At 40.5% G+C, this 72,089-nt stretch overlaps 1 long non-coding RNA gene across 1 annotated transcript; it reads right to left on the bottom strand.

The window, feature by feature from the left end:
* Positions 1-40,931: 40,931 nt before the first annotated feature.
* Positions 40,932-62,409, bottom strand: LOC105855967 (uncharacterized). Its single transcript, XR_001146851.2, has 4 exons — positions 62,225-62,409; positions 48,048-48,111; positions 44,614-44,740; positions 40,932-41,045 (listed from the first exon to the last, which is right to left on the bottom strand). It is a non-coding gene; the product is annotated as an uncharacterized LOC105855967 (long non-coding RNA).
* Between the last annotated feature and the right edge of the window lie 9,680 nt (positions 62,410-72,089).

The raw sequence follows: 72,089 nt of genomic DNA, 5'->3' as shown, positions 1-72,089 counted from the left end.
AGCCCCATCATGAAATTTGATTTCTTCTCCCCACCCCCTAGTCTCACTGGAAGCAGCCCATGAAATGCTTGCCACATCCCTATATTCGCATGAGCTTCCAATTATAGCTTCAGTGTACTTATGCTCCTGGGCCCTCCAACAGGTGCATAATTATGTTATGCTGTACAATGTCATTCAAGGAATTTCCCAACAAATTTATGTAACCTCTATATGCCATAACTACTGTTTTAGACAAAATTTATGCTCCAAACAGTCCAAAGAATTGTGTCAAAGTAGGCTTCTTCTCTAGAAGCAATAACATTCAGTATGTTGTAGCTGGGGTTTCATTCTTAATTTCTATATCAAAATACCCAGAATATGTAGATAACCATACTCTGTTTCTTCCTATCTCCAAAAAAGAACCAAGTAAAGCCCTGTATAGTTTTAAGAAAAAAAGATTGGAATGTCTTTGGTTATGCTATATGTGTTGGACCCACTAAGTTCAATTATTTAACAGATCCATTAAGCATTCTTGTTGGCATTCTTCTGACTCTCTGGACACTGAATTTATGAGCTCTGTGAGGTCCCACACATATACTCTGCCTTAGTCTTAAATTCCAACCCACTTTATGACTCATCACCTCAAGTGGAAGAATGCCCGATGACATCTGCTACAACACTGAGTAATTTATCCTCATGAATGAGCCCCGAAGTGATCATAAATGTGTCTCTGGCATTAAGAACCACTCAAATGTGGTTGCACTAAGTTGTCTAGTTTGAATACAATATGTTTTTATTTGAAACAAACAACAATCATAATCTGGGAGATGGGACACTTTCCCATATTATCAAAGAGTTAATCACAGAAGTTTCCACCTCAATTTCTGTAAACAGTTTTCACCAAGGACCATGGTACTATCAAATCAACTGGAATGATTACATTGAGCTGAATCCCTCAGCTTCTCAACTGGAAAATACAGCAGAGTTTTTGTAAGAATTTATTCCTACTTCATCCTCTCATGGACATTTATTGAATATTCATTGAGTTAATATAGTTTACTAGGGAAAAAATTAAAATACTCATCTGCAGATCTGAGTTCTGGTCCTAATAGCTAATAACAAGCTATATGAGCTTGGTCCATCAATTTGTTTGAACCCCTTTTCTCATCTATAAAATGACTGCTTGTGCCTCATAAGGTAGTTGTGACTTTCAAATGAGATAAATATATCTGAAAATGCCACCAGTAAATTATTAAGCAATTTTTATATCCATTTTGCCATCATGACAGTCTCAAGTCATTGGAAGCTTACCCATTGCCAAGAACACAGGCAGAGATCCTGTATTTCATTTCTGTGAATTACCTCACACCCACCATAGTGACCTATATAACAAAGTTCCTCAAATGCGTATTTTGAGTTGAATTACTACACTAGAAATTTTATATTAAATATAATTATACTTATTATAGAGGATTATATAGTAAGTGCTATTTATTTTCATTTTAACTGATATTATTCACCAATATAAGATTTTTACATTAATTGATTGATGGTTTCGTTCTGATGTATGTTCTTCAGTTCCTAAGAATGAGCAATTGATGTGATACATGAAGGTTAACAGCACATAAAGAGACTTGGATAAAAATGATATCAGATATAATGTTTCCAGGCTCCTTTTAATGTTCATAGTTATCTCTGTGTCCCATGTAGGTGCCTCAGTCAGTCTTATTTTCATGCTCACATTATTGTTTCACTTCCCTATAAGCCAGAGAATGTTAGCACAAATGGAATTGGGTCTAGGAGTAGCTGTTGGAACAGACAATACTTTTATTTCAATATTTTATTATCAATGATCCATGATGATAATAAAGGAAGTCAGAAATAAAAATAATCAGAATTATAGGAACACTAAAACCATTATTAAGAAGTAGCTGAAGTGAGAAAAGTATAACCCACAAGAAAAGAAAATGAGTTTTCAGAAAATCTACCAAAAGGAATACACTAAATGCTTTTATTCAATCTTTCTCCTCTTGGCTTCCAGTCACTGAAATCTCTTGGTTTGCCTCCATCCTTGCTGGTCATTCCTTCTCAGCCTTTTTTTCTTTCTTTCTTTTTTTTTTTTTTTTTTGCTAGTTTCTTCTCCTAGATTTCCTTCCATTAGAGTATACTAGGACCCCATCATTGGTTCCTCCACTTCTCTGTATTTACAGTCTCTTGAAATCATGTCTCTTAGCTTTAAAACCACCTATTAACTGAAATCTACCAAATGTGTAGCTCAGTCCATTCTTTTAAATTGGCAGACTTGGCCAGGCAGGGCACAGTGGCTCATGCCTATAATCCTAGCATTTTGGGAGCCCAAAGGCAAAAGGATCACTTGAGGCCAGGAGTTTGAGACCAGCCTAAGCAACATAGTGAGACCGCCATCTCTAGAAAAAAAAAAAAAAAATTAGCCCAGCATGGTGGCATACACCTGTAGCCCCAGCTAGTCAGGAGGCTGAGGCAGGAGGATCACTGGGGCCCAGGAGTTTGAGGTTACTGTGAGCTGTGAGTCCACCACTGCACTCTAGCCTGGGCAATGGAGCAAGACATTGTCTCCAAAATAAACAAATAGCAGACTTATATATCTAACTGCCTCCTCAACCTCTCCACTTAGATGTCAAATAGTCACCTCAAGCTTATCATGCCCCAGAGGGACTTTTTATCTACCCCCCACCACCATGATGTTACTCCACATGCAACCCTTCCCACTTCAGCTGACGGCAATTTTATCTTTTCAGTTATTGCCACTATGACTTCAACTCAACATTTTCCCTCTCAGTTTTGCATGTTCACTGATCTTCTTGCTGTTCCTTGAATTTGTCAAACAAGCTCCAGTCTTTCCCAGGACCTCTGCCCTAGCCTGAAGATACCCTAGACACCAGGCAGCTAATGCCTCACTGCCCTGCAGTCTTTGCTCAAGCATCACCTTTTCAAATGAGGCCTCCCACAGCCAGCCAACTTATAATTGCCAGCTCCCAGCACACTCAATCTGGTTCCCTTACTTTATTTTTGAATAGCACTTACCATATTCTAACATACCATATAGCTTATTTATTATAATAAGTTTTCATTGTCTGTCTTCCTCAATGAGAATTTAAGTTCCATAAAGACAATGGTTTTGTCTGCTTCATTGACTAGGATACCCCAAGTTTTTAAAACACTTCTTGGCATATTGTAAGTAATCAAGTTGTATTTGTCAAATTCGTGAATAAATATTTACTAAACACCTACTTTATCCTGGGCATCCTGATAGACCCTGAAGAGAGAACGTGGCCAGCAGATGTGGCCCCTACTATCCTGGAGCTTACAAAGTAGGTGTGAGTTACAAAAAGGCCACTCTGATGAACTCAGATAGATACATGGTGTTTACAGTAACTGGAAAAAAGTATACAACTGACTCTAATGAGATGCAATGTAGGAACATACTACAGAGAATGGTTCTTAGAGGACCAACTTTTCAGAATAGCCAAAGAAAGACCTGAAATAATTCTTCAGGGAAATGTGGAAAAGGACACAAACAACTGCCCGCTTCTGTGCAAAAACAAAAAAAGAATTAAGTTCTTCATTCCATTCACTCCATGATTTGACAAGGGTCCTGCAATGCACAGGTTGTGCACAGAATCAGGAGCCTCTGGATTCTTGGCAAAAAGAGGAGAATGTAGCTTAACTGAAGTATAGAAAGTTTACTATTAATGATTCCAATTTGGGGTGTGTGTTTGGGGAGGGAGGGGTATTTGGCACAGGAATGCACTGCAGAGATCAGTGAGAATCCATGCAGTGTTGAACTAGGAGAGTCCAGGGGGCAGAGACTGCAAGAAGACCTAGGAAGTTGGAAGGCTCAACATCAAAGTCAACACAGTCTACAATCTCCCATCATTTTAGGAGCAAAAACAGGGTTGCTGATGGGCTGATGGTTTTTGCAGACTGAGATGGCCCACAAATCTCCAACACCTGAAAGACATCTCCCTATTTATTGTTGGATGTGTATATTATATACCAATGTTTGTAAGTTGTAAGTCTTAATATAAGTTTTTAGAAGGAATGCTGGTCTCCTCTTTCAGATACTCCCAGGAGACCTATGAACAGACTAGCTTGCATGAAACTATTACCTGGAGTAAGTTACTTAAACAAATATACTGACTAAAGTGTTACACAATCCCAAATGCAAGACAGTGTCACAGCCCTGCCACAAGGATAACACGAGTTTTGAAAGTCCCAAGAGAGGCAGGAAAATGGGCTGTTCTTTCTGGACACTATTTCCAAAAAAGGCCCTGCCACTGCAAGAGTCCATTATCAGTGCAGAAAGTGGAAAAGTGCGGAATTGGTGCATTACTTGTACTTGAGACAAGGGATACGTTGCTGTGTGGCTAAAAGAAAAAGGAACTCATCAATCCTATTTTCTTTCCGTCATTTCTTTCCATCAAAAAAAGCAATTTTCATCCTGTAAAGATTAGTGCTAACAATATAGTTTAAGTGGAAAAAAAAATCATACCACACTGCAGATTGTGCATTACTATCCCAATTTTTTAAAATATAAACATATGGACATGTATGTATTTGCATGTGCATGTATATGAATGTGTGTGTGTCAGCTCATATATATGTGTATGAGGGCAGTGATGAAAGCTAGAAAGATATATCCCAACATGCTAAAAGTAATCATCACTAGGAATATTTGAAACATGTGTGATTTTTTCCCCTGCTTTTATATCTTTCACAATTTGCTACAACATGTATTGCTTTCCTAATCAGAAAACCACATATAACAAATATATTAATGGCAGAGAGCTGTTGCCAAAGAAAGACGAGGAGAGACAGAGGAGATGGCTGCAGAGAATGGGCTGAGGTTGCCCGTGCCGCACATCAAGATCCCAGGGTATTAAAAGAACTTGCAGCTGTGGTCACAGAACCAGCACCAGCCATCCTCGAGGAAGCATAGAAAGCAGCTGTGATTCCAGAAGATTGCAAACTTACAAATGTTGTCCAGATTTTCAAAAGAGGGGGACTGGCGAATCTCAAATACTCCATCCCAAGGCATATGACATCAACCCCTGTGTGATTTCAAGAATAGATTATTAAACAGATGGCTCTGAGCTCTCAGCAAAGGAAACAGTGGGCTCACTGGAAAACATCATGCCAAACTGGCCTCATTTCTTTTTGGACTGGGCTAAGAAATTCACAGGAGAGAGGGGCTGCTGTTTCAACAAGGCACCCGATAGTCTTTACTGACATCTGCTAATGCTAGAGTTTCCTTCGCTGGTGGAATCAGGCAAACTATTAAAAGAGACAAGAGCAGGCACACCCTCCGAGATGGAAGAGGCATTTGGGAAATTGACCACGTGGCTGCGATGGGAGGGAGAGGAAGAGACAGATCACGGTGTGGTTCTCTCTGTGACAACTCTTCCTGGGAGGCTCACAAGGACAGCTCCTCATCACTCAAACGTCACTGCTTAAAGGAGGGCTATCCTGCCCTGACCACCTAGCTTGAAGTCACCCCTCTCCTGCTCTTCACTGGTCACTCTGTCAATTTGTTTTTCCTTCAGTGTACTTCCTCTCTGAATTACCCTGTTCATCTGTTCACTTGTTTGCTGTCTGTCCCTTTTCACGAGACTCGAATGCAAGCCCTGCATGAGCAGGGACAATGTCTGTTTTGCTCAATGCTGGATGTCCAAGGTGTGGGCACATGGTAGATTCAACAAATTTTTGCACAGGGAACGAAATCTGCTCTTACTCTGTATTCCATTCCCCTCGGTAAAATGCACAAAACTGTCTTATTGGGGGGCCTGTCCTCTGCATTCCCTTATCTGTGAGCACCAAAGCCTCAAAGTGACCGCCCGGCCTTCAGCATCGCTACGCTGAACCCCTTCTCCTCGCTGCCCCGGCCGTTCTCTCTGCTGCAAAGGAAATGTACTTGGCCAAATTCCCAAACACCTAAATCCTCTCCCACCATTATAAGGAAAGCCACCGGTTCTTGAGGCTGATAAGCAGTAGTGCCACTAGCAAGTGGCATGCTCACTATCTGTGTTACTTTAGACAAGATGATTTAAAAAAAAAACTCTCTGTACCTCAGTTTCCCCAATTTTAAAATGGTATAGGCATAGCATAGACCTCATAGGATTTTTGTAAGATGACATGAGTTAATACACATTAATCGCTTAGATAATGACTATATATATATTGAGCAGTATATAAAGTTTTTGCCATTGTTATAAATCTGCAAACACCTAATATTTCAATAAATCATCATAAGAGTTCTTAGTCTGTATTCAGCACCTGCATTTTTTTGATCACTGACTCAGTATTAAATTCTAGACCTCATAATAGAAGAACAAGGATGGACAGGTACCACACCAAAGGACACGAAAGAACACTAGTAAAAGATCCAGCTTTAAATTCCATTTCTGCCACAATCTACCTGTGAAACACCGATTGCTTCATTACTGCTATCCAAAATTACATTTAATCATATCCCAAATTTAAAAAAAAGGTCCATAGTAATTATTTGAATTTTCTGGTAGGATTATTGTGGATCTAGCAGAACATGCATGTGATGGATATCTTGTAGAGAGAATAGTATTGTTATTCAGATATGCGGTGTTCTTACTGCCACCAGCACTTATAAAATAATGTAACAACCAACAAAGGGGAAAGAAATGCAGCAGATTAAATATACAGAAGGGGAGAATGTAGCAACTTCACTTGTCCTCCTGACTCTGCAGCTAATTGGCTAAGTAACCTTGAGAAATCTCTATGGGCTTCAGTTTCCTCATCAGTAAAATAAAACGGAAAATCACTAATGTCCCTCTGATTTTCATCTTGTGGGAGAACTGCAAAGCAAGGCCTTTTAGGATACAGGTGTTGTATATGACAAAGCATCATATAGAAAATATTCTCCTTAATGATTTAGTTAATAATCAACACATTAGTACATGATTACTGGTGTCCACTAACAGGTACACCTAAAAATGCCTTTGCCAAACAGAGAAATATTGAGTTATTAGGAAGCAGAAACAATTTAATCCAAAGTATTCTCTCAGAGTAAGGAATTTATTATTTTTTTTTCAAGATGCTGTAGATGGATTTTGCAAGTTCACTTGTCACATAAAATACCCAGAAGTGTAATTCTTACAATGCCAAACTAGCACTGGTGTACAATTTATTCATTCCTCAAATATTTTTGAGTGCCTACAACTTGCTAGGTACTAGAAAAAAAATGAATAAAACTTTTAGAGTCCTGGTCTTAAGATATTTACATCTCCTCTACTGACATAGAGGAGACTGCCAATAAGCTCAAGTACTTATAAATAAGCAAGATTATCACAGATAAGTGCTAGGATTTTGATAAATGGAAAATTGTGCTAAAAGGCAGTTTCTAGACATAGACATGCCATCCTAAAGAGGGTGGTGAGAAACGGTGTCTTTAAGGGGGCAACATTAAGTTACAAGAATGGAAGAATAAGCACCACATGTACTCGCCATCAAATTGGCACTGACTGATTAACAATAAGGTGCTCACATGGTAGTAATATTCATTGGGGATTGGCGGCATGGGGTGAGTAAATTCACAACCAACGGACACGATGAGCATTGTATGCACACCTCTAATCCTGGCTTGGGTGAGGCAAAGTCATAACATGTAACCAAAATGTTTGTACCCCCATAATATCCTGAAATTAAAAAAAAATCCAAAAGATAAGAACTTCCCCCTTGTGAAGAGAAGGAAGCAAGTGTGTCAGGCAGGAAAAAAGAACAAGTGTCCAGTCTAAGATAGGAAAGAGTTTGAAAAGTCTGAGCAATTGGAAAAAGAGCCATGTGACCAAAGCAATGTGAGTGTAGAGGAGAGAGTAAGAGTTGAGATGGAGAGACCAGATTGGATCATAGAGAACATTGTGGCCCATGGAACAAAATGTGGGTACTATTCTGGGAGTTTAGGCTGAATGGGGACATGCCATCAGTCAACCTCTCATTATTTAAATACATATAACCTGTAGCAAATCCACCCACCACTATTGACCACCTCTAGGGCTTTTTTTTTTTTTTTTTTTTTGGTTCTGCAATTTGCCAACAAGCTCCACCCACTTTCTGGATAAATATATAGGGTCTCAGATTATTCCAAAATACACCACTTATCCAAGAAGCCAGTTCCAACTGGGGTGATGGGTTTGGGACCAGGAAGATATTCAACCCATCCCAGATGATCTTATAACTAAATAATCTCAGGAGAGTTTCAATGTCTTCTACAGAAGATCCAAAGGTGATCAGGAACAGAACACAAGAACTATTGAAAGTTATAGAAAGACAGACCTTAATTCAAAATAAGGAAGGTATTTCTCACAGTAAAAGAGTATTTGCAGATAAGAGATCAACCAACTTTTTCAGTAAAGTTCCAGATGGTACATATCTCAGTTTTTGTAGGCCAATCTCTGTGGCAACTATTGAACTCTGTCACAATAGTGTGAAAGCAGCCCTAGGAAATGCATAAACCAAGAGCACTGTGGTGTTTCAGTAAAACTTTATTTACATAAATAGGCATACAGTGGGCTGGATTTGGCCTTTAGGCTACAGATTGCCAATCCCTGGTATAGGGATGTCATCTAGCCTCTAGACATTCTTTCTTTTCTTTCTTTTCTTTCTTTTCTTTCTTTTCTTTCTTTCTTTCTTTCTTTCTTTCTTTCTTTCTTTCTTTCTTTCTTTCTTTCTTTCTTTCTTTCTTTCTTTCTTTTCCCATACTGTGTTTTAAAATAGAAAACATTTAAAAGTTAGATGATGCTATTAAAAATCCAGAATCCTAGCTTTTCTTGAGAAAAGGGAAGATTGGTAACCAGGGCCACATTCCTATGTGTCAGCGCATGTCAACAATTGTCTGGAGTGAGTAGTAGCTGCCCACTTTGCGGGGAGAATGGGCCCTCCAGGTCACCACAGACCCCACCACCGTCTTGTTGCCTCCCTGGCTTTGAGGTTTAATATCAGTTGCCATTTAGCATCAAGTTCGCCAACTTTTTTTTCTTATAGTAGAGAATTATTTCCCTGAACCTGCATCTATATCAAGTGTAGGAGAATAAAAAACAGATTGAAAAAGCCACATTTCAAGAAAAATGAGAGAAGGCATATGGGTTTGATATGCATACAAAGGATGCTGTGTTGAAAGAATCAATGTTTCTATTTTCCAATTTGTATTTTTTTATATTTTGGATTTAAAATATTTACATATTTATATATTTATATCATGTTACATCCTTATGCTATCGTTCAGTAATAATAAAAATGGTTTGAATCTATTTCTACATTTGATTTTCTTATTCCAGGCCTATTTTATTCATCTATGTTACCTGATCAACTCCCATAGCTATTTGAGTTTGTACCTCTAATAGAATAGACCAATATATAGGTAGTGAACCCCTTACCCCTAGAAGACTGAAAGCTGGTGAATGACACAACTGGAAATATTTGTATTGTGGGTCCTACTTTGGGCTGGAAGGCTATGTTTGATAATCTCTAATGCCTGTGATTCTAGAACCTTGGAAGTCTCTGTATTCCAACAATGGTAGGGCAGCCCAATAAGTAGGGCAGTCATTCTCAGCATTTGACCAACTAATCCATTGGTCAAACAGGAGACCATCCTTTTCATAAATACAGACACAGGTACCAGTTTCATGAACAGAGCTCAAAGTGAAAGAAAAAGATGCATATAATTTTTATTTAATTGAAGAAGAAAGCCAAAAGCAAAAATTTAGGCGCAAGGCAGATATGGCTACAGAGCAATCTGAGAAAATTTCTTGTTTCCACATAAAATAAGTCCTTCTTTCTTCCCCTTTTAAGAATGCTCAGAGCCAGGTGCGGTGGCTGATGCCTGTAATCCTAGCACTTTGGAAGGTCAAGGCAGGAGAATTGCTTGAGGCTGGGAGTTCAAGACCAGCCTGAGCAAGAGTGAGACCCTATCTCCACAAAAAATAGAAAAATTAACTAGGCACGATGGTGCGCGCCTATAGTCCCAGCTACTCAGGAGGCTGAGGCAGGAAGATCACTTGAGCCAAGGAGTTCAAGGTTTCAGTGAGCTGTGAGGATGCCACTGTACTCTAGCCCATGTGACAGAACAAGACCTTGTTTCAAAGAAAAAAAAAAAAAAGGAATGATCAGATAATACATGCTTCCTTCTGCATTTGACTTCCAGCCTCTGCAGAAAGGTTGTATCTCAATTCATTTGCTAGGCAACTGCCTTTTTCAATTTTCCTCTTTAGCCTTTCTTTTTATTTTGTCCTGAATTAATTCCTTCAAAATGGGATATCAAAAAAAAAAAAAAAATGAAGAGGGAAGCTAAAAACTCAAGCACACACAAAAACCTATACAAACACTCTTCGGCCTAAAGAATATCCCAGTAAGTACATAATTACTGACACCAATCATAACCAAAGAGATACAACCCCAAACAGAATGATTATAACTGTGTAAATACAAATTTTTCACTGAGATGATGGGAAATAAATATGCAAATATAAGAGTTGTTGGATATTAAAATATTATGGGAGTTTAATATTGCTTTTTAAATTTGCTGTAATGTTATATTATTTTTGTAGTAATAAGCAAATAAAAGTATAAGATGGCATATAAATACATTAAGGAAAAATCATCTGTAAACAAGTAGTGTGTGAACTCTATTGCAAATCTCAAATAACTGTGATGCTTTCTGATAATTTTTAAAAGACAAACTGAATATGCCTTTTTTGGCAGTTAGAAAATAGGAAGGCAATAGATAAACCTGCTGCAGCAGCTAAGAACATCTGATAAGGAACCTTCAGAAGAAGACTGTCCCACAATTCAGCAAGATTCTGTGCTCCAGTGTGTGCTAGTATACGCTGAAGGAATTTCAGTTCACCTTTCCCTTGTCTAAGGATGTCACTTAAAATAACTAAATTGCATGTAATTAAAGTGAACATTCTCCCAATGACTTCTATAGGTCTAATCCTTTGACAAGCAAGAAAAGGCTAAAGAGGTGGCAATTAAAGTTTGTCTTCCCCTGTCATAGCTTAAGTCGTAAGATTGCTCCCCTACCACACATCAGTGCACGGATGGCCTAGTCGGATACAATATAAATAATTTACCTTGCACATTTGCTTCGGATCAGTGCTCATTAAATCTTTGTGACTTAGGATCACAGAATTTTTACAAATGACAAGGAAATAAAAAAGTATCCAGACCAACTTACTCATCTAACAGATGAGATATGAGGCCTTGATTGATAGATCTGTAAAAGGTCACACATCCACTCAGCATCGAAGTCAAGAACTTGGCCCTGTCTCTCTTCACACAATCTCTGATGGGGCTCCAATATGTCATAGCTGCTTTGTAATGACAGTGATAATTGAAAGCCACAGCAACAAAAATGCTGTGTGTATTGTTATCAAACATGAAAGAACTTTGTTATTTTGTTTTCTCATAACTCTTAGATAAAATGGTAACAGTCATATTGACATTTTTAGTTAATCATTATTATTTATATACTACATTAACTCCAATAGAACATTATCAGATTCTTTGTTATTTTCCAAACAGTTTAGGCATCTCTTGTAATAAAAATAAAATCCTTGAAGATTTTAAGGCTTTCTTTGCCTATAGCAAGTGACCATTTTATGCCCCACCCCACAGAATCCAGAGTGCCCAACATGAATGACACAAATGGTACATTCATTCATTGCATTACAAAAATTGTGCCTTTGGCAACATTAGCCAGGAAAAGAACTCTAAGCTAAGTGGTCATGCACACCTGGAAATTAATTTCTCATGCATGACTTTTGATTTGGAAATCTATCAGTCAACTATCCTCAGTGACTTTCTGGAGGTGCCCATGTCACGATTTCCCAAATAAACCACAGCAGAGACCACAGAAACCTCAATTTTTACACAACGAGCTTCCTCGTCTCTGCGCTTCTCACTCCCACCCTTTCCTTGTTACTTACCACATCTTACATATGTATTTTATTTCATGCCTTTATTAATCCAAGTCTTCCCTCCCCCCATTTCAGCAGTAACAAAAGAAGCTGTCAAATCAGTGAACTCAGAGCTGAGAAACAGGGCAGCCCCGAGTACCCTTTTGCCCCACCGGGCACAGGCTCGCTGAGTATAAACCGAAGTCTCATAACACTCGCTAGACCAGCCCGAGAATACAGATGAAAACTGATTGTCTCCCAAGTCAATGCTTAAAATGAAAAGCCTGGTACTGTTTACACTGCAGAAGAAAGGGTGACAGGCAGTAATCCTTCACCAAGGATTACAGGGGGTAAGAAAGCAGAGTAGAAGTTCTGTTTTCACTTTTAAATTACAGAATTAAGACAGGGAACAGGGGATGGGGAAGGGTGGTTGCTGGGTGTCCCAGAGGCAGCAGGCATGCATAGTTTTGTGGGTTTGTCCTCTGGGCTCAGTTACGCACACTCACCATGGCTAAACTGAAAGGCCTGTGTTCAGCTGATAGAATGGCAGCAGCAATCTGTGTGGAACAGCAGCAACTGGGGACCGTGAGGCCAGCTCTGCTCTGGAAGGTGGCTGTCAATATGCATGGCCCAGTAAACCTTTCTCCCAGCAACAGTCTGAGCAACTGGCAGGGTAGACCCCAGCAGCCTGTGCCAATAGGATTTTCTTACTGTCTCTCAGTGGATGGAGGTTGAAATATTATTAAACCAAGCAACCAAAAAGACCTGAATCCTCAAGTCCACTTCAGAGTGGTAACTGGGGTTTCTCCAATGGGACGCGCATGTGCTAGACTTGTAGCACTGGTGCTTCTGCATTTCTGTTCCATCAAGACTGTGACCCGTGACAAGTCAGGCCACGAAGCCTTGAGCCTTGGCCTCTCACCCATCCCTACAAGAGCTGAGGTTTCCACTTCTGAAGAACAAGAGTGTTAGGGTTTTATAGTCCTTACTGTTGGGTGGTCTTGGTCATGTGAGTTGAAAGCAGTTGAGCTTGTGATGATATCTTTATTCCAGACAAAGCACAGAAGCCACAGATATATCCTAAACCCAAAGGGACACTGGCTGGTACACATGGAGACCTAAGTGGAGAGGTCAATGTTAAGATCTCCAGGCATCTCAATGGGATTCAGTGTGGGAGAAATGCCAAATAATAAGCAAAGTATTATTGTATGGAGTAGCCCATAGTGCAGAAGTGAAGGGACACACAGTAAACATTAAACCGATTTCTAGAACATATAGATAGCCAATACTGTTTGCACTAAAGTTTTGGGGAGTTTGTGGACTGATATTCATGTTTATATTTTCTCATATTCTCTCTCTCTCTTTCCCTCTACCCCAACCCCCACCATCCCAGTCTCACACACACACATACACATATGCACAAGATTTAAAAACAAACAAGATTTATTTTGCTTTCAATTCTGTAATTTGGGTGGAGTTCAGTGAGTTCAGTTATCTCTGCTTCACATAGTGTCAGTGGGACAGCTCAAAATGTAGGCACTGGAATCATCTCTGGGCTCAGTCATTCACACATCTGGGGATCGATGCTAGCTGCTGGCTAGGCCCTCTGCAGGAACGCTCAGCCCCAAGGCTTACCTGTGCCCCGCCCGCCCGCCATGTCCAGGGCTTCCTCACAACGTGGCGACTGGATGCTACAGGTGAGCATACCAAGAAAGAGAGACGAGTGGAAGACGTACATTTTACCACTTAGCCTCAAAAGTCATGCAGCAGCTCCATTACCATTTTCTACCCACCACGGCAGCCGCTAAGGGCCACACAATTTTAGGAGGAAGGAAGATAGATTCCACCTGCTGGTAGGGGAATAGTAAGGTTCTGAAAGAGGCTTTGAGACTGAAAACACTGCTGTGGCCATTTCTGGAAAATACATTCTGCCACGTTTTATACATGATTGACACTTAGGTTAGCAAAATTAAGAGGAGCAGGGGCCAGGCATTTTAACATAATCTGGGAACAGAAAAACGAAACACAGCTGGGTCCTCAGTGAAGTGGAACATCTTCACTGACAGAGCTCACCTCCACCATCTTCCAGGGACCACATGCCCTTTATTCTTTATTTGTCTCTGCACACCTACTACATTCTTCATCTTCTGTCCGCAGACCAGCTTTCTACTCTTATTCATTAGCTCATGTAAGGCCTAAAACTTGGCTTTCATCCCCTCTGTTTAAAAAGCTCATCTATTGTCAGCAAAGTAACTCCATCGTCAGGTTCTGTCAGTGCCCTCCTCACACCCCCTCCATCCTGATACTGCCGCCCCACTTGGCCATGCTGGCACCTGCAACTCTTTATACCTCTGTGCTTTGATCTTTTCTGCTCCTAGGAAATGCATGTGAATTAATATCTGCTGGAGTAGCACTTAACCAATAACCAATATCAATTGATGGGTCAATATTAATACCTTAGCTCCCTTGCCCCATAAGATGGAATAATTCAGACTATTCCACACTGGCTACCAGCGTCTTCTAACTGGAGTAAGCTCTTGCTCCCAAGTGGTCATTTGCTTGATAAGTTACCTTTTATTGGCATCATTCCTTTCCCTATTTCACTTCACTCCCCTACAGATGTTTCCTGAGATCTCTCAAATAAACTGCTGCACTCAAATCCTTGCCTTGGAGTTTGGGAGAAAACCAAACTAAGACATTCTATCTCCCTCTATGGTCCAAATTTAAAACCCCAGGGCACAGCCAAGGAAACTATCACGAGAGCAAACAGACAACATACAGAATGGGAGAAAATGTTCACATGCTACACATCCTATAAAGGGCTGATAACTAGTATCTATATAGAACTCAGGAAAATCAGCAACCAAAAGTCAAACAATGCTATCAAAAAGTGGACAAAGGTCATGAACAGAAACTTTTCAAAAGAAGACTAATGGCCAACAAATATGTGAAAAAATGCTCAACATCTCTAATCATGAAGAAAATGCAAATCAAAACCACAATGAGATATCACTTAATTCCAGTGAGAATGGCTTTTATCAAAAAGTCTCAAAACAATAAATGTTGGCGTGGATGCGGAAAGATAGGAACACTCATACACTGCTGGTGGGACTGCAAACTAGTACAACCTCTGTGGAAAGCAATATGGAGATACCTCAGAAAGCTAAAAGTAGAACTATCATTTGATCCAGCAATCCCATTACTGGGCATCTATCCAAAGGAGAAAAAGATATTCTATAAAAAACACATCTGCACTCGAATGTTTATAGCAGCACAATTCACAATTGCAAAGAAGTGGAAACAACCCAGTGCCCATCAATACATGAGTAGATTAATAAAATGTGGTATATGTATACCATGTGGTTCTACTCAGCCACAAAAAACAATGGTGATCTAGCACCTCTTGTACTATCCTGGATAGTGCTAGAGCCCATTCTACTAAGTGTAGTACCACAAGAACGGAAAAACAAGCACCATATGTACTCACCATCAAATTGGTATTAACTGATGAACACTTAAATGGACATATAGTAATAACATTCATCAGGTGTCAGGCAGGTGGAGGGGAGGGGATGGGTACATACACACGTAATGGGTGCGGAGTGCACCATCTGGGGGATGGACACACTTGAAGCTCTGACTCGGGTGGGGCAAAGGCAATATATGTAACCTAAACATTTGTACCCCCCCATAATATGCTGAAATAAAAATAAATAAATAAATAAATAAATAATAAAATGGAAAATAAATAAAACATAAAAATGAATAAAACCCTAGGGGAGTAGTATGATAGGGGAACTTGAGTCACGTGACCAATCTTCATCCTGTCTTCTGTAATTGAAGAAATGGGTCATAGAACACCATGGAGGCTTCCGAGGCCATCATCAGGGGTTATGGGTGTGAGCAGTTCCTAAAGAGAGAGTCCGTGGGCAGAAAGGCACTCCAAAACACAACCACCAAATCAACCATGGTGCATTTCTAATGTGCATTCAGAGTTTACTTTATACTTAGACACTGTTACCCAAGTCTTTTCAAAGTAAGTCTCCAAATTAAAAACAGAATGCCCACACCTGAAATCTTGAAATCCTAAATCCTGAAATCCTGCCTCCACAGGCTATATGAAGTAAGGCTCTTTATAATTTATAGAAACAGTGGACTAGCAATTATTTAGAACCTACTGTGCTAGACACTGTACATGCAATCTTTATTTTTACCCTTACAACAACTATACATTTTTAGAAGTGAAAACAGATCAGGAAATGACTGTAAGTTGGACAGCTCTTTTAAAAGCCAACGCATGTAAGCATGGGTCGATATTATTTCAGATCACTATCTCGTTACAGATTCACCATTATTTGAAAGGTCCTTTAAAATAAAATCAAACACATAAATAATATTAGGTGAAAAGCTGTACATGTTTGGCTTCAACTGCTTTGTTCTAAAAACTTATGAATGGCACAGTAAAGAAATTCCTTGTGAGCTACTAACTGCAGGCTTACCCTAGAATCCTCTTCCAGTTCAGTCTAAAGAAACCTCCAAAAGTGGTTATATCAATACATTTCCCCCTCAAAAAATATGTTTTATTATACAAATTAAGGTCACAAAATTGAATTTAAGAATCCAAATTATAGTCATTTTAGCAGCCCCTGTTCATCGCCAGTTAGATCTACCAGGTAAGAACCGAGAAACTTCCTCAAAGTTTCTTCCAATATTTTCTGTTGTCCCTAAAGTAAACCACTCGGTTAGCCACAGTTACTGTTGGCCTCCAGTTTTTCTTTTCCTGTTCCAACTAAACTTGTCAATGTCAAACGAAGCTTCTGGAAGGAGCCTTCCCTCAAGTGCCATCATGAGCAATGATGCTCGGAGCAGTCAAGGAGCTGCCAACTCCCACGGGCCAGGACAGTACTAGATTCTGAGCAGAGCTGGCAAGACTGTGCTCCACCTTCTGACCTGAGGCTAAAATAGCCCAACCTGGACCCAGAGTGTCCCATGAATTTAATCAATTTCCATCTCTCATGCTCTATCGAAAGAGGCTCAACCCCAGTCCAAGAGGTCAGATGAGGAAAAGACACCCTATGAGGCTCTTCATTGAACATTTCTCCCTCTTATTCAAATAATGTTCTTTCTATGCATATCTATTGAGGGAGACAGACAAGGGTGAGTGTGTGGACTAGGGTCGTGATGCCACTTCTTCCTATCAGTTTCTGACCCCACTTTGCCAGGTTTGTCACATCAGAAGCATTCCAATGTTATGCTCAATTTTTTGAACAATTTTATTATTGTTACCACTCCGCTAAATTAATTTTAATTGATGCAAAAAGACCATATCAATAGTATGCATCTAAACAATGCTCATTACCCTACTGGGCTGGACTCCTCAATCGCAAAGCAGACCATGAGACAGCCCAAGAGGGACTAAAGTGATATAACTGGAGGCAAGGAAAGCTGGAAAACTGCTCCAAATACACACTGAAGCACAGCTGAAAATAACAGGGCAAGCCTGAAGATGCCCGAGATCGAAATAGCAGACAGCTTTGCCTCGTGGCTGACACTCATGCCTAAGAAACGGAATTGCAAGTGACACCAGGCTCTGCATATAGTAACTGCCATTTCGTATTTAAAAATGACTGTTCCATGCACACACCTTGGAAAGCACATTCGCACCTTCCAAGTGTACACAGAGTTACCTCCTGACACAGAATGGAGCAATCCACTACATATCACCCTTTAAAATATAGGCACTAATACATATTTTTTAAAACTTTCGGTTTTGTCAAGGACAAACTGTGTTCAGTGGACACTCAATATCCTTGTTGCATTTCCACACAAGTCCCTGGAGTGTAGTCCATTAAGCATCCATGGCTATGGATATGGGATGGGAACCTAACGTTTGCTGTCAGCTACTTGTTTCAAAAACAGTTGTTAAGCTAATATGAATTGAGTACATCATGTTAACACTGTTTTTAATGTGCTGAATTTTTTACCTGGGCTCTCGTTTAATCCCTGTCACAAGCATGTGAGGCAGTTCCTATTGCTATTAGAAACACAGGTTCTGAAAAGTTAAGTGATTTGCCCAATGCCACCGTGCTAGGCACTGTATAGTCCGGAGTGAAACCCCAGCAATCTATGTACTGTCTCCAGATTTTTGGGTCATTGACTCTGTTCTAGCCTGTTCTTCTGACCTGGACAGTTGGGGTGTCAGTAGGTGTTTATTTTTATGAACTCCCTGTAAAGGCACTCAATAACACATCCTTGTTGATGAACAATAGTTCTTCCAGCATCTCCTCCTTGAATTAGTCTTGGGCAGGGTTGAAAAGTGGTTGCTGGTAATTGGATGGCTCCAGTGGGTTTCAAAGTGAGCAGAATAACATTTGCAGAAAGACCAGTTGGTTGTACAGCCCACTCTTCTATGTAGTTAATCAACCCGGCAGGTACAATCAATTCAGTCTGCCCCTCCTCACGACTTGCTAGTATTACGGCAGAAACCTTCACAAAATCGGATGGCCTTTCCAAAATGTTCAGAGGTCAACCTCTTGCCACTGTGCACGTGGCAAAACCATGAAATGTGGAGCATGGCCACTGTGCCTTGGTATGGTGAGGGTCACTATTCATCCTCCACTACTCATTTCTAACTCCAACATCTGAGCAGCTAGTGTCACTTACAGGAGCAGGGGGAGGGGAGCCCACGTTCCTTATTTAGGGCTGTGTTGAGTATTCTATCTACATACCTTACTTACACTTCACGAGAAGCTTTTGTGACTTACATTTCCCCCTGTTTTGCAAATGGAAAAATAGAGATTTCAAGAAGTTTAGTATTGGGTCCAAGTTTATCTGACTGATGAGGACCAAGTTAGTATAAGAACTCAAGTCCAACGTCAGAGACCAAATGTTCTCCCCACTGATGAGGCCAGTTGTCACATTTTCCAGGTTTTGGTCTGAATGAGTCCAAGAGCATTTCTGCATGCATAAGGGTATGTTATAAATATGGCATATGTAAGCACTAGGTCTGATTTAAGAAGCCCACTAAAGATGAGAGAGGGAGAGAGAGAACTGCAGAGATGGGATGATTCACACTTATGCCACCTCGAAATCCCAAAAGTTGTTTTCTTAGCTTAAAAAAAAAAAAGGAAAATTTATTCCTACTATTTTCCAAAACACATTCAAACATAAATCATATGGAAAAAATCATAAGTTTTGTAGCCCAAGCCCCAGTTGTCTGGGGAAATAGCACCCCTCTACTTCATCCCCACCCCCGGCCCCAAATTAAGTTTACAAACCTCTTACAGAGACACTGCTGTTGCCTAGGAGATCTGGCAAAGTAAGAAAACAGTGGTATCACACTGGTCTGTAAAGTTTGAATAAGATATCGTATTTTAAAAATTGATTCTGTACACTCCTTAGGCTAACTTCCTGGGATTCGAATTTTCTTTAACATTTCACATTCTCTTCAGGTTTCTCAGTAAAAATAAAGAAAATGGAGACCATGGCAGAACAAAGCCATAATTCAGGAGTTGGGTAATAGGTGAAAGATGCTAATCCCAGCTGAGAGGAGTTCATAAAAATGAATTCCAGCCCCCCTTTGGGCAGCAGAAGTACTGCATCATGAATATTTATGGTGGAATATGGGAAGTGCTGGGAAACAGACTCAGCAGTGGTCAATCTCCCCGAACAGCTGGGGATCGTTTGGGTGTTAAAATGAAGTTTTAAGGGACACCATTTAGATAAAAATCATATTTGAAAAGAATTATGCCTGTGTTCCAAATAACATCGAGTATAGAGCAATTTTGTTTTATATGCTTAGCAAACATCTGCTTGCTTTTAAACTTTACTCATCTTGTACCATAAAATTGGATTCAGTTTCAAAAATCTCCCATATTTTTTATGTTGGGGTGACCCAGTGAAAGGGGTTTATGAAAGTGTTCAAAAGAAAAATATTGTGTATATACGTATATATATATATATATATCTGTATATGTATATATATATATATATATATATATATAATCATGAGCTGACTTTTCAAAAAGCATTGGTTTTAAAGAGTTGATGTGTATAGTGGTGAAGGGCACAAACTCTAGAGCCAGACTCCCTGAGCCCAAATGCTAGTTCCATCACTCCCTATTGTCTGTGTGGTTTGGGGCAAGTCACTTAACTTCTCTGTGCCTCAGTTTCCCAATTTGTAAAATTTAGGTCATAATAGAGCCTTCTCCAATGATTGCTATTAAATGAGTCCCTGGTCCATAATTAGCCCTGCATTAGCATTAGCTTTCATCGTTATTATTAAAATTAGTCTCATTGAATTGAAATTTTCAGAGAAAGGTTGCAAAATGGAAATTATATGCTTACCCCAAAAAGTTTTTGAAAGAATTAACCACTTGGGTATGGCGCGAAACCTTGCCCCCAGCCGGCACTCATAGTCGGCACGTTAGTTTGTGCCGCGCGTTTACGATGAATCCGTTTTGCTCTTGTGTGATGAGGAAAGCTTTAAAGCACTGAAAGCTTGTTTTACTTCACAGGCAGCTTTACTTGTAATGTAAATCAGAACAGGTAACATCTACATATATGTTTTCATTACATTATTTTTAAATGTTCACAATTTTATTTTGATAAATGAAAAATTAGAAAAGTCATAACACGGCTGTCGGCTAAAGTCACTGTGCGCGTTCATCTGTGGCTATCGACTATAGTCGACGCTCGTACAGAAGTGGTTAAAGAAGAGAACGAGCATAGAACCTAGCTCAAATGCTATGTGCAGAGGTATTTAAGTGGGATTACTGATTAGCCAAAACCCACTTTTGTAATCAGCTGTTGTCATTGAGTGTTTCTGCAATGAATTTGACCATTTTCCAACAAAAGTTAGGTATCTACTCCCACTGAAATCAAAACTGTCATTAACAGTTTAGTGCCTCAGTGTCATTACCTTTTGTGTATGTTGAGACTCAACTTGCTATGTGTGTTACCCAAGAGGGTTATTCATATGGTGTAGACTGGGCTGAATCTCTTCTTTTCTTTCTTTCTTTATTTTAATTTCAGAAGACTACAAGGGTATAAACATTTTGGTTACATAAATTGCTTTTGTACCATTTGAGTAAAAGTTATTAACTGTGCCCATACCCCAGATCAGGGGTTCTCAAACTTTTTAGGCAGAGGGCCGTTCATTGTCCCTCAGACCAATGGAGAGTGCACACTGTGGGCCCGGGACAAGTCGACTGCTAAGCAGGACAGGCAGCAGTGGCAAAAACACCCGAAGGGCCAGATAAATGTGCTAGGCGGTCTGCATGTGGCCCGAGGGCTGTAGTTTGAGGATGCCTGATCCAGATAGTGTACATTGTACCCATTAGGCATGAATTTACCCATCCCCCCAACTGTTGATTTCTGATGAATATTATTTCTATATGTGTTGATCAATTAGTTTCAATTAAATGGTGAGTACATGTGGTGTTTGTTTTTCCATTCTTGTGATGCTTCACTTAGAAGAATGGTCTCCAGCTTCATCCAGGATAATACAAGAGGTGCTAGTTCACCATTTTTTATGGCTGAGTAGTACTCCATGGTATACATATACCACATTTTATTAATCCACTCATGTATTGATGGGCACTTGGGTTGTTTCCATATCTTTGCAATTGTGAATCGTGCTGCTATGAACATTCTAATGCAGGTGTCCTTTTTATAGAATATCTTTTTTTCCTTTGGGTAAATACCCAGTAGTGGGATTGCTGAATCAAATCTTGCCCTAGAAGGCACAGAGGAAATTAGCTTTCAGACCTGAATCTTGATTCTGTTCATGTATTATTTCATTTATTTATCCAAAGCAAAAATAATAAAAAGAAATAAAATCATTGAAGGCTCCAATTAATTGGGATCTGATGGTTTGTAGATTTATGAGTGTTTATTTTAGCTCTGTAAAATTTCCAAATGTTGCTGTGATTAGTAATTTCCACATGCCCTCTTTCAGGAAATGCCTGAAAGAGGTTGCACCAATGTTTGAAATTCAGATTACTTCATGAAAGAATTCCACCTTGCCTGGAGAGAAAATCACTTGCTCCCAACAGACCATTTGCTTAAAAGCAGCTAGAGTGAAAGTGCAAATATGATCATGTTATTTCACTGCTTAAAATCCTTTGATAACTCCCAAATTCCCTAGGGATAAAGACCAGCATCTTTAAGAGAGAGTTTATGTGGTGTGACGCAGGAGGAGGCTCCAGCCTTCTTCCCCTACTCTCCTCCTCATCCTACTCCTTGTCCCAGCTGCCCTTCCTTTGGTTCCTTGAACTTGCCAACCACTCAGCAGGCCAGCACCAGCTGGAGACTTGGCCATGCCCAGGAACCCAATAGTCTGTAGCTCCTTCAAACAGACAGTCTTTAAATATGTGTTCAATATGTATCTAGTGAGAGTGGGGTGAACCTGATTTTCTATTAATAACAATTGGTCACAGAAACAGATTTGTATACGATTTACTTCACCTGGGTAAATGTGGACTATCTTCATTCGTTCTCCAGTTTTTTGTCTCTCTTTGGCTTTGTTTCGTCAATCTCTGAACAAGACAACTTCTTAGGGTGTGGGAGGGCATATGTGAAGTGTTGTACGTTTAGATCACAAGGGCTGTCCCTTGTCCTACGCTACGCAGTACACCACACTATCACGTTATCACTGTACTGTGCATGGTGTAGTTTTGGGGTTTCAAATGACTGTGACTGCCAGTTTCAGATACAGCTGTACCAAGCAACTTGTGTAACTACACATTAAAAGCACTCAAGAGAAACAGACAAGGCATGGTTGATTTTATTTTATTTTGCACTCAAAAATTCTCTCAGCCTCAGTAAGGGTGAGACCTATTTACATTTCTTCAGGAAGATACGCCCTCACATGCAGAAACCTGAGGCAGCAGGTACCACATTGCATGTTTAGTCTGGAAATGCGGCACCCCTGTAGTTTGGTGCCCGGATGAGGTGTCCAGGGGGTCTGCCCTGTAATCTGGCCCTGTCCATACCAAGGACCACACTTTCCCTCCTCATCTTGTCAATAACTTCTTGATTTTCAAATCTGAGACTAAATGTCACCTCCTCCATTGACCCTGAAGATTAAGTCAGATTATAGAGTGACTGTATTTCATTGATTTTTATTTTCATATTTTCACATTGATTCTCTGAAATTAAGATGTGACCTTCTAACAATGGGGGTCTTTCAACCCCGTCAACATCAATGTCAGGTGGGCATCCTGACACGGTTGCCAATGCTGGTACGTGAATGAGGGTATTAGCCCTGGCAACATGATGCCACAACCGAAGCCCCTTCCCTTTTCAGACAATAAACCATTTAAGAACCATTTGAGAAAAGGACAGAAGTCACAGCTCACATCTAAAAAGCTTCTGTTGGCCCCTGTTGGTAAGATCAAGAGAGCATCAGCATCTAGACTTGGAGAATCAGTGTCCGCCACTGGGAAGATGACCCCACAGACAATAGTAGAGCACTCTTAAGAAATGCTGCTCCCTGCCTCTCCTGTTGGCCAGAGAATGACAGTGTACAGAAAAGTACACTGTCAAGTGTGGGCATGACGACTCTGACTCAAAAAGTGACTCAAAAGAGTTCAACTCTCCATGTGAAAAGTTGTTCGAAAACCTTATTCAATTTATATTTTCCTATTTATGCATGTACAAGAATGATATATGATTTACAAAGTCTATGTTGCAATAACTATAAAATGAACTCTTTCCACAAGTATGAAACAAAATGCGTAAGTGATGAGAAAGCACAGAGATATAATTGCATTGGCAGGGTTTTATCTTTCTCAGGGACATAAAAAATAGTGATGTGCCTTACAAGAAAACAAGTATCACGAAATATGATATACATTTTTATGGTTGCCAAGGATTTCCATTCATTGCATTTATCACAAATGTAATTCTACTTGTGTAATTGTTTAATATATATTGTCACAACTTGTCTATCAATATGGAGTTGATGCCTAGAATAAAACAAGCCTCTAATAAACATTTTTTCAGTAAATAAGTTGAATTAATACATTAATAAATGAGTGAATGAAATATGCTCAGACTTTCCTTCCTGGGTGCACAAATGTTACCTGGGATCTTGTCCATCCACTCACTGACGTCTGGTGCTAGATGCTTGCAGGCTGAACCTGTGCTGCAAACATGTGCTGCTTGATGGGGTACATTCTTTCTTTAAAAAACAAATTAATAAAATTAAATGCTTCTAGGTGGTGCATTTGGTCTCCAACTCACTGTCCCTATCACCCAGCATTTTACATCTACATGATCTATCTGCCCCTTGAATGCCCCTTGAAGGCTGTTGAGTTTAAGAGGCCTGCTCCTTGTTTTTATTAATATATCAACACATAATAATCATACCCCTCATATAGGGTGGGAAGGATGGTTATTGGTTTGTGAGGAAAAGCGCCCCCCACCCCCGCCCCCAAGCCACAAATGTACCCACGAAACACTTGTTGTTGGGAAAGTTTTGGAATGTCAGACTCATAGGATGCCCGTTGATACCTTAATAATCAGTCACTGATACTTCTCCTCTTGGGCCGCAGCACATCGGCGCTAATGCTTGCTGCTGTCCACAGATGGCAGTGGTCCTTCACTATTGGAAAAGCCCACAATGCCAGTGTTCCCTCTAGACCTCCGAATCTTGGGCCCTGGGAAACGATATCTGTGTTCTGAGGCAGTTTGTCTGTTGTTATCACTCTGCCTCTTCTGTACTGTCGCCTGCGTGCAGTATTTTACACAGGGAAGCAACGCAGCCCCTTGTATTTTCACACCACGTGTTCGCATTGCTGAAATATAGAGGGAAGTTTGCAACGGAAAAGATTTTTTTTCTCCCCATGTGTTTAAACCACATACCTCTTCCAGTCTTTCCCTTCAAATAAGAGAGCAGAAAGGAAAGGGTGATTTTATTCTTTTACTACTCTAATCTTTCGTTTAGTGTTATTCTAATAAATTTGTATATCTCAAACTTGAATTGTCTATATACTGAATTTTAAAAATTAAGACTTTTAAAAATATTATGTATTTTCTTATGTGTCTGGCATCTTTAAGCGCATTCTATATGTGTATAGACACAACGGAAAGCTCAGTTTTAAACGGGTTGAAAAGAAGCAACATTTTACCTCTAGCCAATTTTTACAGGTAAGTTAGAATTTGATAGATACAAACGCTAAAAACAGGGATTTTGTGCTTTATCGTCCCTCTAGGCTGAAAGTGTTCTATTTGTATAACCCAGTTACAAAAGTACTCTGACTTCCTTAAGAACAACTCCACCAGTGTAAATATTCCTTAATAACACATGACAAAGTTTTAAATGCTTTTCTGTTAGACCATGATACTACCTACAGCAAGGAATAAGTCACAGCAGATAATTTTCAGTGAACTAACTTCCCCAGAGGAAAGTTAGCCCCACTGTTTATACGACCATTAGCAATGGTTTTTATTGATGGTGTTAAATAAAATCTTTCCTCACACGAGGAAAAAAATACGGTTATAAAAGAAATACTTGTAAAAACAGGATCAGCAACTTGTTCTTTTTCATACTATGAATGTAAGAAATTTTCAAGAAAGTATAGCCGTTTTAAAAGTGTATATTATTTGAATAAATGGAATCTGTCTTACATAGGCCCCTTGAAGGGAAAAATTTCCTGCAAAGTCATTTGCGTATTTCTTGATCAGGTAAAGCATGTTAAAGACAAATGGCACCATTTAGACTTTAAAATAAAAGGAGAGAATAAGTCGTTAAGTAATAAACATTAACAATCTTCTTTCTCTCTACACGAGAGATTTATTTCCCCTTCCATCTCTCTCAGAGTAAAACAACCGGCGTGTGGCTTTTCTTGCTTTGGCTGGATTGGCTTCCCTACTGCAGCTGTGCACATCTGGTGCCTGAATCCCTACCTAAACACGACTCCATGACATCATTACACAAGCAGTGAGCTCTGTGCGCATGAGCCTCTATCTGTAGCGTCCTGCCTGGAGTTGTTTCTTCATTTGAGCCCATATGTCACCATCTCCGCCCAAGGCTAATCAAGTACCAGTTTGTTGATCTTCCACAGACTTTCAAAAATTAGTTTGTTTGTGGGTGTTTCAAGAAGATATTGGACATGAGGAATAATACAACAACAGGCAGATTTTCTATTACTAGTGACACCACTTGCATTGTTAGATTTAAACATTAGAACCTGGGGTAACACTCATGGCTCTACACTACACAGAGAGACTGGGAAAATGATGATTTCCTAGAACTTCTTGGGGACGTATCTTTCACCCAGCCCATTGTCATTTCCTCAGGGCTCTCAATTGAGCCAACAAAAAACTGTGGAACCTAAGAATAACCCTCTGGGCAAAACTAGCACATAATTTGAAAACAGTATTCAAGTCTTCAATAGGGAGGAATATCAGTATTTATTAAGTTCCTAGTAAGCCAAGCACTTTGCATGCATTGTCTCAATGAATTCTTAGAACAACATTGCAATAGAAGTTTTATCTGTCCCACTTCACAGATGAGACAATTGAGATTCAGAGAGGATATCTAACTCCCTGGCCAAGTCACCCACCTTACTCCCTGTATCATGTTAATCTGGGTTCATCTACTTGTGAATCCTGTGCTCTTTCTACAACCCCATTTCCAGTGTGCCCTTTTCCTGCTTGTTTAAAAGCAACTTTAATAACACCTGCAGTTATTATTAGGCACCGGGAACATGGCAATCTCAGTACCTATGAAAGAATGTAAGTATGAAATTTATTCTCTCAACTTTTGCAACAATTTGGAAGGAATTGGAGACCATTATCCCAAGAATGGAAAAACAAACACCACGTGTATTCTCTAATACACGGAACTAATGGGCATACAAGTATACAGAGGAAAATAAAAGTCACTGGAAATCAAGCGGAGGGGAGGGAACGGAGGGCAGGGGCAAAATCCCACATAAGGGGTACAATGGACATTAATTGGGTGACGGGCACATTTACAGCCCTGACTCAAGCCATGTAACAAAATCATTTGTACCATTTTGAAATTTAAAAAAAGAAATTTATGCTCTCTATTCTTCTTTAAAGGATTTGGAGGGTGGGTGGGTGAGAAAGAACTTGATATCAGCTGTGGCTTGGCATGTCACAACCACTTTTATAATGAGCATTATTTTCCCTGTGTGCAATAATAGGCATCTTTGACTTTGATGGAAAAGGCAGTCCTTCCCAGATTATAATGATTGATTTCAGCACCAATAATACCAGTTACATAAGATTCAGTCCCTTAGATGCTTAGATAATTACAGATATGTAAGAGCCAGTCCACACTGGCCACCAAAGTCAATATATTTCTAGGATCACTTTAATCTTGGCCAGTGTCTGCAGCAAACAAATAGGGCAGCAGTATGAATTTTCCCCAGAGACTTTTCAGAACATGCAGCATTGTGGCATGGCCTGAGATTTTTTTCAGCTTCCATATCCCAACTGATCAATGTAGAATTACAAAGAGATATGAAGGTGAGACGTAGAATTACAAAAAGCCTAAGCTTCCCTGCTGGGGGCTCTGGACAACCGAGCTACTGTGCATCATGCCTGCTGAGTCCAAAGCAAGCCAGCCAACTTTCAAAGAGAACTTCAGATTGAAGCTTTCAAGGGGATGGGCATATATGTTCATCTCTTAGATATCGCAATTAAACCAGAAGTCTTAAGGTTACTAGAACACTCTGTGTTTGACTTGCGGTTAGGTATCAAAAGTGAAGTCTTCCTTATTCTGTTTGAATAAGGTTTCTGACCGCAAAAGACCTCCCAGTCCAGTTTCAGCCCCTTCTTCCCTTTACTCAAGAAAGATGGAAATTTGGGAAATACCAAATTATTAATTGAACCATTCATGTGTAGCCCTGTGCACACCACGAAGGAAGTCAACCCCAGTGACTCCTGCTTTCTGGAGCCTTGAGATTTCTAGATTTCTATGCACCAAGAATTTATTTTTCTGAATTAAAAAAAAAAAATAGATGAATTTGACAAATGCTGTAAAAAAAGGTTTCAGATTGATGACTGTATTACATATTTAGGACTTAGAACCCTGTCTATCAGAAAACAACAGAGCATAATTATTAGCCACAAAATCTATCTCCATATTCCTATATTCGTAGGCTTGCAGACATCATCTCTACTTTCCTTATTCCTGTATCAGTCCCAACCAAGGAATTTGCGGAAGAAAAATAACTTATTTCTACTAACAATATTTTCTTTGGGGCTGCCTAGCTATTTTACAGATCTATTTTTTTGCTACAAAGACCATCAATAGGAACTAAAAGTAAGTTATGCTCTGAGAGAACACTCAGAAACCTAGATACAGATTGATTTTCATTTGTTTACAGTGTAGACAACCTCATTTAACTAGATATTTTTGAAGAGCCCTGCTTCACTGAGATTGTGACCTAAGACTCTCTCTGACCACAAACATGTCAAGTTTCCTGGTAGACTAAGAGGAGCCCTGGAATCTGAGAACAGAGACCAAGGCTTGCCTCCCACTTTTAGAATTGCTTGGCTGTCATGATATCCCAGGAATCAAGTCACCCCCAGTCCTCAGTTTCTCCGTCTGCAAAGAAGCTGACAAACTGGATGATCTGTGAGGCACTTTAAGCTTTAACATATTTGTTCTAACACACTAGGCACCTTTTTTACATAGGTAGAATATGAAGAACAAATGTTAACACATGTTTAAAGACTCAGAACTAAAACTTCTTGATAAGTATCATACCTAAATTGTAAGTAAAGCAAAGTGAAGATGAAATAAGAGAAATTGGAGGCAGAATGATGTTCCACATTCTGAGAGCTTTTCTAAAAATCCACAGCTGTGGAAAGAAGCCAACATTCCCTTCTTTCCTCCAGCAAATGCCACACCCAAGCTGCAAGTGAGGTCACCTAGACACTCTGTCCCCAGCAATGCCAAATGGGGAGAGTATCTGTGCAGAGAGCCACTGGGATCCTGAGAGCCCATCTGTGCTTCTGGAGTCCTTTTCCAGAGACCAGGGCATGGGGTGCCCACCCAGCACAGCAGCTGGACCTCACAGCCCTGGTTCCCCATCCCATGAGGGTCACCATGAAAATGGGGGTTTAGGGACACATCATTCCTCTTCCAAACTCAGAGTTTGGTTATCCATAATCCTTCTTGGATGTAGACCAGTGGAAACTCCTGTGCTAAAGAGTACCCACCTGTCACAGTGTTTTTGCATGTAATTCGACCATGTTAACTGTCAACACTGGCAGGACAAGGGAAGGGGAGCTGGAAATAATTGGGGGAGGGACCTTTATACCTCAAAGCCTCCAAAACCTTAGAAAAATAAAGCTTTTAATTATTACATTAGATGTTGCCAGCTAACAAACTTGAATGTCTCCATATCTGGTAAGCATTTAAGAAGTATGACTAACCAAGGCTATTTGACCAAATGAGGTGAACCAGCTATTCTTTTCTGGAGGGTTGGATTTCAGGGAAATTGAACCCAATTCAGCTGCCACTTTGCCCATAACCTGGATCCATCTCTCTTTGGTGCTCACTGTACCATGCGAGGCTATGCCCCGATATGGAGATGTTGAGATGCCTGTGACCTAACAAAAGTAAACAGTTGATTTGGTTCCCATCCCAATTCTTGTCCCACAGTTAGTCCCTGGCTCTGATGGCAACACATCAGCAGTTTCTCTGGACGTCATGGCTCACAGTCATTTATTCAACAAGCATTTTCCCCTGTGTTATCCCCTGGGGAAAGAAGAATGAGGCAACATAGTCCCTGTCCTTGCTGAGTGCCCCGACAGACAGGCAAAGGCACACGAGAAGTATCGACTGCAATGACGGAGGTGTGTGCCAGGTGCACATGAGGGACAGAGCCTCTACATCTGCCTGGAGAGATTAGGGAAAACGTCGTGGAGGAAGTAGTGCTTGAGGACACACTAGAAGAACAAGCAGGCATGTGTCTGCCAAATTGGTTTGGGGATGTGAAGGGTGGCGGTGAAGTCTTAAGAAAGCTTGTGAACAGAGACACAGAGTTAGGAAAGAGTTCAGTTCTTAGAGCATGAGGTTCAGAGAGTGTGTGGGAAGCTCATGATGATAAACAGGTGGGCAGGAGGCAGATTATCAGACCTTTGCAGATGGAGGCTCCAAAAGTTTCTAGCATTTGCTTTCAGTAACTCTACCAGCCCTACCTTAGGAGTGGGTAGGAGACAAGGTGAAAATCAGACCCTGTGGCTCAAGGGTGCATATTGAGGGGAGAGAAGGGAGCCCTTCTCTCTAGGGGGTGGGGGTAGGAAAGAGCCTGGAGGTATCCACAACAGAGTTTACACGTCACAATTTAACGTGTCCTTCTAAGGCTCCCTGATCCCCCTCAAAGTGAGGAAGGATCTCCCTCTCTCACATACGTGTTGCAAATTTGACTCTCTGTGCCTCTCAGGGCATTGGGCTGGATGGATAGATCTTGTAAAGTTTAAAATGCCACCAGTCAGGGAGCATGAACAGTGGTGACTGGTGGGTAACAAAGGATGGCACCTATGCCGTCACACACCCGTTTGGCCACAATCATTTAACACCTATTGCTGTGACATACATTATGTAGTGGAAATTATAGGGGCATCCTCACCCTCTCACAAAGTAGGAATCCAACCCAAGAAATAATGGAACCAACAATGACTCATTCATTACATGAGATTGGAAAATTTACAGTAAACCTTGCGGGATTATTAATGACTACTCCATATTCAGAGAAGCCAGAAGAGCTAATGCATACAAAATTCTTAATTTTACACCTATTCGATATCCAATTTTGAAAAAGTCATATGATGTCTCACAAATGTCTTGCCTTATCCTTAAATTGAGATTCAAATTTCTGGTCAAGTACCAGGAAAACTATTACCATATTTCCTTTAAAAGGCTAAGAATTTCAGGAAGGACGAAAAGTCACTACATGTGTGGCTGAATGTGACTTTTTTTTTCCCACTTCTTTACTGTAAACACACACACACACACACCAGAACAACAAATTAGAAGATTTTTTTCTAAAATCCCATGTTAATGAGACAAAGAAATGGCCACAAGCTCAAGTCACAAACTAGAAAATTATATCCATGGAGAATAGAGGTTAAAAATGTCCCAAGTGTGATGGAGATCTGGGATTGTTCTTTCTGCCCCTTAAGGTTCAATTTCCTTCACGGAAGGAAGATTTCAGCCTACAGAGAGGGGAGGAAGCAGATGTACACCCTATACTGAGAACCAGGCAACGCTGTGCTCTGGCTAAGAGAAAGAAACTGTGATATTACTGCAGGGTAAAAGCTCTAATCTGATTAGTAAAATCTGATTTTGAGCTGTGTATCATTGAGGACCAGACTGAGACAACATCAAAATCCTCTGACAGGAGGGGTAAAGATAGTGATGGCTAAAAAGAAAATGTCCACTTAAGGTAACTGTCAAACAAAAACCACAAAGTACACCAAACAATCTAGTACTGGGAAAGGTAGTTAGCAAATAATAACCAAAAAATTGACAGCCAAGAAAATAGAAATAATTGGGCATTTGAAAAGACATACAAGTACATATTTCTATAATCTTCAAGAGGAAAATCATATCTATGAAACAAAAACAGAAAGTTATAAAAGAGCATCTAGTGGTAAATTTATGAATAGAAATTCCAGAATTGGTCCGGCGTAGTGGCTCACACCTGTAATCCTAACACTCTTGGAGGCTGAGGCGGGTGGAACATTTGAGCTCAGGAGTTGAAGACCAGCCTGAACAAGAGCAAGACCCCGTCTCTAGTAAAATTAGAAAGAAATTAACTGGACAACTAAAAATATATATAGAAAAAATTAGCTGGGCATGGTGGCACATGCCTGTAGTCCCAGCTACTCGGGAGGCAGGAGGATTGCTTGAGCCCAGGAGTTTGAGGTTGCTGTGAGCTAGGATGACCCCATGGCACTGTAGCCCAGGCAACAGAGTGACACTCTGTTTCAAGAAAAAAAAAAAGAAAAGAAAAGAAAAAGAAATTCCAGAAATTATCTTTTTAAAACTCAATAGATAAGATAACCAATAAACTGGACACAATTAAAAATTTAGTAAGCTGGAATATGCAAATGATTAAATTGCTCAGTATACAACATAGAAAGAAAAACAGGTGGAGATTATGAAAAGGAAGCTGATACACAAAATATATATTGAGAAGCACAAACATAACTCTAATAAGGCTTTAGAAGAAAATATAAAAAAGCATATCTAAAGGTATAATTACTGGAATTTTTCTAGATTTGTAACCCTACCATGGACAAACTGGCAAAGGCTTATTCTTGTGGTTAAAATGAGCTAAGAGTGAATGTTAACAGAATGGTCTCTCTAATTTATTCTTGTTTGACTTAAAATTCAAGGCCTGACAAGGTGGCTCACACTGATAATCCCAACACTTTGGGAGAATCATTTGAACCCAGGAGTTTGAGACCAGCCTGATCAACATAACAAGAACACATATCTACAAAATTTAAAAACTAACTGGGTGTGGTGGTGCAGGCCTGTTGTCCCAGCTGAGATGGGATGATTGCTTGAGCCCAGGAGTTTGAGGTTACACAGTGAGCTTTGATCACGCCACTGTACTCCAGCTGAGTGACAGAGCAAGACTCTGTCTCTAAAAAAACCAAACAAAAAATCCCCCAAAGAAACATAAAGTCAGAATAAAGTCTTGCTAAGAGTGGAGATGTTGTTATTAGTAATTTGCACAAACCAGAGAAGACTGTTATTGCAAATGAAATGATATATTGCCAAATAACAAACCTGCAATGTCCTACTGATAGGTCTCCTCCATTAATCTACTTCGCTAGGCATGCTCAAGTAGATTGTACCATTCTTTTATGTCTGTTCCCTTGCTCGAAGTGGGAAGGCACAGTGGTTCTTAATTTGGGTTCTTAAACACAAGTGCATTAGACTCAATTGAGCTGAATGAGAAACCTTTACCAGGAAACACAGTGCCTGTCAAATCTTAGTTTTATAAACAATTGACACAAAGAAGTGACCAACAAAATAGAGACCTGAGATGGAAATGGGATAATGGTACTTAGAATCATTTTTATCTGATCTTCCTTTTTACTGGTCTTGCAAATTTGCCATGAATTTTCCCCCAGTGCATTTTAAATGTTGAACATCCCATAAAGACGATAAATACATTGTGGGATCTGGTGTTTTGAGGCTAGGAACAAACTCTACAAGGTAAGATGAAGCATAAAAGGTATGAAATAGTAAGTAATGCTCATTTTGATTAATGGTAGACATTAAAGAATTCATCAATGATGGAAGTTAATGGAAGGGAAACAGAGTAGATATTGAGAAGCCATAGGAAGGCCAGAAGAGCTTGTGCTGATTTTAAAATAAATCCCTAGAGGTTGAATCTACATCACCTTGGGGAGCAATTAATCCCAAAGCATTCCAGAGGGAAGCCAAGAACTTGGTGCAGAAGGTTTCAAATCAATGTATCTTTTTTTAACCCCAATTAAAATATTTGAGGTAAGATTTTACTGGTCTATTGAGAATTTTACCCTTTCCTGATATCATGTCAGTAAAGTGTTAAAACATGGCACCACTCCTGAAATCCTAGAAGATGGAACCTCCAAGAAGCTCTGAAAGATGTGATAGGCAAAAGAAATTCTGGTGACATCAACAATACAAAACTTCCCAAAACATCTTCACCAAAACTTGTCGCCTGCTTATTACAAGAAAACCATTAACAAATTAATAGACTATTGAGTCCTAGTTGTTAATATTGTGGCTAATATGACTGCTTAATCATCCACTTTTAAGCTCATCTTACCAACAGAATTTGTTTAGTCTACTGCTAACTTAAAGAATAATTATTACTTTCAGGCCATTTGGCTTAATTAGATGATCAAGCTCTACTTAAAAAAATTTTTTCCTTTATAGCATAAGGTGTATTTCCAACTTTCAAACCAATGGGTATAATACCAAAAACCAATTAGAGTAGCACTGACTCCCTCACTGAAGGTTTGGGTCCCTGATTGACTCTAAAACACTGAAAATACCAAATTAGGTTTTACGGTGACTACAATGTCTTGAATCCTGAATTAAGTAGTAAAATCTATTTCCTAATTAAGAGGATTTTGGTACCTCCTCTCTGTGGTGATGTATGAGATCTTGTCCAGGAGAGAGCCACTGTGTACATTCACACATAAGTTTATAACTGTGCACCTCTTTAAAAGCCTAGCTGCCATGTGACCCTGTTTGGACACAGATTTGCATTGAAAGATGGATCAGCCTTGAATCCAGAAATCATTGCAGAGCTATGTGGTACTTGAGTGTACTATCTTGAGAAAATGTCAAAAAAGAATTCATTCATAATATATGACCAAATCCTTAAAATCCTCTTCCTGGATCTCCTTATCTCATTTCTCACACTAAGAAGAATTGTTTTTGGACTCACTATTTCTTCACTCTAAATCTCTCCCAAATCTGGCCACATTGACTTCAATGACTCTTTACCTTTTCACCCTTTGGAATGTTTTTCTAATACTTTCTAATGAACATCAAACCAAGCCTGTCTTGATTATCCTCAATTATTCCCTTCATTCATTACCCATTGCCCGGGGGACCCAGCAACCTGTAACAAATTCTCTTTAGTGGATAGGTAAGGGAAGAGGGCATTGCTATTTTCCTGTAGTGGAAGGATGGTATCTTTCTTGAATATTCACCAATATGACTCCCATTGGGTCACTTAGGAAGAACTGTCAATATGGCGTGTCCAGGGCATGCTGTTCTGGATCCAAAATGTGGCCAAATTCTTGGTCTCCATAGCCAGGAAAATAATGAGAATCCATTATACCAGTGGTGCAAACTCCTGCCACAGGCCCTGGACTTTATTCCACTGGCAGTTGAGTGGTTTTTTTCTCTTGCAGAATCTGCATTTTTTTTCTCCTGCATCTTCAAAATGAAAGTTGACGTAACTTCTGCTTCCAGAATAAACACTGATGGGTTTAGTCAGATCTTCGCATGCTACACAACTGCAATTTCCTGTGTTCTACACACCCTGTTGGTAAACTCTCCTAATATGTACATGGGGGCAGTATACATACTAGAAGCTGCCCTTTAATTCCATGGCATGTGGCGAGGCAGAGCCATTTCTTGAATTACTGAAAGTGCATCTGTCAAAGGCAGGGTTGGAGAATTGAGCTGTGAACCCCACATAGAGAGTGGTTCCAAAATACACCACCCAATCTAAGAAATCTCACAAAATTGCCACTTCTGGATAGATGGCCCGATTCTGGCTCAACAAGGGATCAAGTTTTTCGAATGTCTGGATTTCATGTCAAGTATTTGAGGTTGACAAATGGCTAGAAGCAAAGAAATGTTTTATTCACAACTATTTTTGTGGGGTTTTTTTCTTGGGGGGAAGGGAGTTGTTTTGCTTCAAAACATAGGGGAAGCCCCTCGTCACAGTAACCCAAGAAAGCTGACAGACAACCAATTCTTCAGCATTTCCCCAAGTAGCTGGCCACTTCAGCCACAAAGTCCATTGTATTCCAAGTTGTCTACCAATAGTGTCTGAAAGTGAAGTTGAACTTCCCACTCTTTCTCTGTGTATTTAGAGAGGAGTGGGAGCAGAAAGGGACAGGATTTGTTTACATTATTGCTCCTATTTCAAGAAAACTATTCTTAAGACACACTTTTAGGTTGATTTTATCTATATCTATCCATATCTATATAAAATAAAAGTTTACATCAATTCACTGATAGTTTCTCACCTGGTCCCCAAGTGACCCGTTGTGGGAATTTATGCTTCAACTGGCAGGGTTAATAGTGGAGTTAGGAGCAACTAGTAACTCTGGGACAGAAGGCAGGTACCCTGGGATCAGTCTGCACCCTCAGGAACAACATCACCAGCCTGGTCCTCTGGAGCCATGCTATTCACCGTTCTTTCCACTTGCATTTACTGAGTATTGGACATGGACAGGTGCTACCCCCAGAGCTCAGGGAACAGAATGAATCAGACAAATATGACCCTTGGTCTCCTGGAGGGGAAACAGACCCAAAAAGTAAACAGACAAACAACAACAAAAATAACTTCAGGTTATAAGAAGTGCTATGAAGGAAACTAACCAAGGCCAGGAGTGCAGGAGAGGCCTACAGTAAGTTAAGAAGGTCAGGAAGGGCCTTTCTGAGAGATGGATTTCTCTTCCCTATAATATTTCTTCAAAATTTTGAAGACAGCTAAGGCCTAAGAACAATCTTTTTTTTCTTTTCTTTTCTGGGTGAAACATTCGTAGTTTCTTTGGCCAGTCCTGCCGTGCAACGTGATCGGGAGGGGGGGGGGGCCCTTCCACATCTTCCTAGTCCATTTCTAGACAGGGTCTCCTACGATAAGAAAAGGCTTTCACAATTCCCTGCTTAACAGTCTTTCTGTGGGGAGGGGATAGCTGAAAGACAAGTTTAAAAGATCCTATCCTATATCATTTACTATCAAATGAAAAAAGCTGAAATCCTAAAATCTGATCTCCAAATCTTTGGTTGCAAACAGTTCTGGGTGTCTGGAAAGAGTTTTTCTCTTAGTACAGTGGTGGTGCCAGCTGCTACCAGCTACCACGGGGAAGCCAAACCTGTGCTGAGGTTTCCAGAACCCTGATACCTGAGAAGACATCACTGAGCTGCTGCTCTCAAAACTGTCATTTCTACCCACCTTGATCCCCTGCTTTTGACTTCTGTCCAGCTCACCTTCCACTTCTTCCTGGTCCCTGCTGTGTTTCACCCCACAGGTGGGCTATCACAAGGGGACAGTGAGACACAGGCCAGGAGGCACGTGGGCAAGGCAAGCACTGGTTCTTGTTTGTGCAAGATTTGGGTAGAACCTCACTGCTACCCCCAGATGAATCACATGTGACATTCTGAATGAATGAAACCAATCTGTTCACAAACGATGGCAACATTTTCAGTACAATAGGCAGATATGGGTCAGGATATAAAGGAGGTATTAGTTTTATTTACTAAACACCCGTGTGGCCGGGCTGGGCTGCAGCCAGTCAGAACTACAAAAGACATGAGCCCAGCTGCTTTGCATATTGCCTCCTTTTGATTATCGTTTCTCCAATCTCCCAGATCTATAAATATTTACTCAATATTTTACCATACTTCAAATTTAAGAATTCAGTTGTCTGTCTTAACTAGTTTATAAACATCAAAACACCAGTTCTTCATATAGAAGAGATAGCATCTGATTGACACACTGAACCTGGGTTACGTATTAAACAAGAAATGCCCCCCTGGAGCCAAGACCATAGTGAAGCGAAAAGCAAGTGACTTTCTCAGCCAATGATGGATCCATAAAATGGTTGGAAAGCTGCCCTCTTTGCACACGGAATCAGAAAATAAAATGAAATAAAAGGAATCCATCCCATTCCCCTAATTTCATCATCTTGCTACAGCCATCCTCCCCAGGGCTTTCCGCTAACCTCCGTTGCCAAGGAGGCGTGAGGGGTTATCCTCTCCGAAACGCCATTAAGGATTCTGCGGGCCCTCCTGGGGATGCTCCGAAAGCGTTCTGTAGGGAAATTGGCTTCTTCTCTGGGCTTATCATATGGAAAGTATATTTCTCAACACAGCTGGCAAACAAATCTCTTTGAAGGAGATAGCCAAGAGGCCCGAGATTGGCCCTCGAATAATGAGTTCAGCATCTTTCACTCTCCCTAGCCTGTAATATTCTTCCTCCCTTGTAGTTATTTATTATTATCCAATATTTATGCAAGCTATAAATGTGCAGAGTGCTGCACAATATCACAGAGAGGGCCAGTGCAATAACAACACCTACTCCTAAGGAATGGAAAGGGACCCACAAGTCAAGTCCACAGGCGGAGGCTCCCAAGGAGAGAGGCGTGCAGGGAGGCGGTGGATGGCTGAAGTCAGCCAGTGTCAGGGACCCATTCTGGGTGTGGGTGTGTTCTGCGGGATCAGAGCTCCCCTGCCCCGCTGTGGATTAAAGGAGGAAATGGCCTGACCTCTCCATGCCTTTGGCTATTCCACACTTGTTTTGTAAATAGAGGTAGAAATAGTGATCCGGAATTAAGACATGCACCATAAACTACAACTCCCATTCCCAGGCCACATCCAAGGTAGTGGAAACTATTAAAAACAGCAGGACTAGACCAAGCAGCGTTTCTAAACTTAGGGAGTATAACCTGCGGAACACCCGTGTCAATATTACCTGTACCCATATTCAAAAATAAACTGCCCTGATGCTCTCCACTAATGACCTCAGCATGTTTTCTGTTTACCAGGAAATGAGTATGATGAAGTTCAAGCCATGGAACAGCTACCCAAGGTCATGTCATCAGAAACTGACAGAGCTGAGATCCCAACCTATGCTCCCCAACTCCAAGGCCAACATTGCTCAGTCAGGAAACTGCCTCCTCTGCCTGCTCCTTCCTTGGCTCCTCTGGGCCTTGGTTCCCTGGCTTCCTTCCTTCCTCTGCAACCCTTTCCTCTTATTTCCCCCCAGTGGCTATTCATCTTTCACCTTTAACTCTGGGCCTTCCCCAGTGCCTTTGGGTTCTTTATTTCTCTCCCGAGCCCCTCTGTTTTTTATTTCTATGTTCTTCCTGGGAAATCTCATCCATCTTCTCTCATGTTTCAACCATCATCTCTACATGGTGGACTCTCCGTTACCTCCCCAGCCCTCGACTTGCTATAGAGAAACGCCCATGAACTCTGGAGTCGGACAGGCTGGGGCTGAAATATGGGCACTGCTACATTCCACCTGTGAGACCTTATTAAGCTCTCTAGAATCATTTCTCATCTTTAAAATAAGGATAGTAGTTATTTCATAGCTGAGGCAGAGACTTCTATATGCTGTCTAATGCCCATTATACCCTTCTTTCTTAGTCACAGAGCCCTGATTTATAACAGAGTATATTAGGGCCAAGCTAAAAGACTATTACCCAGCCTCCATTTCTGCCTCACATGGCCACATGATTATGTTTCAGCCAATGAGATGTAAGCTGGGGCATTAGAAGGATATCCTTTACTCCACTTGCCTCGAACATAGATGTGACAGCTGAGCTTCATCAGCCATTTTGGACCAGGAGGAGACCCTGAGAGCAGAAGCTATGTGTTAGATGTGGCCAAGCAGAAAATGCATAACAGGTCCCTAAACAGACTACAAAACTATAATACCATAACAGTTCTGGACCACCTACATATTACATAACAGAGGAAAACCCCTTAAATTTATCTTAAGCCACTGTTTGGCTAGGTTTTTCTCTTATGCATATATAGCCAAATCTGGCATATATATACTGTGGTTTCACTTGCTCCCTCCTTTTCTTTTTCTGTCCAATTGGAGAGAGTACTACAGAAGAGATATAACAGCAACTGCTACTGGAGATGCAACTGGAAGCAGAAAGGAGATAAATACCTTTCTCCAGCCCTCCAATCTCTCACCATACTTCCCATTGGCCAAACCTAGCCTGAAGCCACTGTCAAGGAAGCCTAGGAAATGTCCTTGCAGGGGACAGCCCTTTCAATTCAGAACAGAGCAAATAAAGGTCAGAGGATGGATTTGAGCACAAACAGACAAATGACACAGCCTGCCCAGAGAATGTGAGCTAGATAAAAACCTATATGTAGAGCACTTAGCATAGTGTTTGCCACATAAGATACCATAAATGCTGGCTCTCTTCCCCTTCATTGATTTCTCTTCTGAGTCATAGGTTCACACAATATTTATCTCTGTATCTCTCTCTGTATGTATGTATGTATGTGTGTGTATATATATATATATATATATATATATATATATATATATATTCCACAAGGATCCACCCAATTCGTTCAAGACAGAACTCAGCACCTTCTGCCTCTACAAAATTCCCTTACACCTGTGTTCCAACACACATATATAGAATCACTACCATTCTCATCACTCAGAGTTGAAATCTCAGAGTTCTCTTAAACTCTATCCCTCACCAAAAGTTATCTTGCCCACATCCATCTAGTTACCAAAACACAGATGTCCTGCCCCAGTGGATTCCTGGCTACCCCCTATAACTCTGATGCCATAAATCGAAATCACCCTTGGTGTCATTGCATTTTCCTTCTCACACACGTGCTCTGCCCTTCTCTGTTCATCTACACTCTCCAAGTCTCTCTCTTCATCATCAGCTACTCATTTTCTTGGCTCGCATGAGGCTGTGGATTGTATTGGCTCAGTCTCAACTTCTTGGCATCCTTTCATCTTCAGTTCTATGGCTAACTAGCAAATTTCTTATAGATCAAGTTCACAAAAGCAAGGCTTTGGCCCCATTCATATTTTCTTGCTACATCATATGTCAATTGATGGCCTCCAGCTTCACTGTCCGTGGGGCATATGGATATGTCTGCCCCGGCTGGTCCACTGGAGGTCAGGCCGTGGCAGAGGGCAGGGCAACCATAACAGATCTCGCCACAGCTATTCTCATGTGATCATAGCATCCTCTCGATCAAAACTCTCCAAGGCTTTTATGACTACCCCCACAGGAAGAAAAAAAACGCCTGCCTTACAAAATTTACTGGGAAATACTTTCACCATTAAGAGATACATTTGTCACTTTGCAATTCATGAAATGGTGAGTAAAGTGTGCTCACTGGGAATTTTCCACAACGTGGAACCAATCTCCGATGAATCTTTCTATACTCATCCTATGATCCAGTGTATGGGATCCAGTTTCTGGGACTTACTTTCCATTTCCAAATGCACTCCCCAAAGATTCTTTTCTGATCTTCTGTTCTTTGTGTCTGGAATGCATTTCCCCTTGACGTTTCTCCATACCATTCCCACAAAATTCCAGTTTGGTCTTCACAATTACTCTAGCCAGAATTAATCCCTTCTAGACACAGATGCCCTCCCTATTCCATGCACTCCAAGAGAGTAGGGACAATATCTGGGGGGGGGGGGTTGGTCACTACATTCTCAACACACAGGCGAGACGCTGGCTTGGCAAATGTTCAGTACATATTGGTTGAATTGCTACCCACATCATTTCTTCTCCACGTGTCTGCTGCGGCACTGATTGAAGCCTGGCTTAGATTCCAGCTATGTCAGTTCTCGTCTCTGTTTCCTAACAGGTAGTGAAGAAGAATATATCTTATTATTTTGGCATCTCCCATGCACCTGGAAGATTACTTTAAACACACGAGGTTCCTAGTAAACATTTGTGAAATTGAACAGTTAAATTTATTTACACCATTGGAGGTCAAAAGAAAGTTTTGGAGCCAATAAAATATAATGTTTTCTTCACAATGGGAAAAAACATAACATTTGGGGAGCCTTAGCTATACAAACAACAAAAGTCTCTGAAAATCATGAAATAAATTTAGGTTTTTGACTTTTCTTGGAACTGTAATAACTATTTCAATAGTAAGGGACGCACATTGTTCTCATACTGCTGTTACTGCCGAAATAAGGTATTCTTGAACAACAAGTTGTGGAGGTGATATGTACTTTCTATTAGTTGAGAAATGATCTTATTTTCAACTTTAAGTCATTTTGGGGAAGGATTCTTCCCAAAATAAAACCCAAATTTAAGGCCGGGCGCTGTGGCTCACGCCTGTAATCCTAGCTCTTGGGAGGCCGAGGCGGGCGGATTGCTCAAGGTCAGGAGTTCAAAACCAGCCTGAGCAAGAGCGAGACCCCGTCTCTACTATAAATAGAAAGAAATTAATTGGCCAACTGGTATATATATAAAAAAATTAGCCGGGCATGGTGGCGCATGCCTGTAGTCCCAGCTACTCGGGAGGCTGAGGCAGAAGGATCACTCAAGCCCAGGAGATTGAGGTTGCTGTGAGCTAGGCTGACGCCACGGCACTCACTCTAGCCTGGACAACAAAGTGAGACTCTATCTCAAAAAAAAAAACAAAAAAAAAAACCCAAATTTATTTGGGGTGTCCTATTGCAACAAATAGAGGATGCTTGCAAAAATAATTGTTGCTTCAAATAATCATTTCTGATCACTTTAATAGAAACAAAGTAATACTAAAAAAATACAAGGGTAACAGTATGTGAAATTAAACTAAAAGCTTAGGATTTCATTTTAAGGGTTAAAAAAGTACCCACTGCAGGAGAAATTAAGTTTTCTCTAAAGATGGAATCAAGGAGAAAGACCTGTCCCTTGAGGATAATGCTGAGGACTTGAAGAAGTCATGAAGAAGGTACTTATACTAATTTGTACAAGAGGAAGTTTAAAGAAATATGGAAGCATAGTTCTCCAACATTCTGTCCACAAACTTTAGTAAACAGAACCACGTGAACTCTTCTGTCCTTTCAGAGAAGTTCTGGAACTTCTGGTCCTTGCTCCACCCCACACTCTACTCCCTGCTCCCCTGACTTGTCTTCATGGGGCCACATTTCTCCTTGAGTGGAGTTAACATTTACTTGGGTGGACCCCCACCTCCCTCCTAAGCCAGCAGCATCCAAGCTGGGGCCACTGCCTGGAGCTTGCAGGTTCCGTGTGAAATGCAGACCAGGCAGGGCCCACCCCTGGGCGGCACAGCCAGGATCTGCTGGCGTCTTGGGCTCCCACTCTGCCCCTGAATGAGTTAGGTAGGACAAGTCAGGCCAGCCTCCCACTCAGGCTGCTTCAGTGCCACATCAATTTTCATTCCATCACGGCTGTTACTAAAGCTCGTCCTCTGATAGCCATCAGTGCCTCTCAGCAGGCTTGTTAAAAGCATTTTCGGTACATCGGTCTCCGTCGTGTGAAACCATCCTGAACAGAATGGAATGTCTCACTTCTCCGCCTCCCCCCCATTACATTCCAGGAATGCCCCCGGACATATGACCACTAGAAGACATTTCCATGTATTTCCAAAGTTGCATGTAGGTATCCTTTTGGCCCAAGATCAAAACTGAGGACAGCTGAACCTGTACATCCCACAAATATAATGAATTACATACTTAAGCTGTGATACCGGTGCCAGTGCAGTCAATATAGCAGGACTGGTCAAGAGAATGTATCATTTTTACTACTCTGAGACATGGAAGACACAATTCAAGAAATGCTCTTGCTCCACAGAATTCAAAGGAAAATATTATCTCCACTTAGGAGAAGCTCTGCCACTGCATAAACTCAAAAAATGGCAAGTAGAGCGTGCTCAAGTTAAACTCTTTCAGACAAATGATGACAGCCTAATCCCAGCCTACCTCATCCCCATACTCATTAACCCCAAAACACACACACACACACACACACAGAATAGCTCCTGCCATAGATGAATTACTTGCATCCATATGGGCAGTTTTGACAGTGGCAGAAAAGAAGGATTTGTATGAGAGAAATATATACTGCAGATTGACTTTTCAGGCAAATGCTTGTTAGTGTTGCACTGCTTGCTCCTTAGGGTATCTTGAGTTTTAACATTTAATGAGGATTCTTGGAGAGCAGACTAAATTGTGGCCACAGAAGATAAATTATAGGCAATTAGGTCTACATCTGATCTGTTTTCCAGCATGCCAAGCTTCACTCACAACCTGTCTTCAGATTCACATTTTTTTTGACCAGGAGCAAACCTGCTTTGCTTTGAGAACATAGTTCATTGGAAATGAAATGTCTCTAGGTTGATACCCAGAAGTCCAGCCACAAACAAACCCAGATTATATTTGCAGGCAGCAAGGTATTCGGTTACCAAGTCCTTCCGGAGCATATCTGCTACGATCCCGTTGAAAGTCAGCTGGCCTGGCAGAGCTCTCTCATTTGCAAAGGAGAATAGTGAGGGTTGTGCCAGGGGATGAGGCTGAAGAGCCAGCAGGTGTTTGCAGCAGTTTCTAAACACTGGCTCTAGGCCTGGCGGTGTCCATGTTACCTGGAGACACGGCTAGAAATACAGCTTTCCTGGGGTCCACCTGTTCTGGGCTGAATGGCATCCCTTCAAACTTCGTATGTTGGAGTCCTAACCTCCAGTACCTCAGCATATGACTGTATTTGGAGACGGGGTCTTCAAAGAGGTCGAAGTTAAATGAGGTCCTCGGGTGGGCCTTAATCTAATATGACTGGTGTCCTTAAAAGAAAAGATCACAACACAGACAAACACAGAGGGAAGACCATGTGGAGACAAAGAAGAGAAGACAGCTGTCTGCAAGCCAAGGAGAGAGGCCTCAAAAGAAATTAACCCCGACAGCACCTTGGTCTCACATTCTAGCCTGCAGGTCTGTGAGGGACTAAGTGCCTGTCATTTAAGCCATCCAGGCTGTGGTACTTTGTTATGCAGCCCACACTGACTAATACACCCCTCTGGACACAGCGAATCAGATTCTCTAGTGGTCAGGGCAGGGGTGAGTCTAACACACCAGGGGTTGAGAACCAACAACACGGACTTCTTCCAAAGAGGCTAAAGGGCTTCTCCGGATGGTCCATCACCTTGGCCTGCTCTGACTGCGGCCAAGTGGTAAGCACTTGCCACAGGAACACTCTTAGTTGTCCACAGTGGGGTCTCTGTTCTCTTAGGACAAGATGAAAGAAAGACCATGGAAGATAGAGAAGAGCTTTATATTTTAGTTCCTTTAGTCAAAATTTTTCTCTGCTTTTTGAACAATGGATCTCACATTTTCATGTTGCACAGGGCCCCATAAATGATGTAGCTGGCACTGCTTGCAATTAGAAATCTGCCCACAGAGAGAGAAGCCACACTTACCATGCTGGCGTGAGCATTCTAAGACGCGCAGCTGCTGTATTTCTCTTTGTCACAAATGGGTCATCAGGTTGAGCATCCATCTTTGGAAGGTGCTGGCAGCACTGTTACCAGAAGGACACAGCTGCATCTGTATCAGTGAGGAAGGGACAGTTTCTACAAGTTAAAAAGAAAACTTTTCTCTTCGGCTCACACTCATACCCATACCCCATACTGGTAGCAGCTTCTTTCGGAATAGACATGAGGGTAGTTTTCAAGACGGGGTACAATGTTAAATCTTGAAAGAATTGGCCCATCTTTTTTGTGAGACCACTGGGCCACTTTCCAACAAGCAAAAGATGCAAGTGGGACTAGCAACATAGACACTTCCCAGAAGAACAAACACAGCATGAAAATACTAGTTAACTGACTCGTGCTAAAACAGTGTACACACAACTTAGAGAGACGTAAGTGGAAATTCAAACTGTTTAAAATTATGAGGTTTAAGAGTCTTGCCTTACTTTTGCCTTCTACTACAGACTCGAGTTACACTTGCATTTAATGAACATGGGTTCCGCTCCTCAAACCCACTTCCAAATTACATTGCATGCCTTGAACAAACCAACCAATAGGAAAAAAATGAACACCTCCCATGACTTCGCCCGCCTAGAGTTCAAGACCGAATGCTAAGAGGGACGTTTATTTACGGGCAGTTCCGAGACCTGGTGTGTGTCACCTCACACGATCAGATACATGGCTCCCGCCACTTCACTTCATAAGAAATCTGGGCTCTCTCTCACATGTGGTGCCAGAAGAGGCACAAAGGCTGTTTTCATGGACTTCGGCAGGTTTACGAGGCTGAGAGCGCCAAGATCGTGGAGTTATAGCTCTATCCCACTCACTTCTTATTAGGATGCTCCTTCATCATGGGAAATTCCTTTCGGTCTCAAATGATTTGAGTCCCATAATAGAGCCATTAGGTAAAAGAAAAGGCTTAGAACCAAAATCCTTACCTCTCCAATCGAAACCATTAGCTTTTGGAGATCAATTTTTACAAGTTTTCTAAATGCTGGCCCTGGGGAACACAGTGTTCTATTAGGTGAAAACATGGGTAACGAATTTATTTTTCAACCTCAAAATAAAGAAATAAATGCCTTTGATTGATAAGTAATGTGTGGGAAACATTCTGAAAGAGTTCAAAGGTGGACTTTCTCCCCAGTTCCACTACAGAATAAAGAGCTGCCTCCTGTACAGAGTTTGCAAAGAGGCTGCAGGCCAGGGGGATGGAAAGGGAGGAGGGGGCTTGGCTCTGTCGCTAACCAGCCTGGTCTGCCTGACTATCTTCTACTGCCTGACTCTCAGTTTCTGCATCTTCAAGGTTGAACTAGATCAAAGCTTTCCATGAAGTTCTTAAGAAAGAGGTTGTTAAACCTTGGTGGGCATAAAGACTCGCTTGGGAAGTGTGTTCACAGTACAGTCTTTCAGGGAGGGAGGGAGGGGGACTCAGCAGGCTAAATCATTTATAAGCTGTTCGGGTGATTCTGACACTGGGATTGTGGAGGTACGTCAAAAGTTTAGGGGAGATGCCCAGCAAGATTAATAAAATGTGGTATATGTATACCATGGAGTACTATTCAGCTCTAAGAAACAATGGTGATATAGCACATCTTATATTTTCCTGGTAAGAGCTGGAACCCATATTACTAAGTGAAGTATCCCAAGAATGGAAAAACAAGCACCAGATATATTCTCCAGCAAACTGGTATTAACTGAGTAGCACCTAAGTGGACACATAGGTACTACAGTAATAGGGTATTGGGGAAGGGGGGAAGGGGGGGCAGGTATATACATACATAACGAGTGATAGGCGCATCATCTGAGGGATGGTCATGCTGGAGACTCAGACTTGTGGGGGGCAGGGGGGAAGGGCATTTATTGAAACTTTAAAATCTGTACCCCCATAATATGCCGAAATAAAAAAAAAAATAAAAAAAAAATAAAAAAAAAAAAAAAGTTTAGGGGACAAGGGAGGTAGATGTGAATAGGTCCTACCACCTTCACCGCCACATCAAGAAAAACAGCTCAGCCTTCCTCTGTTTAAAGATGAAGCTCCCCATAAGATCAAGCTTTCTAAGAGACTCAAAACCTGGCAATAAGGTTTGAAAAAGCCCAGGATAAAATGTCCTCTAATACTCTGGGCAGTGGCAGTGTGTAGGATTCCAGAAATCCCATGATGAGACAGGTTTAACTTGGAGTAGGAACATGCAGTACATTAATAGCCTTCATTCTTTCAATGGGCAACCTCCAAGCGCATCAGAGAAAAGATACTTCTCCTCAGACTCTAGGGCATTCATAAAATATTTGTCCTCTCGTAATTAAAAAAAAAAAAAAAACAACACAGAGATACTTCACTTCTTTAAAAAAAATTCAAATAATGTCTGTTATGAATTGAATTGTGTCCCTTAAAATGATATGTTGAAGTCCTAGCCCCTGATACCACAAAATGAGCCCACATTTGGAAATATGGTCCTTGCAGATGTGATAAGATTGTGATAAGTTAAGATGAGATCATACTGGACTAGGGTAAGCCCTTAATCCATTATGACTGGTGTCCTGATACCAAGATAGTGTGAAGACACTGGTGGGAGAACACCATGTGACAATGGGGGCAGAGATTGAAGTCGTGTAACTGCAAGCCAACCATTGCCAGTGACACCAGAAACAAACAGCAAGAAACAGGTTCTCCTGCTGATACCTTGATTTCAACTTCTAGCCACCAGAACTGGGCAAGAATTAATTTCTCTTGTTTGAGCCAACCAGTGTGTGGTACTTTGTTATGGCATTACTACAAACTAATAAAGTTACTAAATTTGCAAATGCTAAAAATTATTCTTGCAAAGGTTGCTCTTTTATCATAATTACATTCCCAATACAGGAGTGTGAAAGATTATCAAACTATGCCCAGGTGGTTGTGAACCTTCTACCCACTGTCTTTTCAAAGCAACAAAGCCCGTCTCAACATTGAGTCTCAACGTGTCGTTAAAATGACCTCTGGGTCACAGCAGGCCATGTGGTCCCATCACTCAGAGTGTCTCATCTTTTCACAGAAAGGGGTCATTAATTGGTTTTGGGCATGAAAGTCAAAAGCTTTTAAAAATATGTCTAAAAGGAATAAATGATCTCTATGTAAAAATATTCCAAAAGCTTATGTTCCTACAGGAGAGAAGAAAATATTGTACATTCTGAAGGTTCTGTGGAAATAGGCTACATTTCCATTTAGAAGATAAAAAAGAACTTGCCATTTTTAATATCATTGGATATTGTGGTAATTAAAATGCCCTGTCAAAATACCAACCCAGTGGTATGTATAAGCCACTGAGTTAAATTAGCTTCCTATTATTAAGGAACCTGAAATCAATTTTAAAATATTTTTAAAGGAGAATACATTTGAATAGTACCTTCATTTTTATGAAGAATTCAAAATGGATTTCTGATTTCACAATTAGGACATTCCTTTTTATTCTGAAAGAAAAGCAAATAAATAGAAATTCAATTTTAGAAAATGATGTCATCAAATCTGATAAATATAATTAAGTGTGGCAGTTAGATTTTATGTGTTAAAAATACCCACAATCTTTTATTTTGCTTTAAGTTTTAAAACTTCTATTTATGAACTATGTCATGCATATGTAAGAATATGTAAGATGAAAAATAAAAGGAACTTTGGCTCTCCTGCCATCTGGCTTGTGATATGGATTGTTAACTGATCAATAAATCCCTTGTAAGACACTCCCTGCCAGATGGGTCTCCATCCTCCTTCCCCTCCCGCCTGCTATTTTGAATTTCCTACTTTAATCTTTGACAAATGCAAACCTGAGGTCTAAAAAGCTACAATCACATGCAGATAAATTCCATTGTTTAAAGTGAGAAGTGTTTACCCCAGTACCTTGGCATAGGCAAATCTGTAACATGGCAAACCAAACTATGGGCAATATAAATTGGAGGTAATCACATCCATCACAAAATGATTCATAATGAAACTCTTTTACATACACCTGACATTAATATACTTAAAATTTGATTAAATGAACAAAAACATCTGTTTTCATAAGACTTCGGACCTGAAATAATATATAAAGTGAAGTGACATGATTTGCATTATCATATATACTCATTTATTCAATGTAAACACTCACTGTGAGCCCTAAGTGTATGAAGAACCAAGCTTGGCACTTGGGACACAGGTGAATAAATTTATCATAAAAATACTTCATGCAATTACATCATAAATAAGTACAATGGAAATGAACAATTGCTTATGAAAGGTACATACCGTGACAGGTAACCCTAGGTTTCACTGATGGCTGCATGAGAGTTAACTTAGACTTTATCCTCTCTCCCATTCTCCTGCTTTCCTGATCAGTAGCATTCTGCATCTGGGTCTAACTGCATACAGCACAGAGAGCCACCTCAATGGGTATTTGGGATTATTGATTCAAAATTATCCAAGAATGTCAAGGAGCTAAAAAGCTGAAGCCTCTCCAGTTTAACATGAAGGTCATTATAAATCTCAGAAAATTATACCTTCAAAATGTAAATTAACAAAATGTAGAGTGTGTGTGTGTGTGTGTGTGTGTGTGTGTGTGTGTGTACACATACCATGGAATACTACTACTCAGCCATGAAGAAAGATGACTTAACGCCTTTTGCAAATATTTAGATGGAACTAGAGGCCATTATCCTAAGTGAAGTATCTGAAGAATGGGAAAACAAACACCACATGTACTCACTATTAAATTTTACCTAACTGATAAGCACTCATGTACATACACAGAAGTAAAACTCAATGAAAATGAAACAGGGGGAATGGGGAGGAGGGGATGGGCGAAAACCTATCTAATGAGTACAGTGAACACTATCTGGATGATGGGCACACTTATAACCCTCACTCAAGCATCACAAAAGCAATTCATGTGACCAAAATATTTGTACCTCTGTAATACTTTGAAATAAAAAATATATATTTTGATTTGTACTGTTCGACAGATGGATTAGATCTACTTGTATGTGTTACAATTTTAACCACACAAACATTTCTAATTCATCAAAATTTCCTACACAATTACTCCATCCTTCTCATTCCCAACATATACACATTAAAATAAATCTTAAATTGATTACCTTATATTTGTTACCAATTGCTAAAAGATATGTACATTGTTGTTGTTTTGGTTGCAAGCAACAGAGATCAGTTCTGTTTAATTTAAGCAAAAGAGCAGTAATTTATTGGGAACCAAAGAAATTGTTAAACAGGGAAGCCTTAAGAAAGATAGACACCAAGACATCCCTAGAGTCTCCAGGACTGTCCTCTCACTAAAGAGCTAATTTACTCTTAACTTGGCTCCAAGGAGCCCGGGGCTCCTGACCATTCCAAGTAGATGTCTCAGATTTCCAGGAGCAAGATCTAGTTGGCCTAGTTTGGATCACATGCCTACCCCTAAACCAATCAAGAAGCAGGATTGATGTTCAGCATGTCCTTTCACAGACAGGGGTGAATGGCTGAGGACCAAGAAGTTATCTTTTATGTCAAAGTAAGTTTTTAAAATATTCATACTCTGTACGGAGTTAATTTCCTCAACTTATCATATTGCCTCTTTTCTAAGACTTATTCAGGATATAAAAATCATGACATCCTGAAATAAAAATATAAATTAAGAAATTAAAAATCATGAGTTAAATGCACAATGAGATCTCATCTCACACCTGTCAGAACAGCAACTATCAAAAAGATGAAAGACAACAAGTGTTGGTGAGGATGTGGGGAAAGAGGAACCCTGGTGCACTGTTGGTGGGAATGTAAATTAGTACGGCCATTATGAAAAACTGTGTGAAGGTTCCTCAGTAAACTAAAAATAGAATTACCACCTGATCAAGCAATACCACTTCTAGTATTTACCCAAAAGATTTGATGTCAGTTTGTGGAAGAGATACCTGCACTCCAATATTCACTGCAGCCACGCTATGGAATCAGCCTAGGCATCCACTGACAGATGAATGGATCCAGAAAACATGGTATATATGCACAATGGGCTACTATTTGGCCTTCGAAAAGAAGGAAATTCTGTCATTTGGGACAACATGGTTAGAATTGAAGAACATTATGCTAAGTGAAATAAGCAGGCACAGAAAGACAAATATTTCACATTCTCACTTTTCTGTGCAAGCTAAAACAATTTGAAGTCATAGAAGCAGAGAGTACAATGGTGCTTACAGAGGCCAGGAGGTAGGGTTGGGGAGACATTTGTCAAAGGGCACAAAATCTCAGACAGGAGGAATATGTTTCTTCCTGTTTCGGTTCTATGGCACAGCATGGTGAATACAGTTAATAATAGAGCATTGTACGTTTTTAAATGGCTAAGAGTAAATTTCAAATGTTCTCACCACAAAATAATGATACGTATTTGGGATGGTGGATATGTTAACTAGCTTGATTTAATTATTCCACATTATATTCATAAATTATAACATCACCTTGTACCCCATAGATTTATACAATTAAAAGTTACCAACTTACAACAACAACAAAAATTTAAAGCACAATACAAGTCCAAAAAATAAAAGTCACAACTATGAGGATGGCTTGGGAGGAAGTTGGGCGGTACGAAGGCGTAAAAGAAGGTGGGTACAACCAATAACACATCCATGTTCATCTCCACGTATCAGAGGTACTTTGTAACTTTTTCTTCATCCCATGGGCATGGAGAGGGAAAAGTAAAAGTCACTTAAGGTGATAAACAGATCAGATTCCAGAGTCAACAGGACAGAAAGAGTTTACTCCAAAAGCCCCCAATAGAGGATTACGTTCCACTCAATACCCAGCAGAATGAATCCTCAGAGTCGGTGCCTTGTGATATTTCCAACATTGTTCTATCAAGGAGACATTACCTTCCTTTGTGGTTGATTAAAAATAAAAACAAACAAGCAAAAAGCTAGCCTCCAAAACACAGGATAAGGAGGAAGCAGGGACTCTGGGTTGATACGTGAAGACTGCCTACATATAGAAATGTACTTCTTCAAGCAGCAAATGAGTCTCCTGTTTCTGTTGGAAAGGTTGCTTGATGAGCTTGGTTTTGGATTACATGAAAAGACTTGCACACAGGGAAAGCTTTGAGTCTAATGAGAAATGTCAAGTGGAAAATGTAACTAAAAGAGTCTTGCTCAAAAAAGTCCCTGCTGATGAAACCTGAAATCAATATTGATGAATTTGGCTTGCCCAATTTTTGCTGAGTGGAATGAATGGGGTTGGTAGGAGAAGTTATTTCAGCAGCATTTCCTCGGCATGCCAACAGAGTTTTTTCTAGCATTCTTCCAGCCACACATGTGGCATACATTTATTATTTACAATACATACACAGGAAGTGCTTGATTGATGAGATAGCCCCTTTTTCAGAAAGATCTTTTCCAAATGGGCCTTTAAACTGTATGTGTTAAATGAAGTACCATAAAGTCAGTAAGATATACTTTTTCACCCCTGGATTTTATTTCTGATAAAACATATTACAAGGATAATATATGTAACCATATTTTATATTACATACTATCTACAAAAAAAATTATCCTTGTGCCTCTATATTTCTCTCTTTACATACTCTCTAACACATTGTGTACAGTGTGTATACAGACTTATATAAATATGAGAGATGAGGGAGAGAGAACATGAGAGAGGAGAGAGATTGCCATTGAGACTGTTTCTGAATAAAATGCATTCATACAGAGTAGATCACTGTATTCAGGTAAATTTTAATCCACACTTAGATATTCACATTGTCCTATTATGTTGACTGAGAACTTTGCATGTTTGAAGTGACATCTGTAGAGGTTCTTAAATATTTTAAATTTAATTTTGAAACATTAGTATTTTCATGATAAGAATGTCCCCATTTTGTGTTGGAAAGTAAGGAAGTTTTGCCTTTAAAAGAGGGAATAACACTTAGGACAAAAATTTGCATCATTTGGTTTAATTTGAGCTATTGGGTTTTAAATCTGACCATATCCAAATATAGTTCTGTCCTGTTGTAAGACTTTTTGAGATACATATATATATATAGTCATATATATATTGTCATATAGATAGTCATATAGATACATAGATAGATAGATACACACACACATATGTACACAGAGAAAAAGAGAAAGATTTAAGAGAGAGAAGGCACACTAGGAATTTCCTTTCTAAAAAAATTAAAAACCCTTTCCTTCCCCAATTGTTACATTACAGGCTTCCTTCCAACAGTATCCTCCAAGAATACATTTCATGGCCAATTACACTCAAAAAAGATATAATATTCATATACCTGTATATATTTGTGAATACATGAATATATTCATATGTAATATATATTTATATATATATCCATTTTTATACAAACACATATGGGATATTATATATATAATATTATTTTTATATATAAACATGTCTGGGATTATGTGCGATTTGACATAATAATAGTTAACATTCTTAACTGGTATGAAGCATTATTCTAAATGATTACATATATTTATTCATTTATTCTGCATGGAAATTTCATAAAATAGGCATTATTGTCATTATTTTCATTTTACAAATGATGAAATAAAGGCACAGATAGGTTTTGCAACTTGCCTTAGGTCTCTGTCTAGATGGCTGAGCCAGGGTCAGTACCCCAGGGAACAAGTGCAGAGCCTGTACACTCATCCGCCCTGCTATAGAGCAAGGGTCAGCAAAGTTTTTCTGCGAAGAGCCAGATAACACACGCAATTTCTGTTGCATAGTTGTCTTTTTTTAACTATCATTTTAAAATGTCATTCATGGCTCATTACAAAAACAGGCAATAGGCCAGATTTGCCTCATGGGTGCTACTTTGCCAACCCCAGTTTATTGCCAAAATTTCTCACACAACAATTTTCTTAAATGTATGTGCAATACGCGAAGACAAACTGGCATTATTTTTTGTAACCACCTACTTTGGTGACAGACCAATTCCTTCCAAAGACCCTCCAGCCACCTTTGCTTGAGAATTGCCTTCCCCACCCTTTAAGTACTCACATGGTTGGGCTCCTGCCACTCCAATTCTTAAACATGAGCCCACCCATCCAGTCTCAGCTGATTGGTCCAGGACACTCTTCAATCCACTCTGGATCAGGGAACTGGGAATTTTCACACTGTATGATATTCTCCATCAAAACTGGCAGAGGGTCTTATATCAAATGAACCTGGAGGCTTCTTAATAGCCATCGTTTCCAGCACATGAACTGGACATGCAGAGAAAGCCAGTCGGCAAAAAGAGAAAATGCACAGAGAGAAGAGCAGAGATGACACATGGAGAAAGAACCCTGACCGTGAGTCCATTCCGTTTATTCCTGAGGCCCAGCTGCACGCCCACCCTTGGATTTCCTGAGAAAACGCATATTTCCTGGTAATAAATCTCCTTTTCCCCTTAAGCTATCTGGCATTGGTTTCTGTTGCTTACAACCAAAACTAATACTTTTTTACACATTCTTATCATTTTTAATTAGCCAACAGTTTTAGACAGGGAAATTATTTTTAGGGAATTGGCTCAGTAAGAGTTTAAAGAGATACATTCTTCCAGATTACTCAAGATGATTTTAGCATAGATCTCCATTTAAACATTTAAAATATATCTTTAAAGTTAGGTACCAATTAAACTAAACATTTACCAAGATATTGCAGTTTACCAACAGTCCTCATTTTCCCATTCCCTCCTACAGCAGTGGCAGTCACTCAAAGGCCAGACCCTGATGTTCAGGGCAGTTCAACAATTGTTTTAATTCCTACTGTGCTTCAGTACTTTTCTTACCATAGGCTGTCACCCAGCACCTGGAACAGTGCCTGGGCCAGAGCAGTCATTCAATACATATTGAGTTTGTCAAAAAGGTAAACTGAGGCACAATAAATATTTTTAAGACTTTATTTGAGTAAACAACAATCTTTGAATCATATAAGATATGTGGAGGCAAGATGGCAGAGAAGGAAAAACCACCAGCCAGAGTATCTCTGCAAGAAAGATAGATTTTAGATGAAAGTAAAAAAATCAAATAGGCAGACAAACATAGAACAGATGAGGGTCAGAGGGAAGGGTGCCTGAAACTACAGGAGACTCCGCGGTAAGAAGTTACAGAGCATAACTGGAAGGAGAAAGGCATAAGGAGGGTCTAAAACCTTGAGAGTCTTGGAGACTAGTGACAAGGGTAGGTGGAGCAGTTAAATTTCCCTTCCCTTGCATCTCAGACTGCTGGTGGGCTCCGGAGCTGCTGGAGAGATCTTCTACACCAGCCCAGAGACAGCTGTCACCAGTGAGCTATGAGCCTCTTGAGGACAGGGCACCTGGCTCCCAGTTCCCTTGGGGCACCTCCTGCCCCCCAGACCCCAGCACATTGGCAGGCACCATATTGCTTCATTCTCCTCTTCCCCTCCCCTACCGGCAGCTGCTGAGAGAGAGAATTTAGCCACAACTTGGAGGCATCTGCAGGAAATGGGACCTTTCCTTTTGGGGCCCTGCAGCAGACTGAGGGGTACTCGGACTGTGAACTCACTAGCCACCATCCCTCCCAGGTGCAGCTTGCCTGGTGACTCCAGCAGAACAGGGAAAATACCCAGGTAGAGAGACATTGATCCAGCTGGGGCACCCTGTGGGTGACTTGAGACTAACACTCTTCTCCCTAGCAGTGTCAGGGATTGATCTCTGGGACCTGGGGGACAGGCCTACAGACCAGATCCTGTACACCCAGGTCTCTGTCGCATTGCCCAAGGGCACAGAAGGGATATTTGTGAACTAGTCTACTGAGCTGTGTGCTTTCAGAGACAGATCAGAGTGAGTCTAGCTGCAACATGCTTGAAGGGAACACCTCCTCCCATGGGAGGGCCACACAGATTAGGCTGTGATCCTGGGCAGGGAACCTCCCATCTCGCATTACAGTCAGGGGAGATCTGCTGACTTGAGGTCCTGCCTGCCAGCAGAGGCCCAGGAGAAACTATGGAATAAGGGAGGGTGAAACGGAGTGAGGCCTGCTCCAGATTGCAGGTCTCAGACAGCCCCACCTCCATATGTGGACTTTTTGGCTTAGTGGGGCCATTTCAGCCCCTCCCTGGCAGCTTTGCCCAGAAACAGAGAACAGACCTTTGACTTCTGCTAACAGCATTAGTGGAGCTAGAGGGCAGGCTCACCAACCCAGTCCTTACTCCCCTACCTACCCCTGCTAAAGTGGAGAAAAGGACACACCTGGAAGTCCCAGGGCCACACCCACCACCTGAGGCACTCTAGTGGCACTCTAGTGCCTCTCCAGAGGAAAGAAAGCTAGTTGCAGGACCCAATAACAACATTGCAGCTTGCTCCTCCCAGAAGGCCCCACCTCCTGGTAGGGAGGTCAATTTTCACACCTTTTTACTGCATTTACTGATTCACCATACAGGGTGTGATCAATTCTTACCCACAAACACCACCTACTGGCTCGAAGACTAAAAAGGGCATGTCATTTTCCAAATGAAAGTCAAAAGATAAAAAGCAACAGCTCCTCCAGATGGGAAAGAATCAGCAAAAGAACTCTGAAAGTATGAAAAATCAAACGGAAAGAACACCCCCAAAGGGGAATACCAGCTCTCTAGCAATGGACATCAACCAAATTCAGAACACTAAAATCACAGAAGAATTTCGAACATGGATTATAAGAAAACTCAATGATATGCAAGAGAAAATGGAATCCCAACACAAAAAAACCACACACACACACAAAAAAAATACTCCAGGACTTAGAAGAAAAATTCACTAAAGAAATTAAAATATTAAAGAAAAATCAAACAGAACTTCTGGAAATGAAGAATTTATACAATGAACTACAGAACACAGTGGAAAGCCTCAAGAATAGGGTAGATCAAACAGAAGAAAGAATCTCAGGGATTGAAGATAACATCTTTTAGTTAACCACTTCGGTACCAGCGTCGACTACAGTCGATAGCCACAGATGAACGCACACACCCCAGCGTTGACTATAGTCCATAGCCACAGATGAACATGCACATCGACTTTAGCCAACAGCCATGATATGACTTTTCTAATTTTTCATTTATCAAAATAAAATTGTGAACATTTAAAAATAACATAATGAAAATATATATGTATATGTTACTTATTCTGATTTACATTACAAGTAAAGCTGCCTGTAAAGTAAAACAAGTTTTCAGTGCTTTAAAACTTTCCTCATCACACAAGAGCAAAATGGATTTGTCGTCAACACACAGCACAAACTACAGTGCGGACTATGACTGCCAGCTGTGGACAAGATTTCACCGCTGGTGAGTGCTGTACTGAAGTGGTTAAATAAGTCAGTTGCAGAGACAGAGCAGAGAAATAAGAGAAAACAGCAAAGCCTACAAGAAATGTGAGATTATGAGAAGAGGCCTAACATGATCATTATACGCATCCTTGAAAGTGAAGAAGAAAATACACAAGGGTTGGATAAACTCTTTGAGGATATAATGGAGGAAAATATCCCTGCCCTTGAGAAAAATCTAGATATCCAGATATAAGAAGTTCAAAGGACTCCTGGTAGATTCCTTGCAAACAGGAAGACAATACAACACATAGACATCACACTGGCCAAAATAAACATGAAGAGGCCCTACTAAGAGCTGTGAGGTGAAAGGAGCAGGTAATCTACAAAGAAAAACCCATCAGACTAACTGTAGACTTCTCAAATGAGACCTTACAAGCCAGAAGAAACAGGGACCCTATTCTCACTCTTCTCAAACAGAATAATGTCCAGCCTAGACTCTTGTACCCTGCAAAACTACTTTCTCCTGTGAAGGAGAAATAAAGACCTTGCACACAAGACTGAGGGAATTCATCAAGAAAAGACCTGCCATCCAGGAAGTACTCAGAACAGTATTACACATTGATTAGCACAATAAGCACTCACCAGTGTAAAATTATCCAAAAGCTAAAGGTTAAAGGCCAGATACCACAATGGCTCAAGAGAGAAAACAAAGCAACAAAGTTCAACTTAACAGGATGAACAGAAATCTGCCACACTTATTAATTCTTTTAATATATATGAATGGTTTGAACTGCCCACTAAAGAAACATAGGCTGGTTGAATGGATAAATATATACAAGTGAAGTATTGGCTGTCTTCAGGAAACACATCTGACCCACAAGGATGTATTCAGACCCAAGGTGAAGGGATGGAAAACAATATTTCATGTGAATAGAAGCAAAAAGAAAGCTGGAGTAAGTAGCAGTCCTGATTTTAGATAAACTAGTCTTCAAATCAACAAAAGTAATGAAAGACGAAGATGGTCACTATATAATGGTGAAGAGTACAATTCAACAAGAAGACATAACAACTCTAAATATTTATGCATGTAACTGAGGTGCACCCAGATTAATAAAGCAAATCCTACTTGATCTAAACAAAAGGATAAAGAGAAGCACCGTAATAGCTGGGGACTTCAATACCCCTCTGACAGAACAGGATAGATCCTCCAAATGAAAAATAAACAAACAATGGACTGAAACAGAACTCTAGAACAAATGGGCCTGACTGATATTTATACAACGTTCTACCCAAAATCCACCAAATACATGTTTTTCTGATCAGCTCATGGAACATTCTCTAATATTGCTCATATCCTAGGACACAAAGCATTTCTCAACAAATTTTAAAAAATAGAAATTATACCATGCATCTTCTCAGATGACAGTGTAATAAAATTAGAAACCAACTCCAATGGAAACTCTCATCTCTACACAAAGTCATGGAAACTAAACAAACTTCTGCTGAATGATTATTGCATTAAGGAGGAAATCAAGATGGAAATCCAAAGCTTCTTTGAACTAAATGATAAAAGAGACATAAGTTATCAAAATCTGTGGGATACAGCTAAAGCAGTCCTGAAAGGAGAATTTATATGTATAAATGCCTACATACAAATTATAGAAAAATCCTCTCTCTCCGCAACCACGCCAGCATTTATTGTTTGGAGATTTTTTGATAAAGGCCATTCTCACTGGGGTTAAGTGATATCTCATTGTGGTTTTGATTTGCATTTCCCTGATGATTAGAGATGTTGAGCATTTCTTCATATGTTTGTTGGCCATTCTTCTGTCTTCTTTAGAAAAATTTCTGTTCAAGTCCTTTGCCCACTTTTTAATGGGGTTATTTGATTTTTTCTTCCTAATTTTCGTGAGTTCTAAGTATATTCTAGTTATCAGTCCCTTATCGGATGCATAGGATGCAAAAATTTTCTCCCATTCTGTAGGTTGTCTGTTTACTTTCATGACTATTTCTTTGGCTGTGCAGAAGCTTTGTAGTTTGATCATGTCCCATTTATTTATTTTTGTTGCTGCTGTGATTGCCTTTGGGGACTTCTTCATAAACTCTTTGCCCAGGCCGATGTCTAGGAGAGTGTTTCCAACTTTTTCCTCTAGAGTTCTAATAGTTTCATACCTTAGGTTTAAATCTGTTATCCAGCGAGAGTTGATTTTTGTGAGAGGTGAAAGGTGTGGGTCCTGTTTTAGCCTTCTACAAGTGAATAATCACATGGAGTTTTCAGGTTTTCCCTCCCCTGCACCATCTTCCAAGGGACCAGCTTCATTGAGTCCTGGTGAGCCCTCTAGACCAAACCAATGAGACTAATGATAATTCGCCACCAAACATTAGTTGGATACAATACATTTGCTATTGTATATTCTTCCATGTATGCCTGGGGATTTTTTTGTTTCAAAATATAAAACAGCCGAAGATGTATTCTACCATTTCCAAGGCTAGTCTCATTTCATTTCCTCCCACTATACAAGTGCCTTCAATTGTTCTTTAACTCTACCCCTTCAAGTCAGAAGGTCATTTGGAAAGAGTCCCATCTGAAAAGTAAGAATCTATATTTAAAATACAGAAATCCACTCTTCAGAGTTTGAAGGTATTTTTATTTGAGCTCTCAGTCTATAATGACTGCCGTCCATCGGTTGCCAAACTACTTCTCTCCTGGGAATCTTTTTGTTTCATTCTTATTACCCAGAATAACAGCTCTTTGGTACTCATTTCCTGAAGAAGATTACTTTTCAGTATCAGGCTTCTCCAACAAGCCTTTTCCTAGCCAAGGACTGCAAATTTACGTTGTAGCTAAACAAGGTGACTTTCCAGGTAATACTAACTATCGAAACAAACAAACAAAGTATTTGCTGAGCTTTTCTGCTACATATTTATGGCTGCTCATAAATGAGCATTTCACTGGGCGTCCTCATCTGAGAGAGAAAAGTTTTGCCAGAACAGTGATGCAACTCCCCAACCAGGATTTAGGGGCTCGCCAAAAAGGGGAAAAACAACATCCATGACTTGGAGTGAATTCATGCCAGTTAGAAAAGGGACGCAGAGTGTTTCAAAGGCTTTTAAGAGATTCCACTTCATTACAGATGATTGCTTAATGTGGAGAGTCACTCAGGCATGGTCCACACACCAGATCTCAATCCACACATTTGACAGGCTGTCCTGGTAAGGTGAGGAGTGAGAAGGCAATACTAGACTTAGAGTCAGCATCCAACTTTGAATCTGGACTATTAAAACTTGCTAGCTAGTTGTATTGATAAGATATTTCAACCTCTGTGAGGGTCAGTTTTCCTTATCGGTTAATTGGACATTATGTCTAGTTCCCAATCTTGTTAAAGCTAAATAAAACAATCTGTGTGGAAGTGTCCAGCCAGTACCACAGGCGCACAATAACGAACTAAATTTTTCTCTTAACAGCATCCAGAGGACGATGACAACATGGGCCAACTCAAAGCATCTGAAAATAACAGCTGGCAAGGCCACCAAGTAAGCCCATAAGAAATGCAAATGCACACCAAGATGCCTTCTACAGTGGACACTTTTTCTGCAGCTGGGAATTTACAGAATTTCTGTGTCTCTAATTAATGCAATAAGAGGATAGAGGACTATTGGAATACATATAGAGTACACTTAAAATCCAACAACAATGTCAAGAAAAGGTCCCCACTATAAAAAAAAAAATAAAATTAACAAAATCCAACCCACAATGATTGGGAGCAGTAGGTGTCCCTTATATTTTATAGTTTAGAGATTGTTTATTTGTTACAGTTGGGGTTTCTCAGGAAACAGACCTTGGGATGATTTGCATGAAAGTCATTAATTGGAGAATAACTTCATTGAGGAAGCGGGAAAATCAGACTGGGTAAAGGAAGAGTTAAATGGTAGTGTAGTAATGACAGCCTTAGCCAATTCCCCAGAAGGCTCTGAAGCCAGAATGGCCCATCAGAGGTGTCCCAAAGTGAAACAACGGAGGCCAGACACTAGTCCCCAAGCCTTGGCCATTCATTGAATGCAAGGTGCTCACTGAGAGAGGGTGTAAACTTGTGTGAGGCAACTTCATCAGCTGAGGGTGTCTCTCCAAAAGGAGCTCAGCCCTGAGTGGTCAGCAGCCATCACTTGTGGCGGCTGGGGAGATAACTACCTCAGTCCTCCTGTGGGGTCTGGTCCATACCACAGAGCCACTGGAGACCACACCTTGCCACTCAAAACCACTTGCTCTGTATGGTGAATCCACTCCATCAAGACACAACTCCCACAGGATTCCTTCTGGTTTTTGTATTTTCCTGAGAAACTTTTAGGAGGGCAGTACTGAGAAAATTAGAACTTCTGCAATGACATGGTCATGGAAGTCCACCTGGTGCTCACTCTCTCTCCTCTCAACCATCCATTCCAGACTCCTCTTATTTGCTGCAAGCACCTCTACCAGGTTGGTGGTTTACCAGATGGGGTAAAGAATATGAGCCCCAGGGCAACATGGTTTTTTGGGGCTGTAGCTGCTACACTTGGGCACTTACTATCAAATTTGTGTGAGAGAGAACCACAAAACACCCCTATTAGGGCATCTGGGTGCCAAAGGCTCTTACCTGCCTTCATTGCAAAAGAGAAGCCCTATCTTCTCCCAATGACCAGGATCAACTACTCCTACTGGGAAGATGATTCAGTTTCTTGCCTGCTCATCTCTTAGCATAAGGAGCCCAAAGTGAACATGGGGAAGCCATAGTTTAAAATGTCATAGGATTCTTGTTGTCTCCTGATGAATGTGTTCTGTCTTTGAGAGTCTCTAAAACCAAACTGAAGAGCTTAGAGTTGCAAAAACATGAACCATAAATGCCTCCAAGTGAGTCACTGGGAGTGAAGATAAGAAAGGCTACCTTTCCTTCCAACCCTTGGTTCCTAGACCCAAATATTGGACCTATTGGGGACGTAGCCTATGTAAATTAATTTAGGGTATGCATTACAACATGGAGGATGGTACTCCATCCCTGCAGGGTGCCAACTCCAAACTGTCACCTCAGCTATACCTTCCAAAGGCTGTGCCACTTCCCTGGCAGGCTGATGGATTCTAAATAGTGTGAAATGTGACAGAACTAGTGGACCCTATGGTCACATGCCCACTGACACACCTCTTTTGATATAAGTGAGCACCATTTCTCAGTCAATATTATGTGGTATCTTGTTTCAGTGAACAAGACACTCTAAAGGGCATCAGATAGTGGTGGTGACCATGGACTTGCCATCACAAAAGGCAATTCCCTACCTGGAATTATGTAAATTCCAATCAGGATGAATGCTGTCCCCTTTCAGAGTAGAGAGTGCCACAGTGGCTGGTTGGTTTTGAAGAATAGTGCTGTGTCAGGAGCTCAGGTTGGACAGGTTGGCAGGCTGGACGTTCAGCAGCAGCAGTAGCTAGATCAGCATTGGTGAATGGGAGCCCATGCTGTTGGGCCCATGCAGAGCTTCCCTCCCTGTTATTGTGGATACTCTGTTTATGAGCTCATTGTGCCAACAATGGGGTGACCACTGACAGTCTGGCTGACATCAGCTGTTCGAGTCATACTGTGCAGTGCCTCTTCCTTGAAGCATGCTCTCTGGTGGGAAATAACAAGCTATATAAAGACCTTCAGACTTCACGCCCACTCCAATAGGTCTATTCACATGTCTGTTACTTCTAAAACCTCCTTGTCTCCAATATTCCCCCAAGCTGTTGGCAAACCACCAACCATCTTCCACTATCCATAAATCTATTAAAATATATATTCTTATATCAGGTCATATCTCTTTCCACACTATGTGGTTACCAGATGCACCTGTCAAAGTTCTGCCCACTGGGAGGATTTCTCCTGCTGCTTTCTTTCAGGGACACCCATGAATAGGGCTGTAGTCCAGCCACAAACCATTTTCAGTTTTCACCCATACCATGAGCCACCCTGTGCATGCTCAGAGTTTTCTCTCTCCTGTCAACTAGACATAGGAACCCTCCCCATGCAGGTAGGGGCAGAGGTAGAGAAGCTGAGGCAGTGGCAGATGACATGGTGGTCTGGGTGTGTGCTTCAGCATCTTATCTTCATTCTCTGACCATGTTCACGATCAGTCTTGGATGTACCACTTCCATCTTATAATGGGTTACTGCTATGCCTGCCTGGTCTTACGACTTGGTGGGTATGATAACAAAGTTCATAATGATCACTTAACATCACATGTTTAGGTGGTCCATCTCTTTCAGGGCCTAGTAGTATTCCAGGAGCTGTTTTGCAAATATGTATAATATTCTGCTACAGGTATAGATGGCATGGCATGAGTCTGGTTTTCCATAAACTTTCCATATGGTCTATTTTCTCACTACACAATTACCTCTAACACCACAGGACCACAAGATGTGCTAGATTGTATGACCTAAAGACATCTTCAACTTGCTACATAACCCCCTCTGCTCTGGATCCCACTTAGAACTGGCAGCCCCCTTTGTTCACTGGCAAATGGATCAAAGCAGTAGTCTGAAATGTGGAATCAACTACCTCCAGAACCCAATAAGACCTACCAGACATTATGTTTCCTTCTTAGTGATGCAAGGAGAAAGATGCAATATTGTCCCCTTTATTAAAGTAGATGCCCTGGCATGTATCAGATCATGAGGCCCCTAAAATTTCACTAAATTTGCAAGACCCTGAATTATTTCTCCCACTCTCTGGCCTCCAGTGTTTTTTCCACATTTTTCTTATCTGATCCAAGTAAAAAAATATCAATATTGTGGACCAATGTGATGTTCTACAGAATATCCAAATGGTGCAGTTCCCTTTGGACTATATTGTGACAGAGAATGGGAGAATGGAAATAGTCTTGAGGCAAGATGATGAATGTATATTGATGACCATTCCATGTGAATGCAAACTGCATCTGGCCTTCCTTCTTCATAAGGACATAAAAGAGATTATTTGCCAAATCAATGGGCACATACCATTACTTGAGGAAATATTAATTGCAAAGGTTATCATATCTGAGACAGCATATGCAATTGGAGTACTTGGTTGAGTTTGTGGAAACTCACTATCAACCTCTAGGGTCATTTGGACTTTTTTAAATGACAGAATAGTGAATCAATTGGGAATCTGATGGAGACCATCAGCCCTGCATTAATTCAGGCTTTAAGAGTGGCTCTAATCTCTGTAATTCTGATGGAAAGTGCTGTTATTTATTTATTATCCTGGATAGCAGGTGTAAGGCAGATACAGAGGCCTCTAATTGGTCCTCCTTATTATGGAAGCTCTTACTACCTAACCCATGGAACCAATGTGGTAGTTTTTTTCAATTACCAAAGGTATCCATTCCAACTATACATTCAGGGACCAAGAAAATGACCACGGATGGGTTTGTGGACACTGTGGACCCAATATGAGCCAAACCTGGCCAGTATGTCATAACTTGGCCCCCATATGGCCCTACATTAATAACAGGGCAGTGATGATGCTTCAGGGCCCTGGGAATCAATGTCAGCTTGGACCATGTGTCCAACAGTCCTCAAAGTATTTCTTCATGCCTTTTCCTCAATGCATGGTTTCCCAAGTAAATGACTACATGTCCCTTTGGCAAATGACTGGAAGTGTAATTTATATATATATATATATATATATATATATATATATATATATATATATATATATATATATTTGTCTTGGTGTTGGAATGTCTTTCTTCTTGAATACTTAGCCATTCCTTATGTCATTGGGTTTCAGGTCTGAAGACTACCTCAGGTGATGAAGCAAGTCTAGGATCTGTGGCTTTCTATTGAGATAGCTGCCCTCAGAATCCTAACCATCTATTCTTGATTTCTTTAGGTAATACTATCATGGTTGGCCACCTATCTTGCCCCTACAACTCTGTATTCCATTAACCATTGTCATAGCTTTCTATTGGTCTGGCCTACCGGCTGCCATCCCAACCTTGCTGTGCATTACAGTAAGTGCTCTCACCTTGCTCTGATGGGCAAGTGCCACGTGGCCTACCAATCCCATTCATCAGAGCCCCACTCTATAACAGCACCCCTGCCATCAGCCCTGGCCTCAGAGGACAGATATCACTGTGCCTCTCAATGCCAGGGCCCCTCTCACCAGGGCCCCTCTCACCAGGGCATTCTTTATCACTTTGGTAAGTAGAGTGTCCTTTAAATGCTCACATAGAATGTAATTCACTATTGGGGTCTTATATACAGTATTTCTGCTCTAGCACACTCACTTCTCTGAGTGTTTTTATTCCTCTGTCCACCACCTGCTATGGCAGTTCTGGCATCTCTCTTTCACCTAGTGTGGGACATCATTTTGTCTAAGCTTTAAGAGCAATTTTAGCTGTATGTTAGCATCATATTCTTGGGTTTTTCCCAGGTGTTTAATCCCATGTCATAGAATAATACTCCCGTGTCAATAAATGTACCTTGTATCACCCTACATTCACACACACACACACACACACACACACACACACACACACATACACATGATTCAGCACCCAGAGGGGCCGTACTTTCCTGGCTCCTGCTGATATGTTAGCTTAGTGCTGAAACTTTTCAGGGGTATAGTTCCTTTCCTCTCTTAGCACAAAAGCGCTTCCCCTGCTGGGTTATGTTGTAACCTGACCCTAATCATTAGTCTACTGGCCAGGAAGGTGGTGAGGGTAGATCCCGAAAGGGCAAGAAGTTGTCATCCAAGACAAACACTTCTGAATCTTCTGCAAAAAAAGAGGGAGTGCTAACCTATATAGCAAGGAGGAGTAGGCCCTCTGCAGGCTCAGGGGTTTCAGGGAGAAAGCTGAGGATACACAATTTTTGAGTATATTGTCACTCTGCTAAATCTCAAGATCTCACTTTTTCCAGTGAGTATCCTAACCTTGGCAGAGCAGACTTGCCACAGTGGAGACTTGAGCCTTCCCTGGTGTTCTGCTACCCTAACAAGCAAGAAATAGGCCCTAGGTCATCCACTTTTTTGGTTCTCCCAAATGCAGGAGATGAGAGCCTTTTTGTGTGCTGCCATAGGCTCACTGGCTTTTACACTTAGGCCTAAATTGGCAATTAATCACCCTCATCCCACCATCATCTTTTTCCAATATCTCCTTGGGCCCTAGCAAGAACTATACAATTCCATAGTCCATATAACTACCACATGAACCTCGCAAAAGCTGAAATTACTGCAACTAGCAGTGCATGCCCTTCCTCCTGCGTCTCATCCAAGTTCAACACCAATCAAAGTTTTAACAATTGCTCTGCAACCACATGCCAGGGGTTGTCAATGCCTCATTCACCACCACTAAATGGAGACTCATTCACAGCCAGCTGACAGAAGATGCAGCTCCAAAATCCCATTTTGAAATCTACTTCTTAAAATGGTTCCTGGCCCCAACTTTCATAACTCAGGTTCCCTGGAAACAAACTCTAACATGAAGATTTGCATGGAGGAGGTTTACTAGGAAGTTGTCTTGGGAGCAACACCTGTGTGGGAGCAAAAAAAAAAAAAAGAACTTATAAATTACTTTTTATTATAATTTATTAATTAGGGTCTTGTAAGGTCAATTACTTGTTAATAGGGGTAATTGGTCTCAACACCCCAAGGTGAGCTGATAAGATGTTTACTGAACTCACAAACAGAGAGTCAGGATTTAGTCTTGTGTTGCACAAGATGGCTCTGTGGGAACAAGGTGTCCTGCTTCCACCGAAATCTATGCACTTTCAAAACTAAACAGTCACATTTCTTTACACATGGAAACCACAGTGGTTATTACGGGCCAGGACTAAAGGTAAGGAGACTAACTCATCACAGTAGACTTTCTCATGTGAATAACACATTTCATTTAGTCAAGAGAGTCGAGTTTTACAAAAGCATACAGGATCAGGTAAGGTTTTTGAACCTGTCCACAAACCTGGAAATGCCATCTTATTGTGTTAAACTAAAGGGCAATGCCACGCAACAGAAGTGATCATAGAAGCATGCTTAGGAGCACTCCCAAAGTCGGCATTTGGCTATTGTACCCAAAACTGGGTAATTTGGTATAATGTTAACATAAGTTCTCTCTTTAAAAAAAAAAATTGTTTCTCAATGTCATAGTACATTTGGGCTGCTATTACAAATTATCATAGACTAGGTAGTTTGTAAACAACAGGAATTTATTTCTCACAGTTCTGGAGACTGGGAAGTCCAAGATCAAGACAGATTTGGAGTCTGGTAAGGGCCCCTTCTTTGCTTAGCACCTTCTTTGCTGCATCTTCACATGTTTGAAGAGGCAAAGGAGCCCCTTCTGGCCTCTTTAACGAAGATGCTAATCCCACGCATGAGGGCTCTGTCACTTCTCAAAGGCCCTCCTCTCAGTACCATCAACTGGGGGCTTAGGTTTCAGCTTATGAATTTTTGGCAGACACAAACATTCAGACCACACCACTCAAGGAACAGGACTATTTAAATAATGAATCAATATGCAGTTCATGGAAATTGTGTCACAATCACTCAAGACACCCATCTGGATATCTTGCTTTTGCCACTTCAGATTTGATTTCTACTCTTCTCTGCCAGGGAGGATGACCCCATATAAACTGTATCAATGAGCCCAATGCCCCCCAGATTCCTGTTGGGTTTGGTAGAGGGAGGTATCAGTAGGAGATTAGAGCACCAGAGAAAAGTGAAATGGGGGTGATTGTTTTTCTCTCCTTTCATTCCTGTATGACCACCATGATTTGGTTGTATCCTTCTACCTAAATCTCCTGCCAATAACTCTTTCCTCAAGCCAGAGCTACTGTCTCCAGGTTCCAGGGACTGTTCAATCCACTTGTCCCTTCTGGTCTAGGGGGCTAAGGGTTCTACTGCCACCAGCCCCAAAGAATTGCCATATCAGTGTCTATTTCCTTAAATCTTGGTCACATCTTTGCAAATCATTCTTTTATTAAATTCTCAATTATCTAGTTTGAGCGTGCCATCTATTTCCTGCTGGGACTCTGACTGATACAATAACTAAACAAACATTGGTTGCTTTCATTCAAGGAGTTCCTGTCTCCTTTCCATGTTTGGGCTCTGCCACTGTACCCAGGCCCTATCCCAATCCCTTTTTTCATGATTAGCCAATCAATAGCCAGTAGTAGCACTTTGAGTCAGTGTGTAAAAGCCTTATTTTATTTACTACAATGTGATTATTTCTGTGCTATAAAAAGTGATTAGAAAAATTCCTATTGATCCATTTTGTCTCAAGCTCCCATTGGGGTGTATTTCACACATAAAACATGTATTCAAGAGGAACCTCTTTTTATCTTCAGTCATCTCTAACCTGTGTAGCACTTCCAGCCTGAATTTGGGTAGCTGATAGGTCATTTCTACTGGGGACAATGCTTAACCTTTTACCCTTTCCCCTTGTCAACTCTGCCCATGCCATGGTCACTAGAAAACCTGCCCTAATCTATCTGTGTCCTGAATTCCAAGACCATGACCTCTGATTCTTCTCACTACTTGACCACTCAAGCAACAGAATAAATTGCAAAGCACACTGCAAAGCTAGGATAGTCATGATCTAGTTTTAACTCTCCCATTAGCTAACTATGTGACTTGAATATGTCACTTCCTTCCCCCGGTAGCCATTTTCTTCTTTATAAGCAGAAGGCAATTGAAAAAAACTCTTTCAGCCCCACAAAAATGCTTTACCTTCATCTTTTAGCATGGATCCTCCAACTTCTACTCTCATTCCCTTGCAGCATTCCTCAAATTCTTGCCCTCAGTTCACTCCAGTGATTTTATACCTTTTTCTTCTTAACCATGGCTTTATCTTTCCCATATGTGTATACATATTTACTCTTAACTTAAACACGTATGTGTGTGAGAGTGTTTACACACTTCTACATAGTCACATGTGGGAGATCACCACATTTACTACATCTTTGAACACAATTTCTAGAGAAATAAGAATCATCAAGCTTACTGGTGTATCTAACCAGACTCACCCATTGTCCTGTTGATTATATACACACTCTTCATTGCATCACAACAATTCAGGTCCTAAGTCTATAAATGATGTCAGCTTTTCACTCTTTATCAGACATATACAAGGTGTCCAGAAATATATGGTGGGTCCCCCTTGTAAAAGCTGAGTATAACACCTCTCAGAAAACAGATCTGTTAAAATAATCAAGTTTCTTTTCCTCAAATGATATCACAAGTAATAAAAATAAAAAACATAACATGAGCATGTCGATTTAAAAGGGGCACAGGGAGATAAGAATGCTCACTCAGGTTATGAGTTTAACAGGGCTCTGTTTTCCATGCACACCCTATGTCATTATAGCGGTTTTCTTCCTTCTTAATTGAGAGGTGGATCACTATCCCTAAAAAGCCCAATCATTTGGCCACCTCTCAGACCTCTGAACATAGCAGTATACCCTTTTCGTTTAAAGTCAGTAAGAACGTGAAGAGGATTGAGGTCCAAGTATATGGGTCAAGTCAAAGGAGAGACAAGATTGTCAACAAACCCCCCCTGACCTCCCTGCCAGTGGTCAATTCTAGTTTTCCCAATAGATCAAAACATTTTAAAATGTTAAGAGCATGCTTTGAGGAGGGATTTTCGTATGTGTTAAGACCCAGGTCAAATGTTTGAATTCCAAAGGATAAAATATCATATTTGCTATCCTGCTACTCATGTGAAAATATCCCACAGATCTTCTGGTGAGTGTGTGTACATTACTTCTTGCCTTTGGTCCCAAGAGAGGAGGACGCACATCATTGTTTAACCTGGTGGGGTCCATCAGCCAGGATGAAGTTTCCTTCACACGAGTAAACTCATGTAACCAGATGTACAGAGCCTGGGGAAACAGAGCTACTACCTTCTAGGAAGCAGATTCCCTTTCCTTCCCTCCACTCAAATCCCAATATAGATGGAGACACCATTCAAGTTTACATAATCATTCAATATATACATTATTGGGATTATTGAATATCGCTTAATGGTGTGGCAAATGTTAACGATGATTACATGGCTTTGAACATAGAACCTTTTGCTCTTCCTGGGATTTACCTTGTTTTCTAGGCACCTGTGACCAGAATATTTCTAGGTACTTATGAATATTCCTACATTCTTTCAAAACTCTTCAGTACAGTTTTTCATATCTTCAAATACATAAGCTAAATTGATTAATAACATTTTTTTCTTGCCTTGTCCTCTTGCTTCAGGCTGGACTGATGCTCTTCAGTCCTGCCAAAGAGCTCATGCCCTGAGGTTCTCCTTCCTGCCATCCTGGAAATTCCCCTCACCACATTCCTGTGCTGCATGTCTTGTTTCCTGGAACCCATGTCGTCCACCAGTGCCTCCTAAGAAGCATGAGATATAGATTCCTTGAAAACTTGCATATCTAAAAATTTCTGTCTTTATTGTATTCTTATACTTGATTATGGGTCTCTCCAGGTATACAATTCCATGTTGGAAATCACTTTCTCTCCAAATTTAGAAGGCTTTGTTCCATTATCTTCTGGATTGGTTCCAATGTTGCTACTGAACAATGCCATCTTGGTTTCTCATCCTTTGTGAGTTTCCCATCCATTCCTGTTGTGAGTGTGTGTCCTGCTCTGGTCATGGATTTTGGACCTAAGTGGACTTAGTTCCAAAGAAACATAGAGATTCATATTTATTCCATTATGGAAAATTTTTCTTGTATTATTTCTTTGAAAAAAAAGTCCTCTCTTTCTGGAAATTCTATTATATGGGATCATTCTCTGATTCCTGCACCAATTCTCTTACTTACTTAAGGATTCTTTCCTATGGGTATCTCTTAGTCTTTCTCTCTACATTCTAGGAGCAATCTGTGGCATCATCTTCCATGCCTATCCCTTCTATTAGATTTTAATTTTCCCTGTCATGAGTTTGCTTTATAAATTTTCTTTCTTCTGGTTACTCTGTGGAGTACCATTTTCTCCTTTTGTATCGGTGATATTTTCCTTTACCTCTTCTAATCTCTGAACTCTGTTTCCTCCACATTCCTTTTCCATTTTTTATAGTCCCAGTATACAGTATTTTTTATAGTCTCAGAATTTCATGTTATCCATTGCTCTTTGACTATCCATTTATATTGAAAAGTAAAGAATTAAAGCTCCGTTTGCTTGAGCTAGGCTTGTAAGCTGCTGGGCTTCATTTTAGGATGACAGGGTATTTTTCTGACACCCCTTTCCCCTCAACAATATCTGTATGTATTTTCTGTAGGCCTTTTTCTCCAGAGAAGACCCTCTAATACCCTACCCAGAGGAGTATAAGCCTAGCTTCTAGTGCTCCAAAAACTTTTCATGATTCTTTAAGAAGAAATGGCTAATTTCTTGTCAGTATTTTCCTGTATATAGAGGTATTTTCAGCTTCCTCTGTTCCACTAAATCAGTTAACTGTCCTCAATCTGTTTCTCATCTTCCAAAAATGTATCTGTCATCCACTATTGTCACCTGTCCTTATGCATTTATATTTTTCATTTCTTTATTTTCATTTCAGTAGAGATTTTGAAAAGAATGGGAAAATATGTGTTTAATCTGCCATCTTGATATGGAATTCCCCATTTTTTATTACTTGGATATTTTTTAGTACCTACTATACCATTTTATATGAGGGACTTGAGTATCTGTGGATTTTATTATCCTCAGGGATCCTTGAACCAAACTCCCATGGACACTGAGGAACTATATTTGGAAAAATCCAGGGATTAGTTAAAATCATACATATGCCTGTGCTGCACTTACACCAACTCCAATGAACATCTTTAGGGAAAAAGCCCATAACCAAGTTGGCTCACTTTTAATTCATGGTATAAACTTAAAGCAGGATTTTAGTGCTGTCTGGTAACCTTCCCATTTATTTCTGGTCCACTCACTCTGCCACACCTTGTTCTCCTCAAACCTCCAACAATCCTTCCGTACGAAAATTTCAGTGCCATCTTGCTTTTCATTTCACTGACAGAATGGAAGCAATTGGGGTAACACTCTGCATGTTCCCACTCCTGCATCTGCACCATTTATTCATTCAGCTGATATTTACTGATCACTCTCCATGTGCCAGGCACAAGGGCTATCAGCTAAGAAAACACACAAAACCTCTGCTCTCACAGCAGTTACCTTCCAATGCTCACCTGCCTC

This window comes from Microcebus murinus, chromosome 12 (genome assembly GCF_040939455.1).
Source record: "Microcebus murinus isolate Inina chromosome 12, M.murinus_Inina_mat1.0, whole genome shotgun sequence".
NCBI lineage: Eukaryota > Metazoa > Chordata > Mammalia > Primates > Cheirogaleidae > Microcebus > Microcebus murinus.
This window is presented reverse-complemented; position numbering and strand designations above follow the sequence as displayed.